General features: G+C 44.9%; 2 protein-coding genes across 2 annotated transcripts; both read right to left on the bottom strand.

Moving 5' to 3' along the window:
• Positions 1-2,301: 2,301 nt before the first annotated feature.
• On the bottom strand, positions 2,302-33,282 carry TTC36 (tetratricopeptide repeat domain 36). Its single transcript, XM_088444497.1, has 3 exons — positions 33,137-33,282; positions 17,704-17,892; positions 2,302-2,722 (listed from the first exon to the last, which is right to left on the bottom strand). The coding sequence occupies exons 1-3, from the start codon at positions 33,246-33,248 to the stop codon at positions 2,457-2,459; spliced, it is 567 nt and encodes a 188-aa protein (XP_088300623.1). The 5' UTR covers positions 33,249-33,282; the 3' UTR covers positions 2,302-2,456.
• Positions 33,283-45,444: 12,162 nt separating this feature from the next.
• Positions 45,445-58,935, bottom strand: FOXR1 (forkhead box R1). Its single transcript, XM_088444496.1, has 6 exons — positions 58,691-58,935; positions 56,380-56,475; positions 55,488-55,693; positions 51,248-51,462; positions 50,792-51,024; positions 45,445-45,642 (listed from the first exon to the last, which is right to left on the bottom strand). The coding sequence occupies exons 1-6, from the start codon at positions 58,809-58,811 to the stop codon at positions 45,614-45,616; spliced, it is 900 nt and encodes a 299-aa protein (XP_088300622.1). The 5' UTR covers positions 58,812-58,935; the 3' UTR covers positions 45,445-45,613.
• Positions 58,936-61,247: the final 2,312 nt, after the last annotated feature.

The raw sequence follows: 61,247 nt of genomic DNA, 5'->3' as shown, positions 1-61,247 counted from the left end.
AATAGGCGTCATGACTGACATATAGAGGACCAGCGATCACAGTAAGCCATTAGATGCGGCAGTAGGGCCATCCTGCCTGAGCTGAATGTTTTTATTTTAGAGCATTGGAGCAAGTCTGGTGGAGCAGCAGAAGAACCCAGCACTGCCCTGGACATATATGTACATATTGGTCTCTTTATGCACTGGATAGTGTATTATTATCCAGTATTCATAATTAACCCTATTGATGGTCTATAGTAGTGCACCCCTAACAGTGCATGTTTTCCAGATCTCCTAGTTGGTGCACAGGTGTATTTATTACTGGCTGACATATGTTAAAAGATCCACAGGTGGTGCTGATATTTTCATTTGTGATACTGAGAAGAACATGCAGCACTAGAAACATTTTGTGATATCACTATTTCTATTGTTGGACGATCAGATAACTATAACGTATCCTGTATGTGTTGGATGATCGTTATCGAATATCCAACACATGCATGTTTGGCACCTACAACTATAACGACCCACGATAACAGTCTAACCTGGTCAATATCAACCAGGTATGCCTGCTTGCACGGACGATGGTCGATAACGGTCATACGTGCCCGCACATTGACCATCGTTTGGTCATCTGCAGGGGCCAGAAGCTGTCAGATGTTTACGATAGGATCGTTATCTGAACGTGTGTACGCACCATTACAATACACCAAGCCCTAGTGGGGATTTCATCCCAATTGGTTGGCCCCATCTGCAATTATTTTTTGGAGCAAATGGTGATTGCGGGGGAAGTACCTCCCAACTCTTACCCTCCTCTCTCAGAACAGGAGACTGTGGAAATAAGAACTGTCCTGCCAAAATCTGGATGGCTGGTAGGTATGTTCATGTATTTTGTTACTTTGCAGGATACATTTTGGTTAAAAATCATAGGAGGAGATGTATCAAAGCTTGGCGGGAAATAAAGTGGAGAGAGATAAAGTACCAACCAATCAGCTTCTAACTGTCATTTCACATGTTGTTTTTGAAAAATTACAGGAGCTGATTGGTTGGTACTTTTTGTCTCTCCACTTTATCTCTCACCAAACTTTGTTACATTTCCCTCATAATAAAAAGAAAATCAACAAATAAGCAAATGAAAAATAAAATACTAAACTCAGCCCAGGACCAAAATTTGAGAGGCCACTGTCTATGAAGGTGCCCACACACATACCGACTTTTCATCCAATTTGGCCGATTTCGACGAATCGTGACGACAGATCATGTAAAAAATGGCCCAATCGTGAGTTTCTACACTTGATCACGATGCCGATGCGCGTCCCCGCTCGTCATACATCGCATCTTCAGATCTGCCGTGCTGTAGGGCAGATTAGCCAATCTGGGATACAATGCACTGGCTGCACGATAGATCTTAAGTCAGATTTGTCTTTTTTAACTCCAAATCGTGACCACGACTGCCTGGGGAGAGTTCAGGGAGAGTTCAGGGGAAATCGTGTACATTGGCTGATTGGGAGCAAGTCGGTATGTGTGTGGGCACCTTTACTCTCATTGGAACTAGACCATACTTGTCTACTTTTGAAAAAGCATTTCAGGGAGATTGTGAAAGGAACACCTATAAGTGCGATGGTAAAGTGGACATGTACTGCTACATCTGACAGGCGTGCCATAAAATTACCTTACATCCAAGAGTAAATGAGCCCCAAAGCAGATAATAAAATCTACATGTACTGTGTTTTACAAGTGCATCCATATAAGTGACCCCGAGAAACCTTATATGAAAATGCATGTAGCCATAGGGATCACTGTGCCTTATAACCCATGCAGAAAAGTGGCAGTGATTATACCATTTGAAAGTATATATCTCTGATTTCTTTTGTTCTCCCAAATACAGCTACATAATGAGGGTAAGGTGCAATCAGGGAGATTGCTATACTCTTCAGGGAGTCAGGGAGATTGTTACTATTTCAGGGAGTCTCCCTGACAATCAGGATAAGTTGGAAAGTATGAACTAGACTTCTCTGTGTAAGTACCAGGGACGTACAGTCAGGGTAGGCAGAACCTCTCCTGTCATACTCCCTCCCCTATCATACTCCCTGTCATGCTCCATAGCTGAGATATAAAAACTGTGTTTTTATACATGTGTGCCTCCCCAGCCATTGACCTCACCGCACGTCACTGGTATGGTAAGTACTCTATAGTCACCATATGAAGAAAGTAACAGGAAGTGAGAAGAAGGGGGCAATAAATTGCAAAACTAATTAAACAAAACACAGTTGTGCCAGGGGAAATACTAGTAGTTTGAGAAATACATACTGTAAAATAATATGCCATGCAAATATTTATTTTTATTTATATAGGTAAATATTCCCAAACAAGTTATAAAATGGAGTTTTTCATAGAAACTGTCAATTTATTGGATACACAAATATACTGTTAGTACAGTGACTATCCTGCTTCTCATTAGCCTGCTTCTATGACAATCAGCATTCTTGTATCTCTGGTTCCTGCAGTTTTCTTATCATGTCCCTCAACATGCTGTTACAGAGAGCAGCATATGGGTTTAGGAGAACCAATTGCTGTTTGGCAAAGTCACTGCCTAGATTGGCTGCTCGCTGAAGGTCGTTTCTAGCGGCCTCATTGTCTCCTGTTAGGCGCAGAATTAGTCCTCGTTGCACCAGAGCCTGGCGGCCTGCAACCCCTTTCCCTCTGCTCAGTTCCACTGCACGGTTCAGGTCTTGCAGGGCACCTGGTAATGAAAGAAGAACCAGTTGTTTTAAAGCCATTCACCATTGTTTGCTAAATTATTACGATTTATTTTATAAACCTTTTTTTAATACAAATTTGACAGCACGAATGGATCAATATAAAGGGGCCTATTCATCATCACTTAATTGTCACAAAATGCACATTTTCACCTGCAATTGTGAAAATGAAGTATTCGGGCCATTCATTAAGAAGGTAGAGCAGGAGATATCACAGATATCTCCTACTTACCTTCTGTTTGCAGAATGGCCCGCTGTCCTCATACACTAGTATGGGGACAGAATTAATCATGCTCTGAAATATTATATTTTCGGAGCTTGACTGCGGGGAATTCGCCATCTACCCCCGCTTGTGGATCGCTACCTGCTCTTCCCTATGGGAAGGTGGTCCGGGTTGCGAGAAGGGATCCTTTCGGATCCCTCTGCCCCTGTCCGGCTCCTTCTGCCAGACGTCGGGGCTCTTGTGCGCATGCGTGACCTGTAGGTCGCACATGCGCACCGCTGTCACTGCTCCAGCAGGACAAGGAAAAGATTCACTGCTCCGAAAAGGAGCAGTGAAGCCACTAGCGGTGGCAGCTGATTTCACATAAGCTGCCACCGCGCCGGAGCAATGATGAATTGCTCTGGTTGCCGCGGCGAGTTAGAGTGTTAATTATTGGGGTCCATTCGGACCCAGATAATTAACATCATGAATAGGCCCCAAAGTCACAATCCTAAAATTGTCTCTTATTTATGCCAATATGTACAGATGATAACGGCAATTTATATGCATACTTATAAATCAAGATCTCCGCAGCTGGCTGGTTCTTTTACTGTAGTAAATAATAATGTTGATACTAGGGATGTGCAGGCTCGGATAGGTTCGTATTTTCCCACCAAGTTCGTATTTTACCCGCCAAAAATCGGGTCCCAGAAAGAGGCAAAACGTCATCTTTCATGGGACGTACAGTCCCATGCAGGGATCATACGGAAAGTTGATCCCTGCAAGAGAAACTAACCCCCCGCAGTGAGCAACAGAATAAGAGGACACAGGTGTCAAACACAATTATCCTGTTTTATATATAGATTTAGATATAGTACAAATTAATAAATAGTTTTTTGTTTTAACACTACAGACTAAGGCTAGTTTTCTTTAACACAAATTTCAATCAGTTGAGTGCACCTGATCGCTATATATACTATTAATCTTATGTATAAAGACACCTCCCGCTGACTTCTCTGATCTGCTGCTACATCCGATGATGTAGCTTCGGATCAACTGCGTGAACACTGAACCTCTGAGTAGCCCTCAGATCACTCAGGTTGTCCAGGTTAATCACTCTGCCAGGGTCAAAGACGCCGCCACTGGCTTCTGCATGCCTAGAAAATGGGGCCCACATGCCCCCGTTTTCTGGAATGCTCACTGTCGCCACCCCAAATGCCAGCAGCATGTCAATCACGCTGCAGTTTATGGCGCACTGTAACCAACATCACAGAAGGAGATCTGCACATGCACAGTACAGCTCCTGCCCATGTGCAGGTCTGCAAACACTGGGGATGTGCGGAAATATCGAAATTACATCTCTGAATCAGGTCCTTAATCCGGCTCTGGTCTCTGGTACCAACTCTGATAAGGAAAGTAATTTATATGGTCAACTGCTCAGAATCAAGATAAACTACTGTGATCCGTACACATTCAGAATAAACTAGGATTGGTAGAAAGCAGATTCAAGGAAAAGCAATATTCAGGGGCATATTCAATTGAGGCCGAGAATAGCAAAAATCCCGCACCCGTGGGGTTTTCCTGCAGGTGCGGGATTTTTGCTATTCAATCTTTTGATTGTTTGAGCGCTGGGAGGGTTTTTTTTTGCGCACCTCCAGAGCACGACCAATTTTTCCTAAAATCCACAGTTTTAGGAAAAATGGTCGGGAAATGCTCTGGGACCCCGGCGGCACCCCTCCTAGTGACTAATTAAGCAATTAAGTTTCCCATTAGCTAGTCAGTAATACCTTCCGAAGTGCTGTCTTCTGCATTGTTGCCATTTAGGTAATTATCCATATTTTAGGAAGATTAGGTTTCGAGACATTGCCTGAATTAAAATATCATTAATGATTATTTTAGATATATATACTTTATAGCAGGGACATGTTTAGAGAGGAGGGGGCCCGTGTGCACTCCCCTTGCTTGGCCCCCTCCTCTTCCCGGCACCCGACTGACACGGCTGGCCGGCCACCAGAGCATTAGTAGACTCTGAGCACTAGAGTTTGCCCGGAGTCTACTGCGCATGCGCAAAATGGCCGCTGCAGCCATTTTTCTGGCTTTTTGTACAGAGCTGACACCTAGCGCGGGACCTCGGAGAGGTAAGTTTTAAGTAATATGGGTGCAGGGTGTGTGGTGCGGGCCCATGTGCACCGCACACCCTGCACCCATTACAGATACGCCCCTGGTTTATAGTAAGAAATAGATTAAATAGGTTTGAATATATAAGTTAAATGATTAGATAGCATGTACAGTATATAGATATATTTGTTTTACTGTAAGACTATGGATCATTGTATAAGAGACATAGGGCCTGATTCAGAGTTGGGAATAGAGATCTCTCTCTCTCAACTGATCATCTTGGTGACACCATGCTGCACTGCAGGGGGGGCAGATTTAAAATGTGCAGAGAGATTTATATTTGGGAGGGACGTGTTCAAACTGACATAAATTGTAGAGTAATAATAAAGCTGTGCAGTGTTTATGGGCTACATGTAAAAGCAGCCAGTATTTACACTACATGCAAAAAAAAATTATGTATTTACACCCCTTGCATTACAACACTGTTTGTCCAGATACACAGTTAAGTGCTATCTCTCTCTCTATTCCCAACTCTGAATCAGGCCCATAGTTTTACTGCTTAGGCCATACATTGTGCAGATAGGCACTGGTATGCATAGGTGCGAGAGAGAATGCATACATTAAGATCAAATCAAAGTATAGCATACAATGTGTAAGGTCACATATAGGGTGTTAAGGACCCCAGGCATGATATTATTTACACATCAAACACAACCAAAGGAGGATTATTAATGAATAGAAATTCCACATTTTATGACACCGTGGCTACTTGAGCAGAAAAAATCCGACTTGGTACAGAAAAGTTGTTTTACGACACCTTGGAGTTTAACTGGCTAACCCAATAATTAGCTATTACAATGGAAACAATGAGAATATTTGAGTTAATGGATAAGTTAGGGGTATAAATATTAGGCACTTGGAAATAGATGGGAGTCAGTACGGAGTCAGTACAGAGGGAGAGAACATGGATCCTATAATATCAAGAGGGTAACTAAATACTTGCAAGTATACAATTCATGTTAGTAATTGTCTAAGTTTGGAAGACAATTTTGTATGTCTTGAGGAAGCATAAATATAACTAGTATATATATATATATCACTATTGTGTATATTTTATTCTGTATAATTTGACTTGCCTGTAAATAAGTATCAGATAATCAGAGCTTGAATTCCACATCTGAACTCACTTTCGGAATTATAATTTCATGATTCTCATATGTGTGAGAACTGTATGTATTTGCAAATTATATATGACACAGTATATGATAAAACGTATGTTAATTGAACTCTATATTTATAATTATATATAAATATAGTATACATATATTATTGAAGATTTCTTCTTCAATAATTGGCAACCCTGATTAATAAATATACTATATAAAAGATTCCTCTACAGCATCCAGCGTCGCGACTCGGTCTCCTGCAGCAGCGGTGTGTATGTCAGTGTATGTGAGTGTGTGTGTGACTCCCGGTGTGTGTGTGTGTCCAGTGTCAGTTTGACGCGCCCCCCGTAATGGGTGCTGGGAGAACTACATCTCCCAGCAGCGCTTGTGCCTCTCTGGAGCCTCTCAGCATCCCCAGGGACTCCCAGCAGCCCACTCCCCAGTGAGAAGATGGAGGGGAGGCCACTGGGAGCCCCAGAGACCCCCGGGCAGGTAAGTGTAATTTTTTTTTTTTTACTTGGCGCAGGACTTTCACTTCTGAAAACCCTGCGATCACTTTTTTTAAATTGGATACCACGGGTATTTTGGAGCATGCATACCGGCTGTAATCCAAAATTGGGCGCAAGGTTTTTTCCTTGCTAAACATCGCACCCAATTGAATATGCCCCTCAGAATTTATTTAGTAGGCACTTTACCTTTACCAGCCAATAAGATAGTTATAGACAGAAACTGGCCACAAATTATGTATGGGCCTAAAAACATAGCTGGCCCCAGGATCATTCATATGTCAAGCAGGATGCCTGGTAAATGTGTTTAATGATGACCACCTCTGTCTATGTATGCAGTCATACACAAGGGGAGATGTATCGAGCAGAGTGAAGAAGAGAACAAGTGGAAAAGTTTACCATAGCAACCGATCACCTACTGCAGCTAGTATTTATCAAGTACATTCTATAAAATGATAGGTAGAAGCTGATTGGGGGAGATGTATCAGTGTAAAGAATGGAGAAGTGCTCATAGCAACCAAAGTCACTCAACACACACATAAAAAAAATCTTTATTCATATTTATATCAGATGTAACAAAAACGATCATCTTAGGGTCTCCTAATTTTTGAATAATTCCTAAATCCTGATTATTACATCTGAGATTCTTTGTTATAAAGGAAACCAATAAATAGTCTATAGACCGAAGGCTATTTCTCATGTGGGTACCATTTGTTTGAGGAGTATAGATATATTCCTAGAATGACCCTCCTTATACAATACTGTGTTACAATGTAATTCATAGCAGCTATTGTATCTGCTGTATGGGATGTTAGCATAGCCTTTGCTCACTGATCCCATTACAGTTTAAAAAAAAGCAGATCATATAACCACAAATACATTAGATAATGTAATAGAGTATCATAAATACTACAGCATTAATTCCCCAGCCAGTGCTATATTAGCTGTAAGGTGATCATTTAAACAAGCCGGATAAACAAATGCCGATATCATCACTTACTGCAGATACAACAGCTGATAATTACAGGTTAGAATTTAAGTGTATAACATCGTATTCTTGTGTCACAGGCAATAAAACTAATTCATCACAGAGTATTGGTTAGTGATTTCAGCTGGTCTGTTCCAGCATATCCGATTACTGAGTCTCACTGCAATGGCAGGAACCGGAAAGGAAGCAATATTATTATTTGATTGTTACTAGATACAGTTACAATATATCAGCAATATTCCTTCATCTTACTCAACTACATAGAAAGTGTGAGCGGAGATGAGGTTGGAGATGTAGGGGTAGGAAGAGTGGTTGAGGGCTTTGAAAGGAAAAGGAGTTTGAATTTGATTTGGTGTAGTATAGAGAGTATAGTATATAGCGCCAGTAGAGAGTCTGACAGAGGGGACAGTAGAGGTTGAGCACTGAGTGAAGAAAATGAGGTGGGCAGAGCAGTTAAGGATGAATTGAAGGCAAGAGAAGGGTAGAACAGAGAGGAGGCAGTTACAGTAACTAAGGTGGGAGATAAGGATGTACTGTAAATGATCATTTTGGTGGCTTACAGGGTGAGAAAGTGCTGTAATGGAAATGTTACAGAGGTGAAAGTGGCAGGATTGGGTGATGGGATAAATGCTTGGAGCAAAAGAGAGTGCAGAGTTATGGATGACGCCCAGACAGCGGACTTGGGATTTGGTGGAGAGGGAGGTGTTGTCAACTGAGAGGAAGATGGGTGGAGGAGAGAGGTCTTTGGAGGGGATGGAGACACAGAGTTTAGTTTTAGAGATGTCAAGTTTGAAGTACTGCTGTAACATAGAAGATGGTAAATATTACTTGAACTATTACACACATATTGAGCATATACAGTATACAGAAATAACTTTCCTTCTTTACACTATTTGCTGCATGGGCGTAATTGCTATGGGGCCCAGAGGCTTAGGAGGCCCACTTCTGGAACCTACATCAACTGCACCCAGGGTTATCTACCAGGTTACTGGAATTGCCCACTAAGCACTGTGTGGGATAATGTGAACTGAGGGCCCTGTCTAATGTGTACTGGCAGTAGTACAATGTGACATATTGTTAACTTGGGCACTATAATGTGACATAATATGAACTAGGAGCACTAGGTGGTATAATGTGAACTAGGGCACTACTATAGGGCATAACATTAACTAGGGCATCACTATAGTTCATAGAATGAACTAGGGGAGTACTATCAGTGGCACAGAAACCCCTCGTGACGGGCTGAGGTTTTTTTGAGACAGAGACAGCTCTGTCTCTACAGTGACAGCTGCAACAACATTAGGAGCTGCCTGCTCTCTGTTCTTTGCAGCGCTCAGGAGATGGCAGAGGGGAGCTGCAAGCACTCGGCAGTATTAAGCCTCAGATATAACTCTATAGGGTATTAGTCCCACAACAGCCTTGAGGGCTGGTATGGTCTTGGCTAGATGCGGCTGTGGAGCAGCTTTGAGAGCTGAGATGACTTGGCTGGCTGTGGCCTGAGGGCAGTAAGATGTGGTGCGGCCTTTGGGCCATGCAGCAGCCTTGAGGGCTGGAAATGCCTTGGCTGGCTGTGGCCTGTGGGCCTTAAGATGAGATGCGGCTTTTGGGCCGTGTAGCAACCTTGAAGGCTGGAAGTGCCTTGGCCTGTGGGCCTATAAGATGCGATGCGGCCTTTGGGCCTTGTAGCAGCCTTGAGGGCTGGAAGTGCCTTGGCTGGCTGTAGCCTGTGGGCCTTAAGATGAGATGCGGCCTTTGGGCCGTGTAGCAGCTTTGAGGGCTGGAAGTGCCTTGGCTGACTGCTGTAACTGAAAACTGCTGGAAGTACGTGGTTTGCGTACTGAGGACGCTGAGTAGCGACCTGTGCCGCCAGGTTGACACAAGCTGCTGAGGCTGAAGTGTGACACAGGAGTGCGTACGCTGGCTTGTATACTAAGGACGCTGGAGTGCGGCCTGTGCCGCCGGGTTGACACAAGCGCGAGTACGCTGGCTGGAGTGCGGCCTGTGCCACCGGGTTGACACAAGCAGCTGACGCTGGAGTGCAGACTGTGCCGCCGGGTTGACACAAACAGTTGACGCGGGAGGGCCGCCTGTGCCGCTGGGTTGACACAAGCATGACTACGCTGGCTTGCGTACTGAGGACGCTGGAGTGCGGACCGTGCCACCTGGATGACACAAACGACAGGTACAAGGTATGCGAACTGTGCCGCCCAGATCAGGAGGACTGGATACTTGACTGGATTACAGGAGACAATGCCAGAACCGGAAACACATGAAAAACTCTATCACTGTCATCGGAGCAACGTTCACAGCAGAAGGACATAGAGGCAGGAGCCACTCTGGACCAATCCCAGAATGATGGACAGGAGGTAGGAGCTTCAGCGAACGCTTGCCTGGCGTTCGCTTTTGCACAGCAGTCGTAGTGTGGCGGCTTGTGACAGGCAGCAGCAGGCACTCGGCAGCAGCAGGCACTCAGCCGCTCTGCGCTATAGGCCCTATTCAGTTTGAGGCGAAAACCTGTTTTCGCCTGTTTCAATTATCCTCGTATTCAATTTCAAAGACTTTTCACCGATGCGAAAAGTCTTTGTTAAAAAAAGGGGATAACTTTTCTCCACATGGCGAAAAAAAGTGCAGAATTGGGGTTTAGGGGTGCAGGCTTGAAAAAAAAATAGCATGCACCCCTAAAAGTATTCTGTGTAAAAAAAAAATTCAAAAAGTCCTCAGGACACCCCAAAAGAGGTACTTTAATTTTGGGGTAAAAAAAGTAAATAAAATTGGGGAACAAACTTCTAAACTAGCAAAAGCGATTCCGGGGGAGTTCCCAAGTATGCGGCAGGTGTTTTCAAGAATGCGGCAGGTGCATTTTTGAAGAGTTTTAAAAAATAACTTTAGGGACTTAAAAATGTGCTAACACCCATTTTCATGTACCCCAAATTTGATGGCCAAAGTTATTTTTCCCCAAAAAAATAAATAAATCCTATTCTTCACAGGCGCATTTATGCACCTGCCACGGCTATTTAAAAATCAAGATTACCTTCAGCAGACAAAAACAAGGGTACCCATAGTGATCCCCCAAGCCAGGACATCTTTAGGGGGGGTCCCAGGATGATTTCCCAAAAATTCCCTGGAGTTTTCCATACTTACCTTTCCGCCGGGTCCCGTTTTCGTCAGATCCAAACTGAATACGGGGATAAGTGGGCATGCGCCCGATACTTTATCCACAGAAAAACCAGCGATGATGGCGAAAAGTCCGTCCTCTGAATTTTCGCCTGTAATTGAATACCCCCTTAAGTTTTGGCTACACCCCTGGTTGGCTGCATTTATAAAAAATCGCGGGAGTAATAATCATTTCAGAAATTAATGGCATTCCTAAATAATTAATTGTTTTGAATGACATTTTATTTTAATCATCTATTTCTATTTTTTATTCTTTGCTAATAAAGATCGATGATTTTATTATATTAAAAACAAAAACACATTCTGGCAACTCTTCCTCCTTTATCCTCGATGTCTCGGTCAACCGGGCATATTTACAAGGTGCCGGCTTTCAAAAGCCACTGAAACTTGTTTTGCTGCCGCTTAGTAAATATAACCATTGTCTCTTATGACCTTAGAGAGCACATTTTAGCTCTTCTTTATTTCTAGTGTTTGGATTACCTCAACAAAGATAATATTTCTTTCTATATTATTATTTTTTTTACATTGTTCTCAAATTGGGCCTGATTCAGATGTGGACCCTAATGTATACGCGGCTGCGATCCCGTGCGCAGCAGTTGTGTACAAATACGCATATGTCACAGGCGCCAGGATTTGTATTGAGATGTCCACTAATGGTGTCTCAAGTCCAGCCGCTTACATACACAGAAGCACCATCGATCACAGCATCGAATGTTCTGATCAGACCTATGGTTGCTCATAATGGGCCCGATTCAGATGTGGCCGCAATGCAGATATTTATGCAGATTGAGCGATTATGAGCCATTGTACATGTGTGTAAGTCCCACTGCACATGCGCAGCGATTGATTTGCGATTGTTCTAACACAAAGGATTCACTCACAAAGTGAGTGACAAGTAGTCAGCGTTTGGGAGAGGTAAGAAAACTTACAGCAGTGTGACCTATATGCATACGCAGTATCAGACCCATTATATCTAGAGAGCTCCCTAGTTTTGGGATAATAACAAAGAAACATTATACAAAAGGACAAAATATTGTGTATCCTAACGTATACTATAAAGGAATTTTACCACTACACTAGTTAAAAACCAGTGCGAAGAGTCTGTGGGCAAAATTTACTAAGCGGCGGGTTCTAGATCCAGGACAAGTCGCTTGCGGACACTGCCATAGAAACTAATAGGGACGACCTTGCTGGCTGAGAGCGTGGGAGTTGCCGCTCTCAGCCAATCAGCGCTTCCCCATTCATTTCTATGGCAGTGCCCACAAGTGACCAGTCATGTCATCACGGATATGCAAGCAGCCAGTAAGTCAGTTTGGATTTTTTGCAAAGAAGGTGTGGATGCCTACATGGACCGGATAAGACCTGCTCCATGGATTTTGGGCCTGGTTTAGAGATTTACGCAATGCCAATATTTACGCAGATTGAGTGATTGTTAGCCATTGCGCATACGCGAAAGCCACACTGGGCACGCTCAGAGATTGCATTACGATCACTCTCGCCCAGAGGATTCACTTGAAAGTTGACTGACAGGTAGTCAGCTTTTGGGAGCAGTAACAAGCGGGTGTTTACAAAGATGCAGTCGTGTCTGACCATTTACACCCTGTCTCATGGCTTGCATAAATTAGCCATTGCAATCTTCTTCACAGCATGAGAGCTCTCTGCGTGTCAGGAGAGCCGCAGTGTTTGCCGCAGGTCAGACTTGACTGCGTGGCTGTCCGATGTGTGTCATTGTCACAGATGTTTTACGCTCTTGTACGTTGTTGGACGGATATGAGAAGGCAACAGTGAGCGTCCCTATTCTCGGCTAAGCTTTGGAAGGGTTTTGCAAGTGCAAATTCTCCATAGCAAAAAGTTACGTTAAGTTTTCACCACCTCATGAGTAGGTGATAAGTTGTGAAAAAAAATAGAGAAGTGCGGGTTTGGTTTTATTCAGTTCTTATTGCAAGTTTGGATTTCTCTTATTGGCTATCCAAAACACGTGACAGCCAATATGATGACGTTTTTGAGATCCGAGTAAAACCGAACCGCACATGTCTAGAAAAAAATATATTTTTGTCTAAAAGTGTCAGGACTTGGGGCCTGATTCAGAGTTGGGAATAAAGAGAGATCTCTCTCTCAACTGATCATCTTGGTGAAACCATGCTGCACTGCAGGAGGGGTTGTTGTAAAATGTGAAGAGAGATATAGATTTCGGAGGGAGGTGTCCAAACTGACGTCTAAATTGTAGAGTAATAATAAAGCTGTGCAGTATTTGTGGGTTACATTTAAAAACAGCCAGTATTTACCCTACATGCAAATTTTTTTTTATGTATTTACACCCCTTGTATTGCAACATGGTTTGTCCAGGTTCACAGTTAAGTGCTATCACTCTCTTTATTCCCAACTCTGAATCAGGCCCTTGGTTCAGAAGCACTGGAACACCCCCCTTATTGACTAAATAGTCAAGAAATATTTTTTTAATTAGCTTAATTTTGTCAATAATGACGTCATTTTTGGGGTGAAATAGTACAAAGTGCAGGAAAGTGGGTTACTTGATGTGGGACAGGTATATGGGGGTGCTGTATAAATGGGACAGGTGTATTTAAGATTGCAGGTGGGTGTTAAGCTAGGTACACACTCTGCGATTGTTTGATCATACCTATAATTGGGATGCTTTTTCGGTCCTGATATCTGTACTACACACTAAAAAATGTAAATGAAATACCTGGTGAATTTCTCAGTGACTTTGCGTATGTCTGCCCACAAGAATGATGAGGTAAACAGGAAAAAGCATAGGGAATATGGACAAATTATTGAGAATGCACACACACTGCACGATATCAGTAGATTGTGGCAGACATTTTCAGTCTTGACCAACAGATTGGATAATCGATGGAATGCGTTAGTGGTTGTTTTCTAGCCGTTTTACCGATGAAACGATCGTTCATATAGACTATACAAAAAAATGTGGCCAATCATCTGATAATTGGCAAGTCTGCACAAAATTTGTATAGTGTGTAGGTAACTTTAGAGGAGTGTTTTCCTAACCCCTACCCTAACCCTCCAGTAGTGCCTAACCCTAACACCCCCTCCCCAGTGCCTAAATGTAACCTCCCCCCTAGTGCCTAAACCTAACCTCCCGCTCCCCTAATCCTAACACTCCCCCCCCCCCCCGATGCCTAACCCTAACCCTCCCCCTAGTGCCTAGCCCTAACTCTGCATCCTAACCTCCCCTTAACACCCCGATACTTACCTTCGGGATGCCGATGGTAGGAATACTGGTGCCAGTATTTAGACCGTCGGCATCCCGCTGGGATTCCCGACTACCAGTGGCGTAACTAGGGCAGGGCGAGCGGGGCATGTGCCCTGGGCGCCGTGGGACAGACGGTGCGGGGGTGTGTGTGTGTGTACCGGCCCGCCCTAGTTAGCCAGTGTAGTGCCGACCGCAGTGTGTGCGGTCAGCACTACACATTTACAAAGGACCGGCGCTAGGCTTCTAGCGCCGGTCCTGTGCTGCACAGCCGAGCCCCTTCCCTCCCCCTGAGCGCTTGCCCAATAGCGCCAGGAGGAGGGTGGCAGGCAGACGGGCGGGCTCAGGCTGTGCTGACACACACACACATCGCCGCCAGCGATGTGTGTGTTAAACAGCAGTCAATAAGCGTCAGATAGACGATTATTGACTGCTGCAGCCGCAACGCCCACTGCAAGAGTCGGCTCCCTTCGTCATGACATCTCTTCCATAATGCAGAGCGCGCCAGCCCAGGAGGACTGATGTGCGGACGGCGGCGGGAGCGTGGATTCAGGTAAGAATTTTTACTTTATTTTTTGTTTCATTTCAGTGTGTATTTTTTTTGGGGGGGGGGCTAAGGGGAGGACTACTACTGGGGGCACTGCTTCAGGGGGGGACCACTACTGGGGTCTACTACGGGGGGGGACTATTACTAGGGAGGGGACTACTCTGGGGGCACGGGACCACTACTGGGGGCTACTACTGGGGGGGGATACTACTGGGGGCACTGCATTGGGGGGGGACTACTACTGGGGTCTACTACTGGGGGCACTGCATTAAGGGGGACTCTTACTGGGGTCACTATAAAGGGCACTGTGTAGGGGGGACCACTACTATTGGGGGCACTGCATGGGGCTTACTACTGGGGGAACCAATATAGGGGGCACTGAAAAGGGAGAACCACAACGGGGGACACTGCATAGGGGGGACAACTACTGGGGGCCTGCAAAAGGGGGACAACTACCAGGGGGTTGCATACGGGGGATCACTACTGGGGGCACTGTATAAGGGGAACTAATGGCGGGCTGCATAAGGGGGGACTACTACTAGGGGTACTGTATAAGGGGCACTACTGGGGGCCTGCATAAGAGGGACCACTACTGGGGGCATTGTATACCAGGGTACTATATAAGGGGGACCACTACAGGGGGAACTGTGTAAGGGGCACTGCATATGGGGGGGGATCACTACTGGGGGCCTGTATAAGGTGAACTAATTGGGGGCTGCATAAGGGGGACCACTACTGGGGGTACTGTATAAGGGGCACTACTGGGGGCATAGTATACCGGGGGTACTATATAAGGGGGACCACTACTAGGGGCACTGCATAGGGGGACTGTATAAGGGGCAAGTGGAAAAATATTCCCATTGACAAGAAAGGGGTGTGTCATGTTGACACGCCCCATTTTTCAGTGACCACGCCCATTTTTTTGGCGTGCGCACATAGTGGGGGGGGGGGCCCCTCCATTTTCAAATTTGCCCTGGGCTCCAAATACCCTAGTTACGCCACTGCCGACTACATCCCATATATACTTATAGGCATTTTTATGCACCCCCAATTTAAAAAGAACATTTATTTTGTAATAAAAAATACAACTTGCTTTTGATATTTATTTTACGGTTTTAGAATAATGCATACAACAGCCATATGATACATTTAAAGAACCCCAAATACTTGTGTTAGGGCCACTAATGCACTTATATATTGTTATCCTACATCACTTTGCCTTTTTTAGGGTACAGGCAGATTTTCCCATTTTCACCTATACTTATCTCCGGTAAAAGCAGGGAGAATTATAGCATGAATGCCACTTCGCAACTTTTGGAATCGGATTGGAAACGAGTTTGAGCATAAATAAGTGGAATTCGCATGCGAAGGATGTGAAAAGTTAGCGCACAAAAATGTACCACATTATCATGGCTAATTGAATATCACCCTAGAAAGTGGATGGAGATAAAGTACCAACCAATCAGCTCCTAACTGTTAAACTGGGTACACACTGAGCGATGTGTACCCAGCCAATATCTCTGCCCGACAGGCCGATATGTCGGATCCTGATGTAACACGAGACGGAACAATACCTCATTCCTACCTTCATTACCTGCAATGTGGCCGCGCCAGTTGCAGCACGGCTGACCGGACGATGTTGCAAGCGGCCGCGGGAGTGTACATATGTAGCCTATGGGTTACATAACAGAGAAATTGCCAGGAGAGGGTTCCCAGTAACAATGTAAGGTCCCGATAAAGAAGTGAAATGATTGTATTAGCGATCATTTCACTCCTAACAGATCACAGGGACGGGCTCCAAAACCCTGCAGGTGTATATTAGTACATCCTGGCAAATGTTAATTCCTTATTACCATGAATACCTGTAATAAATTATAATTATTGTGTCTAGGACCCGAAAATTAATAAATATGACCCTTAGTAACAAACGGTCTGATACTTCAGATTTGGCCACACACATTAGTAAATGCGTATGGCCAAACCAACAAAGACACAGATGCTGGACAGATAAGCTGAGCAGCGCAATGACTCTGTGTGTGGACACCTCATCTACATCCGGAATGGGATTGAAATCCCGACAGCGGATGTCTGACAGGATAAAGATCACGACTGGGGCAGGTAAGTACCCTAAGGCTCACCTGTCCCCACCCCTAACCCTCCCTTAGTGGTGGCGAACCCTAACCCCCCCTTACCACTACCTAAACCTAACCCACCCTAGTGGTGCCTAACACTAATTACCCCCCCCTAAACCTAACCCCGTCAGACTCCCTAATCCTAACCCTCCCCCCCCCCACGGCTAATGTTAAGGGTGCCCCGGATATACCTTCGTTCGGGATGGCTTCCTAGGCATTGGGATTATGATAGGCACCGGTATTTCGACGCCTATCATAAATCTCTAGCTGCCATTCCAACATCCCATACATCCATTAGTTTGACAGAAGCCTTACTCTACTATTCTGTGCTGTTAATGGTTACATGCTTAGAGTGGTGACATGTGAGTCTAGACACTTACACTTGAAATATCGGATGTACAGTGCATGTAGACGTTCGTTGAACCATGGATGGGATACGGCTTTACCATGCCCCATAGCAACATTTGTGAAGAGGGCCTTGCCCAGAAAGGCTGATGCCCTTCCCTGAGCCTACTGCTCTGCTTTTCTCCTTATTGCCCCATAGAATCTGAAACCCATGCAATATTTGTTGTTATGGCCAGGGCTGAACTAAAATACTCTGTGCTTCTGTTATCATTCTCTCACTCCGATTGGCCCCACCCACTATTCTCCTGGTTGTCTGTGTTGCTCCTGTTCTGATGAATGAAAACAATTGGTGCTCAGGACCTTGTTAAAAGCACCTAAATGTCAACAGCATAGAATAGTGTTGGGAAATGTTGCTTAAAGAAGCCTCTGAACTGCCAGGGGACAGAAAGAAAGACATGAGAAATGGTTACAGTCCATGGTTGCGGTCTCTACATGTAAACTTTATTATGCTATATACAGTACATCTTTAGCATATGACAGTGAGTATAATATATTTACCTGTCACATCACCCTCTAGACGCAGAGCCTGAGCGCGATTATTGTATGCAGATGCCCGATCAGGAAGCAGTGTAATGGCCTCACTGAATCTCTGCACAGCCGTCTTCACATCCCCAGATTCTGCTGCTTTAACACCACAGAGCTCTAGGTTACAAGCCTCCTTCACAAGATCAGGGGGGAAATTGCTATCTGTAACACAGTACAAACATGTTCCTCTATGAAAACAGAGTTAGGGGGCACTACACATTTTTTCAGGTTTAACAACATAACCAAGTTATGAACGGAACTGATGTAACATAATGGATAGATTATGACACAGGGTATTATTGCATGTTCATGCAGGCAGAGAATAGAGGACTAACTTTGTCATCTAGGAATGCACCATGTTAACTAGAATTACCTTCGTTATAATGTCTTAGAGCTAATTAGAGACGGAAGTAAATTGGGCCTAAAACAGTGCACTAAAGAAATGTGTATACTGTCAGATGAGCAGAGCTGTACGATTCTTTAGATATGCCTGTAGCATATGCCCCAGGTGTACTACTAGTCACCATCAGCGTACACCTGCCCTATAGTAGGTGCAAAAGACTCGCCTCCAAACAGGCATATGATGCGTTTGCGTTAACGCACCCTATGGGGCTGCACACAAAAATCAGCGGCAGTACCTTAAGTGTGGCATATAGCTGTACTTACTCCCGGAAGCAAGTAAGTCGCGTCTAATGGAAATGACCCCAATGGATATTCTAGAAGACATTGGGCTAACATTAGGGATGTCTGACTAAATACATTTAGAAGATAATATTGTTTTCTACTTCAGGGTCCATAGGAGGTCCACAGGGTTGACCGTGGGGTATAAGCTGGATCTGGATCCACGGGCACCAGGCAGTTAAAGCTTTAGCTGCTCCCAGGATGCTCTTGGGTCCTTCCTCCTCTATACCCCGCCCCCGAGCCACAGGCACCTCAGTTTGAGTTGTTGCCCGGCCGGAATCGGGTCACCCTGCGCAGGGGGACTGCAGGAGCAGCCCCCAAAGCTTTTTAATTAAAAAAAAAAAGCCTGTTAGTTTTTATTTTTAACAGGGGCTCTTCAGTGTGGCAGCGAAGAGCTGTCTGTACAGACGCCCACGCTGCCGCTCTTACTCCCCGCTGGCGCAGCAACGCCAGTATCGCACTGGGGATCGCTGCGGGAGGCCAGAGTCCATACTAGCCGGACTCTGGGGACCTCCCTGGACTGCTGCCGGAGTCGCCGGGGAGAAGGTAAGCCGCGAGTCGCCGATTAGCGGCGGCTCCGGATCTTACTATAAATGCAGTCCTTTGCCCCCGGTTCTAGGGGACAGACCGGGGGCTGCTAGCGGTGGCGGCGGGCTCCCCCTCCATCGGAGGAATACCCCGTGAGACCACTAGACCACCAGGGATTTCACATGGCAAGCGGGAAGCTGGCAGCCCTGGGGTTCATAGCTAGCCAGGGCAGGAAGCCTTCCCTGTTTAGCGGCTCCTCCCCTCAGCTCAGCGCGCCTTTCAGCTCGTAGTCTGGCGTCGCTGCAATTACTCGGCCACTCCTCCTCTGGGGGCCATTTTCTCTGTGGCAGCGCAGATCTCTCAGGGAGCACGCGGACCGGTCCCCCCGTGTGCCTCTCCCCCGATCAAGGACAGTGTACACAGCACTATAGCTCTCCCAGACACAATCTGGGAGGTTGATTGTAGTGGAAAGGTGCAGTGAGTATATCTTCTCTGCATGATATTTGACTTTTGCTAGTGCTGCCTGTCTGTGCTTATTTCTACAACTGTCAGCTCATACCTATCCCTTTACTTCTCCTACAAGCCCTACAGGTGTGTGGGGGAGGGGCGTTTCTACAGACCTCACCTATATAAATCACGTATTTGTGAGGTCCGTCACATACATTTGTGTGCTACACAGTACCATATTGTGGGCTGTTGTTCAGCACACTGGTGAGTGCGCTTGATTCTACTCTGTTGCCAGATATATTAATTTCTAGAATATATTTTGTCATGTCGGAAGAGGAGATTGAGCACTCCGTGGGTCTGGTGTTGGTGTTCTGCGGACGCTGTTCTGCAGGAGTGGATAGGGAGGATTTGTCACAGGATGGACTGTGTAGACGGTGCCAGGTGGTTCATGGCCCATCAAAACCTCCTATGACGCAGGAACCACCATGGGCGATGTTTTCTCAGGTGCTGGTGTCTATTGCGGACCGTCTGTCGGTCCCGACTGCTGTCCCTACTAGGGCGTTGCCCCAGCCGGCCATCCCCCATTCCCCGGGTGTCCCGCAATTATTGCGGAGCCCCCCCGGGTCTCAGTCTGTTGGTCCTTATGCGGGATTACCTATGTATATACAGGCTTCCCCTGTGACGCAGCAGTCTGTGGTGCCCTTCCAGGCCCCTGTGGCGGCTCCTCCACCCTGGGTGGATGTGCTCTCCAACTCAGTACAAAATTTGGCGGCCGTGTCTTCGGCTTTTCAGTCAATGTTGCAGAGTGACATGCCTTCAAGGGCGTCAAAACGCACACTAATGGCGCAGGTGGCGCATTTATCGGACTCCGAGGGGTCCTCAGATGATGGGGAGGATCATGAAGACTGACTCGGACACATCGGTCCAGGAGGTAGATAACAAGTCGTCCATTAATGTGCGAGCACTGGTTAGGGCGGGACGAGCCATTCTCCTAATAGAGGATGAGGCACCAGCTCCTAAGTCAAAGTATCCTCCTGGGTGGCCAAGGCCATTGAGGGTTGGGCCAATGCATTAGAGGATACCTTTCCAGACGATGCTCCAGATGTCCAGAGGGCGTTGTTAGGACAGATGAGAGACGTTGCTTCCTACATTGGAGAAGCCTCTTTGGATGCTAATCTGCTGACCTCTCAAGTATCGGCTGCAGCAGTGTCTGCCCGCCGATCCTTATGGCTGAGGTCCTGGAGAACGGACGCTGATTCAAAGAAAAGTTTGGAGGCCTTACCTTTCAATGGAGAATTGCTATTTGGTCCGGATTTGGACAAAATAGTGGATACCCTGGCTAAATCCAAGTCAGCTTTCCTTCCTTCAGCAGCAATGCCTGCCAAGGTCCGGAGCTCGGCCTTTCGTTCCTTTCGGGTTCAGGGTATGCCAAAGGTCAGTCCTTCCCAAGGCAGTTGGCATCTAAGACCGCCTCTAAACCCAAGAAGCAAGAATGGAGTGCTCGGCGCCCTTCTTCCAAGCAGGAGGATAAACCTGTTGCCGGATGGGATGGGCCTCCCTCTGGGGGACTTCAGAGTGGGAGGCCGACTTCTCCAATTCGCCAAGTGTTGGCACAATACCACCACGGATGCCTGGGTTCGAGAAGTAGTCTCTCAGGGGTACGCCCTGTCTTTTCGGTTCAGGCCGCCCCACCAGTTTTTTTGCACGAGTCCTCCTCTGGACAAGACCAAAGCTTCCCAGATTCAGGTGGCTATAGAATCCTTGCTACAAGCAGCGGTCATTGTTCCCCTTCCGCAGTCTCAACAAGTTCCCAAGTTCAGGATGGAAACGTTATGTTCCATCATTCTGGCGATGGAACCCGGGGACTACATGGTCTCCCTGGATATGTGGGACACCTATCTCCACGTGCCCATAGCACCTGCACACCAGCGGTATCTGAGGTTTGCTATCCTGCAACATCACTACCAGTTTCGGGCGTTGCCTTTTGGCCTTTCCATGGCTCCGAGGGTGTTTGCCAAAGTGATGGCAATTATGGCCGCCCACCTTCGGGGCCAGGGTATACGGCTGCTGCCGTATCTGGACGACCTTCTTCTGCTGGCGAGCTCCCCGGACGTACTTCTTCGACATCTCCACCTGACCATTGCTTGTCTTCAGGCACACGGGTGGTTGATAAATTGGAACAAGTCATCTCTGATCCCATCATAACGGATGGTCCATTTGGGAGCCCTTCTGGATTCTCGTCAACAAAGGATTTTCCTGACTCCAGAAAAGGTGTCCTCCCTACAACTGAGGATACACCCCAGGACTCTCATTGCCGAGTGGACCGACACCCTGCAACTGCTGGCAACTGAGCAGTTGCAGGGTGTCGGTCCACTCGGCAATGAGAGTCCTGGGGTCCATGGTGTCGGCATTCGACATGGTGGAATTTGCCCAGTTCCATTCCAGGCCCCTGCAGGGGCAGATTCTGTCCGAATAGAACAGGTTACCTCACCGGATCCGATCCCAGACGCTGGTCTTGTCCCTGGAAGTGCGCCGGTGTCTAGCTTGGTGGCTTCAGCCAGCTCATCTCATCGAGGGTTGCCTCTTTTGGATCCCGGACTGGGTTCTGCTCACGATAGATGCCAGTCTCCGGGGTTGGGGGGCAGTGACCGGCTCGTTGTCTCTTCAGGGCCATTGGTCTGTGGAGGAAGCAGTTCTTCCCATAAATGTTCTGGAACTACGGGCCGTGTACAGGGCTCTGCAGTCGTCAGGCACCGCTCTTCACGGAAGGGCGGTACAGGTGCAATCCAACAACGCCACCACGGCGGCGTACATCAATCACCAGGGAGGAACTCGCAGTCGAGCGGTGATGTTGGAGGTGTCTCGCATCCTGGCTTGGGCGGAGGAGCCACCTTCCTGCAATCTCGGCAGTCTTCATCCCGGGAGTCCTCAACTGGGAGACGGACTTCCTCAGCCGTCACGACGTGCACCCAGGGGAATGGTTGCTTCACCCGGAGGTGTTTCAACTTCTCGTGGACAAATGGGGACTGCCGGAGTTGGACCTGATGGCTTCCCGTCACAACTACAAGTTGCCCGTTTACGGCTCAAGGACAAGGGACGCAGGTGCAAGTCTGGTGGACGTGCTGTCGGTGAAATGGACATTTCACCTAGCGTACCTGTTTCCTCCGATCTCCCTGCTGCCTCGGGTGCTAAGAAAAATCAAACAGGACGGAGGCACGTTTCTGCTGGTGGCTCCAGCATGGCCCGGACATCCTTGGTACTCCGATCATAAGAGCTTGTCCATTGACGTTCTGTACCATCTACCTCAGCGTCGGGACCTGCTGTCTCAGGGGGCCCTGCCTTTACCCGGATCTGGGTCGACTGTCTTTGACGGCATGGCTCTTCAGACAGCAGTCTTAAGGTCCCGGGGACCTTAAGCACCATGCTGAGGGCGCGTAAACCTGCCTCAGCTCGGATTTAGCACAGGGTGTGGCACACTTACTTTCAGTGGTGTGAGTCCAGAAACTTTGATCCTCAGGTGTTCAGGGTTTCTAGGATTTTGGCATTTCTTCAGTCAGGTCTTGACCTAGGCTTACGTCTGGCCTCCCTGAAGGTTCATGTGTCGGCTCTGTCTGTCTGGTTCCAACGTAGGATCGCTACACTGGCTGACGTTCACACCTTTTTCCAAGGTGTTCTTCGAATCCAGCCTCCCTTTGTGCCTCCAGTGGCTCCGTGGGACTTGGCAGTGGTTTTTTGGGTCCTGCAGGGACCTCCTTTTGAGCCTCTTGAGTCGGTTGACCTCAAGTGGTTAACACTTAAGACTGTTTTTCTCCTGGCAATTGCTTCAGCCAGGAGGGTATCTGAGTTGGGGGCGCTTTCCTGTAGTCCCCCCTTCTTAATTTTTGACCAGGACAGAGCGGTCCTTCGCACTCATCCTGAGTTTTTGCCTAAAGTAGCCTCTAAGTTCCACATCAATCAGGAACTTGTGGTGCCTGCTTTTCAGTCACCTGATCTTACAGCTGGTGAGGCTTCGTTGGACGTTGTCCGTGCTTTCAGAGTTATGTGGATCGGACTGCTTCTGTAAGAAGGTCCGATTCTTTGTTTGTCCTCTTTGGTTTTCATAAGAGAGGTTGGCCTGCCAACAAACAAACTGTTGCCCGTTGGCTTTGTTCTGTTATTTGTGAGGCTTATGTACAGGAAGGTATACCTGTTCCAGCCTCTGCTAAGGCTCATTCCACTCGGAATAAGAGATTATATATATATATATATATATATATATAAATAAATGTCCATATCAAATAGACGACCAGCACACCAAAATATATATACACCAGAGTTCCCAAGCCTTGCACACTCAAACAGGTTTTTTCATGGGTGCCTGGTCCAAATAGCTAGATAGATAGAAATGTCCATATCAAATAGACGACCAGCACACCAAAATAGATGCAAAAAAAGTAAAAGTCTTTATATATCACCACAGCATATCTCAATACAGCGTCAGTTCACAGTAAAGTGCAACAGTGCAAAAAAAGCTTAAATGTGATACTCATCAAATCAATGACCCAACGCTGCAGCATGGTGTGTAGCCCGGCCCGACAGCTGTTTCGACACCCTCAGGCACCTTCCTCCTTTATAACTAAATTTCTTCAACAGGAATATCCTATTATACCTTTATTATATATTCTACCTAAAATACATAAATCTCTCGTTTGTCCGCCGGGTAGACCGATCATTTCCTCTCAGGGATCATTATGTCAACCTATTTCCCAGTATGTTGATTTTCTGCTTCAGCCTATTGTACAAAACTCTGATTTTTATATCCTTGACACTTCTCACTTTTTTAATTTATTGAAAGCGTTTACTCCAGCTTCTACCGATGTTTTGCTGATTACTATGGATATCGTTAATTTGTATACGAATATTCCCCATGAGGAGGGAATGCAGGCAATTAGGGATATGATCACCACCAGTCAATATTATGATGGACCACCAGTCGATTATGTCATGTTATTGATAAATATCATATTACATAAAAATTATTTTTTATTTGATAACACCTTTTATTTGCAACGCCGGGGAACCGCGAAGGGTTCGAATATGGCCCCGGCGTATGCTAATTTATTCATGCACGATTACGAAAAAAGATATATTATGTTACATCCGTTGGCTAAATATATTTCATTTTATGTTCGTTATATCGACGATGTTTTCATGGTATGGTCTGGTGGTGAACATTATCTACTTGAGTTTACTAATTATCTTAACTCTATTGAAAGTACGATCAGGTTTACCTGTAGTTTTAGTGCGACATCGATTAACTATCTAGATGTAACGATTGATTTCACTGGTGACAAAATTAAGACATCTGTATACACAAAGACAACAGATAAGAATACCCTTCTGGCAGCGGATAGTTTTCATCCAAGACCCCTTAAAAAAGGTCTACCTTTTTCACAACTATTACGTGTAACACGCATAACTTCAGACACTAATGAATTACCGAAGGCTCTTCAACAGATGTCTAATAAGTTTATTGAGAGAGGCTATGACCAAAAAGAGATCAGACAAGCAATGGAAAAATGCCTGCAACTTGATAGGACTACATTATTGGAGGATAAAAATACTGCTTGTGTAGCGAAACCAGAACGATTGGTTTTTAACACCACTTTTTCTGTCAGTTCACAGTTAATTAAGAATGCTATTTTTCGCCATTGGCATATTGTGCAAACAGACCCAGCATTAAAAAAGAGCTGCAAAGACTTACCACTGATTAGCTACAGACGTAGCAGTAATATCAAAGATATGGTTACTAAAACGAATGTTGGAATGAAAACATCAAAAACCTGGTTATCCTTGAGGAACGGTGTGTTTCGCTGCTCTGGATGTATCAATTGCAGATTTTTAATTATCGGTGATCAATTTGAGGATCCGTTGACTAAGCAAATGTTTAAAATTCACCATCGATTAAATTGTGAAAGCAAATTTGTTGTATACATAATCAAATATCCATGCAATCGTATCTATGTGGGCAAGACTGTTCGTATGCTTAAAGAACGGATTGCATTACACCGTTCATCTATACGCAAAGCATTTACAGTGGTAGATGGTAATACTCCTGTTGCTAGGCATTTTGTGGACATGGGTCATAGTCTCTTGGATTTCAAAGTGATGCCAATCGATCATATACCTCCTGTTAGAGGCGGAGATCGTGGTAAAAAACTGCTTCAGAATGAATGTCGCTGGATTTATGACTTACGCTCCATGTCACCTATGGGGCTTAATGAAGAGTTAAATCTTAGTTGTTTCTTATAACAGTATTGCACTTAATAACGTCTTCTATTTCTATGTTTGTGTCTTTTTTATATTTGTAATTTTTGTATGTTTCTTGCCCTCTGTGAGACATAGCCTGTACTATATGATGCTGTCAACTTACTCTGACTTTAGTTCTTAATATTAGATTAGCCCGAGATTATCTTTCATAATGCACATTAATATCAGAGATTTACAGCAAAACCGGAATATGACGTCGCTCTGACACGTGGAGGTTCCAGTGAGTGCAGGTTACACAGGTGAATGTTATGGGACATCATTATGGATTTCAGGTGTGTTACACAGAGGGTATAAGAACAGAGGCTGGCAATTGTGTGGTTATGCCCCATGAGGAAGGTGCCTGAGGGTGCCGAAACAGCTGTCGGGCCGGGCTACACACCATGCTGCAGCGTTGGGTCACTGATTTGATGAGTATCACATTTAAGCTTTTTTTGCACTGTTGCACTTTACTGTGAACTGACGCTGTATTGAGATATGCTGTGGTGATATATAAAGACTTACTTTTTTTGCATCTATTTTGGTGTGCTGGTCGTCTATTTGATATGGACATTTCTATCTATCTAGCTATTTGGACCAGGCACCCATGAAAAAACCTGTTTGAGTGTGCAAGGCTTGGGAACTCTGGTGTATGTATATATATATATATATATATATAGTGACACAGTTAGGTTAGGGGGTCCCTCTCCTGGGTAGAGGACTCCTTCCTTTCACACACAGCAGCTGGGAAACAGTACGCCAGACTGGATGCAAGTACAAGCTGGTCGGCGCCAGTCTTTATTGTGCAATGTCAGAAATAACACAAAGAAAACATAAACGTAAATCCTAGCCCTGTCGGGGCACTAACTTCACAGGTAGTTCCCTCACTACCAGAACCTGGCAGGGCCTAATGCCCTCACCAGCAACAAAAGCACAGCACAACACTTACAGTTAGGTTTTCAAGTGTCTCTGAGCAAACTCCCTGTCTGCTCTCCCAGGTGAGACAATCAGCCCTAAACAAACTAGGCTTATATTGGCCACTCTCAGGGGGAAAACTAACAAGCCTGTTACAAGGCTGCGAGAACCAAAACCTGGAGTGGCCATGAGTGGAGCCCTCCCTCTCCTCTCACCCACAACCCCCAGGTCCCAAACCGGCTTTTCAAAAAGCCGAAACTCAAGCCTGCTATACTGCAGACTTTCTCCTGGGGGTTTAAAACACAAAAGACAGGAATCTGGGACAAATGTACCTGCCACAGACCACTTTACCAATGATCCTATCACATATCCCCCCCCTTTGTTTCGACCTGTGGGGCGGAACAACTGAAGCCCCCAAACAATGAACGCGTGACAACGCAACAGCATTGGCCAGCTGGCTTCCTGGCCTGTGTTCCACTGAAAATTTAAAAGTTTGCAACGCCAAGAACCATCTCGTAATTCTCGCATTACTGTCTTTATTTTCGGACATCCACTTCAAAGGGGCATGGTCAGTGATCAATTTTAACTTTCTTCCGACCAAGTAGTACCTGAGAGCCTCTAACGCCCACTTTATGGCCAACGCCTCCTTCTCCACTGTGGCATAGTTTCTCTCATGTACATTCAACTTTCTACTTAGATAGAAAATAGGGTGTTCCTCACCCTCCTTGTTCTGGGACAGGACCGCTCCTATACCTACTTCTGATGCATCAGTTTGTACTATGAATTCCCTGTCAAAATTAGGAGTCATCAGGACTGGTTGGGAACACAACGCTACTTTCAACTCCTGAAAAGCTTTCTCCGCCTCAGGACTCCATTCTACCATGACTTTTTGTTTGCCTTTGGTCAGGTCAGTCAGTGGGACTGCCATGGTGGCAAAGTTGGGTATAAACCTCCTGTAGTACCCCGTAATTCCCAAGAAGGCTCTCACCTGCTTCTTATTCAGAGGCCGTGGCCAGTTTTGTATGGCATCAACTTTATTGAGCTGAGGCATTATCAGGCCTCTGCCAATGGTGTATCCCAGATATTTTACTTCCTCCATGCCTAGACAACACTTTTTTGGGTTGGCTGTCAAACCTGCCTTATAGATGGAGTCCAAAACTGCTTGTACCCTGGGTAAGTGAGACTGCCATTCAGGACTATGAATGACCACGTCATCCAGATAAGCAGACGCATACCGTCTATGGGGCCTTAGAATCCTGTCCATCATTCTTTGGAAGGTAGCAGGTGCCCCATGTAGCCCGAAGGGCAACATCTTGTACTGAAACAAGCCCTCTGGCACTGAAAAAGCTGTCTTTTGTTTGGCGCTCTCGGTTAACGATACTTGCCAATACCCTTTGGTTAGGTCAAGAGTGGTTAAATACCTTGCCGCCCCTAGTCTCTCAATCAATTCATCCACTCTTGGCATCTAGTAGGCATCGAATTTTGAAACACTGTTCAACTTTCGGAAGTCATTGCAGAAACGCACACTCCCGTTGGGCTTTGGAATCAACACAATGGGACTTGACCATTCACTATGTGATTCTTCAATAACCCCTAACTCTAGCATATTTTTTATTTCTTTTAACACCGATTCTCTTTGTGCTTCTGGCAACCTATAGGGCTTTAGATTAACTTTAACCCCTGGGTCAGTGATGATGTCATGTTTAATGACCGAGGTTTTCCCAGGTACGTCAGAGAACAGCACCCTATTTCTGATCAGAAACTCCTTGACCTCTTGTTGTTGAATTGCCGACAGGGTTTTTGCCACTGTCACTTCGGGAACTAAGGGCCCTGGATTTACTGGAGGGGCTCGGACGGCCGACAGTGCCGTTCTATCTTTCCAGGGCTTTAACAGATTTATATATTATATCTGTTCCGGCTTTCTTTTCCCCGGCTGGTAAACTTTGCAATTGACCTGCCCCACTCTTTCTAAGATTTCAAAGGGCCCTTGCCATTTAGCCAAAAGTTTATTTTCCACAGTGGGAACCAATACTAACACTCTGTCCCCAGGAGCAAAGCTGCATAACCGAGCATTGCGGTTGTATACCCTCTGCTGTGCCTGTTGAGCCTGTTCCAGGGTGCTTTCTCACTATCGGCACTACCGCAGCAATTCTCTCCTGCATTTGAGAAACATACTCAATCACGGTTTTGTAAGGACTAGACTGCCCCTCCCATGTCTCTTTGACAATGTCTAGTAACCCCCTTGGGTGTCTCCCATACAACAAGTCGAAGGGTGAAAACCCGGTGGAGGACTGAGGAACTTCTCTTATGGCCAACAATAAATACGGCAATAAGTAATCCCAATCCCTACCATCCTTGTCGACCACTTTCCTAAGCATGTGTTTTAACGTCTTGTTAAACCTCTCGACCAGCCCATCGGTTTGGGGGTGATAAACCGAAGTTCTTAACAGTTCAATTTTGAACAGGCGACATAACTCTTTCATGACTTTTGACATAAACGGTGTACCCTGGTCAGTTAGTATCTCCTTGGGTATACCCAGCCTGCTAAAGACATGAACTAGCTCTCTGGCAATGGTCTTGGTTGACGTATTGCGCAACGGGATCGCTTCCGGGTACCTGGTAACGTAATCCATTATGACCAGAATATACTGGTGTCCCCTGGCAGACTTCATTAAGGGTCCAACCAAATCCATCGCTATTCTTTCAAACGGCACCTCTATACTAGGCAATGGAACTAGTGGACCCTTAAAATGTGGCCTGGGAGCATGATACTGACACTCAGGGCAGGATGCGCAAAAGTCAGACACCTCTTTATGAAGCCCGGGTCAGAAAAACCTCTGCATTATTCGCTCAGTGGTTTTCTCTACCCCTAGATGGCCTGCCGTTATATGACCATGGGCCAGATCCAACACTGTTCTTCTGTAGGCTTTGGGAACTATTAGTTGTTCCACAATATCTTCCCCCTTCTTAGTCACCTGATATAACAAATCCTGACACATTGCCATGTGGGGATAGGACAAAGTACTATCAGGGTCTACGGGTTTACCATCAACTACTTTTACATTCTCCCTGGCTTTTACCAAAGTAGGGTCATTCAACTGCTCCACGGGAAAGACCTCTCTTCTGACCTCTAAATCAGGCAGATGATCACTTGGCCCAACAACACTTCCTACCTCAATGGGAGGCACATCAGTTGGCGGGCCACCGTCACGTTCCGCATTCTCTAGTTCGCCAACCATAGTAGAAAAAGGGAATAACTGACTCAAACTCCCTCCTCCACTACATCGACAACCTTCTCAAATGGATCGGGGTTGTTCACCTCTGGAACAAAACGGCTTTCCCACAACTTCCAGAAGTGAGCAAAGTCTCTCCCCAATATTGCATCATACACCAGACCATGCACCAAACCCACAGAAACTATAGCAGAGCCACATGGTGTCTCGATGTTCACCTCGGCCGTAACATAATATTGAGTATCCCCATGTATGCAGGTCACACCAACAGTTTTCCCTGTATGCCTCAAGGGGTTCACCAGCTCAGCTTTTATAAGTGAACAATTAGCGGCAATATGGCCAAAGCCACCACATCGGAAACACTGAGTCATATTAATGTCTAGTCGTTTACGGGAAAAGAACCTTCCTGGCCTGGCAGGCCTGTCTCCAGGTTCTACACCCTCAGTCTTAGGTACATTCCACCGCCCAGCACCCTTCTCCCCTGGAACAGTCTTACCAGTGTCTGTGGGAGTTCGCCGGTGCGCCATCGGGGCTTGGTGGGGCATACTCATCAGCTCCTCAGCCGCCACGCACCTCTCCACCAGCTCGACCAACTGGTCCGCGGACTTAGGGTCTGCATGGCTCACCCACTTGCGCAGAGTTACAGGTAATGATCGCAGGTACCGGTCCATCACGACCCTTTCCACGATCTGTGGTCCCATCAGCGTCTCGGGCTGTAGCCATTTTGAGGACAGATGGACGAGGTCATGCATCTGTGAACGTGGAGGCTTGTCCCTATGGAACTCCCAGCGGTGGACCCGTTGGGCACGAACAAAGGTGGTGACTCCCAAGCGAGTTAGGATCTCCTGTTTTAGTTTTTTTATAGTCCTTGGCATCAGCCAGGCATAAGTCGAAATATGCTTTTTGTGGCTCCCCAGACAAAAAAGGTGCCACCAGACTTGCCCACTGCTCCTTGGGCCAACCCTCCCTTTCGGCCATTCTTTCAAATGCGGCGAGATAGGCCTCCACATCATCGCCCAAAGTCATCTTTTGAAGGAAGTGACTGGCTCGTACGGAGTGAGTGGGGCTGGGAGGACCAGTAGCCACATCTCTGGGCCGGGCGACCAGATGCTGTACCACCTCTCTTATGGCCTGGCTGTTTTCCGCTAAGGCCTGGCGGGTTTCCTCAATGGAGACCTGTTGAAGTCTGTTAGTCTCCTGCTGAGCTGCTGTAGCTTCCTGCTGAGCCCTGGTAGATTCCTGCTGAGCTGCTGTAGCTTGGAGCAAGGCCTTAATAATGTCCTCCTGAAACTTGCCTCTCTGAGCACTGGCTGACGCCTCCTCTATGGGACTCCAAGGACACAGTGTTATTTCCACACTCACAAATTGGGTGTCTGTTCCTTTAATTTTTAAATGGAAAGTTTTCCTCTTGCTGCAACTTTAGTGTGTGTGGTTGCCCGCATTCTCCACCATATTGTGACACAGTTAGGTTAGGGGGTCCCTCTCCTGGGTAGAGGACTCCTTCCTTTCACACACAGCAGCTGGGAAACAGTACGCCAGATTGGATGCAAGTACAAGCTGGTCGGCGCCAGTCTTTATTGTGCAATGTCAGAAATAACACAAAGAAAACATAAACGTAAATCTTAGCCCTGTCGGGGCACTAACTTCACAGGTAGTTCCCTTACTAGCAGAACCTGGCAGGGCCTAATGCCCTCACCAGCAACAATAGCACAGCACAACACTTACAGTTAGGTTTTCAAGTGTCTCTGAGCAAACTCCCTGTCTGCTCTCCCAGGTGAGACAATCAGCCCTAAACAAACTAGGCTTATATTGGCCACTCTCAGGTGGAAAACTAACAAGCCTGTTACCAGGCTGCGAGAACCAAAACCTGGAGAGGCCGTGAGTGGAGCCCTCCCTCTCCTCTCACCCACAACCCCCAGGTCCCAAACCGGCTTTTCAAAAAGCCGAAACTCAAGCCTGCTATACTGCAGACTTTCTCCTGGGGGTTTAAAACACAAAAGACAGGAATCTGGGACAAATGTACCTGCCACAGACCACTTTACCAATGATCCTATCACAATATGTATATTAAACACAAAACTTATCCGCCACTCCACCTGTGCAAAGTCATTTTCACCTGAGGGGCTAAATGAGTACGGGAAGGGGAGGGTGTGCAAGCAGAAGTTTTGCCTAGGGTGCCTAGAAGTCTGGCACCGGCCTGAGCGTCCTCAGGACAAGCGGGTTAGTGCTGCACTTCCCAATGTTGCCGACCCCACCCCCCGACGTCGGGCCACATCTGAGCCCTGTTATGGTGCTGCACTGCACCAGGTCCTTTCAGTGGAGGACAAAGTATTTAAAATGAAAGAATATGCTGAGTTTGCACAAATCATTATACTGGGAGTGAGCACATTAAAGGTGGATACAATCAGGTATTTTGGGGGGTTATATTTGTATTAAACAGAATCTAGTAATGAACATTAGCATCCCTGTAATAACCAAGAGGAACTTTTTGTTTTCCTTTCATTTAGCTTTCCTCCCTATGAGGTAGATGTACCTTGCCCCTATGGTAGTTTCGCCCATGCATATAATCTAATTCTGGGACTGGTCATATGAACCAATGAATCACTGGCATTGGTGAGCAAACCCTCTGACATCACCTCTTCCACCAGGTACAAAATTGTCAGCTCCTGAACTTCCCACCTGATTTATGATTGCAGCCCATTGTGTTAAAAAAATAGCCTTCTCATCAGTTATTTAGTTCAACACTTCAAAGTCCAAAAGCAGAGCACTTAGCATCTTGTGGAAGGGGGTTCTCAGGAATCTATTAGTTTTCCTTTTTTTATGGACATCTCATTGAAATGTACAGCATTCATTTATTCTATTAAATTAAACAGTAACTCCCATGAGAGGGGTGTGTGTTTGTTATACAGCAATCCTATGGAAAACCATAACTGCAGGTTATTGATGTCCAGGACTCCTGCAGTTCCCACTGTACTCACCGCTGTCCCAGCTGATTAACAGTCAGTTCTCCAAGGATCAACACCATCAATACAGCAAACTGTGCAAATCTGTTGAGGATGCTGACTGGATAAGCTATCAGAATTGTTACATTATTCTCTGTGAAAACTCTAACCCTGTAATGGGTTAAAGTTTATAGATATGTGTGCAGAATATGTCCTGCACTTATACACAAACATACAGCATCTTAGCAGTGCACTCTTTAAAACCTATAGCAAATTGTTAAACAATTATTTACATTTAAACACAAACATAATGGCTGATGTGCCTGTAGTAATTGTCATTGTTAGTTCAAACAAGCTTAGTCTTACATAACTCACCTAGATCTGTGTCCTCAGATATGTCCCCATCATTCTGTCCATAAATATCACCAAATGGAACATTAGGATTAAATATAGCATGTAAAACTGCTGAATCATTAGGGGTACACATTGTGTACCTTCCTAATGGGTGACACTACCAGGAGTTATTATTATGTGAGAAATACACAGACTTATCTTTCAGAACTTTAGGGAGGGACAGCAGCATCCAATCGGACTGAGGGGCGGCAGTGGATTTTGGCCAGATGCAGCACACATCTGTTAGCACTAATCACAAAATGGGAAAAGAAGGGAGTGTAGAATGTTACAGAAGGAGATACAGGCTAGTGGCTACAGTAGCAGAGGGTATTGTCTCTATGCAATTATTGTATGTTGTTTTAATAGCAAAATGACCCCTAGCTGAGAGAGAAAGATTAAAATTAGATTAGAATTTCCCTAATAGTTCTATTTGCTAAGAAATGGTGATAGGGCTGTTTTATTCTATTGACGCTTATTGCAGCCCACTTATCACTAAAGCTGCATACACACACAACAATTTTTTGAGCGATTATCGTTAAACAATATCATTTAACGATAATCGTTTGAAAAAATCGTTCACTTTCTGAGTCAAACGATGAACGATTATCGTTCATGCGCGTTTGTAGTTCAGAGACTTGTCAACTGGACGTTTTTCATTAAGGAAATATGCAAAAATCGTTTGTAGTTCAAAAAAATAGTTCATTACACTTTAAAAAATCTGACAGAAAAACATTCATAAAATCGTTCATAAAATCGTTGGTAACAAAATCGTTGTGTGTGTATGCAGTTTTACCATTAAAACCTGTCTCAGTGTTACAGCTTTAGCGATTTGTCATTCTGTTTTGGTTAAATTGGCCAAATTGGAACATCGCTCCAGTGTGTACCAGACATTAGGGCAAGGGTTCCCAACCACAGTCCTCAAGGCACACTAACAGTCCAGGTTTTAAGGATAGCCATACTTGAGCACAGGTGACTTAATTAGTACCTCAGTTATTTTGATTTAACCATCTGTGGCAAGCATGGATATCACTAAAACCTGGACTGTTAGTGTGCCTTAAGTTCCGAGGTTGGGAATCACTGTATTAGGGCATACTTGCCAATTCTCCTGCAATGGCCGGGAGGCTTCCGAATATCTGGGGCACCCCTAGCCCCACACAGTAGAGGGCAAGTCTCCCGGTTTGGAAACCACCCTCCACACTTGCCTGTCTAAAGTGGGTGGTCCAGAGGGGTGCGTTGATGCGATTCCCACTGAATCGCTTCATCGGAAATCTCTGCATTGTATAGCAGGGCCAGGGCCGCAATGACGCAATCACGCCCCTGTACCACCCACTATTATCGTTACCAAAGTCAGCAAGCATGCATTAGGGATCCACGCATCAGTGACCCTGACTAGGTGGCACACGCGTGTGGTGGTGTGGTAAGGAAAGCCCATACTTACAGTAAGTAAATTTTTATAGCATTATGGAATGGCATTTGTGGTGCTATTTATCGCTCCTATAGCACAAAACAGTAAAGCATGTGCAAGTCTGGACTGTAGCAAGTTATTATGGAGACTCCAATCAGGGCCGAAACTAGGATTTTTGTCACCCGGGGCAAGACAGTAATTTGGCGACCCCCTGGTAATTCCCCCATAGTAATGCCCCCTGCAGCTGTGCCCCCTTGAGCAGTGTACCTATAGTAATGCCCCTGTAGTAGTGCCCATTTGGTAGTACCCCCGTAATGTCCCTGTAGTAGTGCCCATATAGTAATGCCCCTGTAGTAGCGCCCATTTGTTAATGCCTCCATAGTAGTGCTCTTGTAGTAGTGCCCGTATAGTAATGCCCATATAGTAATGCCCTCATAGTAATGAGAGTTCCCCCTTCACTTCAACCTACCATCATAGGAATGATTGAGCATTTATGCACACTGGGCCTGATTCCGGCATTTACACTAATGCAGTTGCTAAAATACGCTAATGCCTTCCAAAGCTTAGTCGAGCATAGAGACGCCCACTGCTGCCTTCTTATATCCATCCGATGACATAACAGTGCAAACATCAGTAACACTGACACAGATCGGGCAGTCACACAGCTTGTAAGTCAAGTCTGACCAGCCGCAAACACTGTAGCTCTCCTGACACACTGACATACCTCCCAAAATTTTTACTTACAAAGGAGGGACAGGGCGCACATTCGGAAAGGGGGCGTGGCTTGAGTAATAAGGACATGGTCTATGGAAATGGGGCGGAGCCTTGCGGCTTCTCCTGTTTTGTCACTTTGGGGGCGTGCCCAGCACTCTCTGAGATGCTGGGCAGCCCCCAGGCAGTCCATACACGAGAACAGATGCCGTGCGCAGGGCATCTGTTCTCCTCCTGCACACCCACTGCTCTGCATAGCAGTTTGTGCTCTCCCCAACTTCTCCCCCACCGCAGGATACTGCAGCCCGCGGGTGGGACAGCGGGACATTTGGGAGGTATGGACTTAGAGCTCTCATGCTGCAAAGGAGGTTGCAATGGCTACTTTATGCACACCCATGAAATAGAGTTTAAATGGTCCCGGCCAGCCTGCATTTGCCTAACAACTCCCTGTTACCTCCCCCAAATGCTGACTACCTGTCACTCACTTTGCGAGTGAATCCTCTGTGCGAGCAAGATCACAATACAATTGCTGCGCAGTGTAACATTTGCGCATATGCAATGGCTAACACTCATTTGATCTGCGTAGATATTGGCATTGCGTACATTTCGGAATCAGGCCCGCTGCTAGTACTATTTGGAAAAGCACAGCTTTGAAGTGCTGCTATATAATGAAACCCCAAGGGGCAAATAGAGAAACGAATGTTCTTCTCTGTGTGACTTTCTTTTTACCAAATTTAGTAAAGCCAAAGCCGCGAGAAACCTGATATTTTACGAGGTACCACACACCAATTTCATCTTTAAAAAAGTGTGCCCACCCCCTCACGGACACAACAAATATTGCCTGTACTGAGTGCCACCAGCACATTGATTTGGCACTGCCCACAACCCTCACCCATGACTCCTCTCTCCCCACAAGGGAGGGTGAGCAGAGATGAGAGAGACAGACAGGTGGATCTGGGGAGGGGGCAATAGAGATGGGAAGTTTGGGGAAGGCACCAATCAGTGCCTGGAGCTGGCAATCCCAGCTAGCGCAACCCTCACCAATAGTGACCCTCCCTAGTCACAGCCCCACCCCCCCTGACAGAGAGCAGAGGGATATGGGTGGGAGAGATGAGAGAGCAGGGGGGAGACAGATGGAGGCTAAAGAGATGCAGGGGAGGGGGCACATGATGATGGAGAGACGGGCATGAGGCTCATGAGACACTGGGAGGGCATAAGGCTGGAGAGGCATAGAGGGCTGGGAAGATACACAGGGAAACTATAGGCTACACACATATTGCACAGAGACCATCTCAACACAGGTTGGGTAATACACAGAGACGTAACTAGGGTATTTGGCACCCAGAGCATAATGATAAATGGTGCCCCCCCCCCACTGTGTGTGCACGCATGAGTCAAAAATGGGCATTGCCATCTGCTACCAGACTGACTGAGATTAATAAGAATGTGTAGTAGCCTGATATTAGTTAAGATTCACAGGCTTTCACTGTAGCAGCAGGTAGCTCAATTGGTAAGGTGACAGACTGCAAAGCATGAAGTGACATGTTTGATTCCCAACTAGCTGAACCTTGCAATCCAGGTGTTTCTGTAACTATGACACCGAATCGGCTTTCAAAGGAGATCATCTAAATACGGTATGATTGCGATTCCTTCCATGCGCAGTAAGTTCGCCATGTCTGACATGATCTTGGTGAAAACTTATGAAGACGTGGCTATACCGAATGGCAGGGCCTGGAATTGATAGTGATTGGATCTGATTGCAAAACGGAGGAGAGAATGATGACCTGGCCAAATTGGAACATGAAGATACACATCCCTGGACTCTAGGGAGGCCAAAAACTTATTGGCCTCTATGCTGTGCATCACTGATCTGAGAGATTCCATCCGAAAATGATACACCCATAACCTGGTGTTCAAAGTTCAGGATTGGCTGGAATGAACCGCTCGGCTTTCAAAAAAGTTTGAATAAAACCATAGTTTCCATTCCAGCAGTGAAACTGGAGCAAAGACGCCCTCTGCCTAGCACCCTCTAAAAGAACTCCCCTCCCCCGATAATGCAAATCAGCCAGCAGCCCATGCACTCACTCTGTGTACTGCCACAAGCAAAGCACAGACACCTAACTAAAACAAAACAAAAAGTTTACAAAAGAAAAGTAAAAGAACCAAGCTAAAAGAACATGCAAACATGCCCTACTCCTGAGGCACTAAAATGGCATTATGGGCTTGCAGGGGGAGGAGCTTTGTTTAAAAAAACTACAGTATAATTTAAGTGCCAACTCCAGCCCCAACCTGCAATCCCATGGTCCAGTGTCCCCCAGCCTTACTGCCAGAGAAAGTGCCCAATCTTGCGTTGGTTTGTTGTAATGCCAGATGCTGTAGGCAACAAGAATGAGATGGGGATCACCAGGTATTGCTGATAATCGTCCTCTCAGGGCTCTCCTGCGATAGCATACCCATACTAATAATAGGGGAGCTATTTCATGCAAATTGTTAAGGACATTGCCCATGCTATCGTCATTTTAGGACAATACTAGATGCAGTAGCAAAAAAAACAAAATTTTTTTTTTTTATTAAAATAAAGCTTTTTTCTTCTGATAGCTGCATTCAAATATTTATTAATATATTTTTTATTTATTATGCCTACAGCTTCTGCTACTAGAAGCCGGAGCAGAAAAAAAAAAAAAAAGTATCAATGCCGGTATAGACTTGAAACTCCAGTCTTCAATGCAATACTACACCCGCCCAATATTGGGGTTGGCATGAAGCCACAGTTTGTGGCAGGCCTGGATCCTACTGTGGTGTACAAGTAGTCCTTAAGTAACTAATATTAGTGCCTGTTGTGTTAGAGGCCAGACTGAGCTTTCCAATAAGTCATTGGGTTACAGCAGGCACCTTGCAGTGAGTGGCTCCATTAGGGCTGGCTAGTCTAAGCGAGAAAAAAGGTTGATTGTGTAGTTAAAAAAAAAAAAGATACTTTAAAAGTCTCCGATTACTTGAGTTAATTTCCTGAAGTTTAACCTTTATAGTTGCTTAATGGTAATTCCACATATTATAGGGATAATAGGTATTTTAACCCATATATCTCCCGACCTGTGGCCAGAATACCGGTGCCGGAATCCCGACACCACTTGCGATGTAGGATTGCCGACAGCGGGCATCCCAAACGTAATTATAGCGGAAGGGGGAGCGGGGGGTGGAGGGTTAGATTAAGGCAAAATCATGGGGTTGGGGTTAGGGTTAGGCTGAGGGCAGGGTGTTAGGCTTAGGCACCACCGGAGGGGGGGGGGGGAGAGAGGGGTTTAGAATGCATAAAAGGAGGGTTAGGTGGTGAAGGGGGGAGGGTTAGGATACTCACCGAGCCCCTGTCGGGATTCGGTGCATCGGGATGCCGCTGTTGGTCTTCTGACCGCCGTCATCATGATTGCCGGTCTCCCGTGTGTATTCCATACTATATGTAATATAATGCAATTCAGATATAGTAAAAGGAGTGTTTCATTATTAAATCGCACGAGAATGGATATTTAAAAATTCCACAGAGAATAGGAACAAGGTAGGTTCAATGTATTGCTAGGATAGAAAACTCTGTTGTGTAAATGTAGATTCAGACTCAGTCACACACAGATGTGTCGCCTATCAAATTAGTCAGTGCAGTCTCGTCAAGCAGTTTGTCACATCTGTTTGCAACTCAGATGCATTTTCAGGCTAAAAAAAAAAAAAAAAAAAAAAAAAAAAAAAGACCCTCAGCACAAGCTGAATTGCATGGACCTGCCGTGCGGGGAAGGGCTGCTTGGCACAACTGCAGCAATAGTGTACGAGGATGCATCTCTACTTATATTCCTTCTATGAGCTTTGAGTTTTAAAGTGTTATGGTGCACATCCACTAGGCGATATTAATGAGCGATTGCACAATTACCACATCGTAATCGTGCAATCGCTCATTAGTCGTGCACTATAATGTCGCAAACGACCAGCGATGTACGCTCCCGTTTCAGACATCAATCATCGCACGAACATGCTTGTCAATCTGCCAATAACGACAGATTGGCCATGTTCGGGGATGACAGTGGCAAACACAGAATTTATATATCTCTCCAGTAACGGAGTGCATTTACACTATACTGGGGAATATATATATTTATTTTTTTCATGGACAGTTCTGCATTGCACACACAATGACACAGACAAGCACACACACTGACAAAGACTGCACACTGACAAAAACTACACATTGCACACATTGACAAAGACTACACATTACACACACACTGACACACACTGACAAAAACTACACATTGCACACATTGACAAAGACTACACATTACACACACACTGACACACACACACACAACGCAGCGCTCACCTAAAAAACACGAATGCAGACCCAAAATACAAGTAGTTAAATACAAACAGCAGCCCCCCGGCAAGTACATGCAGCAGTCGATCTGGCACCATTTAATAAATATTATTCTCACCCTCCCCCGGCATATACATGCAGCAGTTATAAGATCCTCCCCCCTCCCCCCCTCCGCCGGGATGTACATACAGCAGTCATCCTAGCAAATATTATCCCCCCTGCACCCTCACCTACGTTGTGCGGCTCCGCGACTCGTTGAGCTGGCATGAGTAGATAGTGTCCTGACGCAGGCGCGCTCTCTCACATTGCCGATCACAGTGCTGCGAAATAACTGCAGCCAGCCCAGGCAGTGTTTCCTTACAAAAAAAAAAATAGTAATAGTGTTCAGCTGCTCGCCGGGCCGTCGGAGCAACGGGCAGGGGGGGTTTCTAGGTACTCGGAAACCCCCCCCTGCGTGCGCGGGTGGATGAGGGAGGGCGCCTACACTGAACAACTAATCGTTCAGTGTAGGCACTGCAGAGGATGGGGAACGATGGTACGATGTTGTAATCGTACTATCTTTCCCTAGTCGCCTAGTGGATGTGCAGCTTACGAACACTATTTAACTCCATTATTAGTATAAATATACAGCAGCCAATTGTAAAAAAAAATAAGGAATTATAGCATTCTCACTACTGTAATAGAGGATTTTCTGGAGAGATATAGAAACAGTCTTGATGTTTTTAATGATTTATCACCATCACACAATTCCTCCCTTGATGTATATAAATATTTTATTAAGAGCCATTTATATAGCGAGCTATTTATATAGGGCTCACATATTACTCAGCACTTTAGAGAATATTTACTCAATCACATCGGTCCCTGCCCCCAGTGAATCTCACAATCTATATCCCCTACCACACACACACACACACAAATGTTTTTTGGGTTGTGGGAGGAAACCAGAGTACCCGGACGAATCTCACGTGAACACTAGAACAGGCAAATATGGCCCTGGTGGGAATTGAACTGAACCCATGACCTTTGTACTCTAACCACTGTACCACCATGCTGCCCAAATTAGAATAGATTGTTAAATGGAGTATATAAAAAGTATATAAAAATTAGGGGTGAGCGGGTTCGGATTTCTGAAATCCGAACCCCCCCGATCCGAGTCAGGCTCAACTTTTCCCGCCTGACTCGGATCTGAAATCGAGGCAAAACGTCATCATCCCGCCTTCCGGGTCTCGCGGGTTTTGGATCCTATATAAGGTACCCGCGTCAGCGCCATTTTCTCACTCGGCTGTGGACAGTGAAGAGGGAGGGTGGGAGTTAGGGCTGGCTGGGCTGTGTAGTGTAGTGTAGTGCAGAGTAGTGTTGTGCTGTGCTGCTGTTGTCCACTACTTCAAAGTCCATAGGGGCTGGCTGTGTTGTGCTGTGCTGCTGTTGTTAATAGGGGCTGTGTCCACTACTTCAAAGTCCATAGGGGCTGGCTGGACTGTGTTGTGCAGTCAGTTCTCCATAGGGGCTGTGTCCACTCCAAAGTCCTGTGCAGTGTCCCAGTCCTAAAGGGGTGCTGTAGTGTTGTCCAGGGGGTGCTCTGTCCATCAGGGGTGCTCCCCCCAAGTGCTAAAAAAATAATATTTTTTCTGTGTTTGTGAATTGTGTGCGCAGTAGCCGCACGTGCATCAACAAAGTAGTGCCAAGCGTGCGCCTGTATCATAAGTAAAGGGCCGGCTGGCTTGACCGTTAAAGGGTGCTGTAGAGAGGGTTCCCAGAGAGGAAGTAGGAACACCACTACTTTTACTAAACAATTGACCCTCCAACAGTCCTTAGCGAGGAGGATGAAGTACGACAGCAGTCATCCTGAAACAAAACGTATAACTGAGGCCTTGTCTGCTATGTTGGTGTTAGACGTGCGTCCGGTATCCGCCATTAGTGCAGTGGGATTTAGACAATTGATGGAGGTAGTGTGTCCCCGGTTCCAAATCCCGTCTAGATTCCACTTCACTAGGCAGGCGATACCGAGACTGTACAGAAACGTCAGAAAAAGTGTCCTCAGTGTCCTGAAAAATGCCGTACCCAATGTCCACTTAACCACGGACATGTGGACAAGTGGAACAGGGCAGACTAAGGACTATATGACTGTGACAGCCCACTGGGTAGATGTATCACCTTACGCAGCAACAGCAGCAGCGTCACCAGTAGCAGCATCTCAGAAACGCCAGCTCGTTCCAAGGCAGGCTACGCTGTGTATCACCGGTTTCAGTAAGAGGCACACCGCCGACAACCTCTTAGAGAAACTGAGGGAAATCATCGCCCAGTGGCTTACCCCACTTAGACTCTCCTGGGGATTTGTGATATCTGACAACGCCACCAATATTGTGCGGGCATTACATCTGGGCAAATTCCAGCACATCCCATGTTTTGCTCACACAATAAACTTGGTGGTGCAGAATTTTCTGAAAAGCGACAGGGGCGTGCAGGAGACGCTTTGGGTGGCCCGAAAAATTTCTGGCCACTTTCGCCATTCAGCGACTGCGTGCCGAAGACTGGAGCGCCAGCAAACACTCTTGAACCTGCCCCGCCATCACCTGAAGCAAGAGGTTGTGACGCGGTGGAACTCAACCCTCTATATGCTTCAGAGGATGGAGGAGCAGCAAAAGGCCATACAAGCCTATACATCCACCTATGACATAAGCAAAGGAGGGGGTATGCACCTGACTCAAGCGCAGTGGAGAATGATTTCCGTGTTGTGCAAGGTTCTCCAGCCCTTCGAACTTGCCACACGTGAAGTCAGTTCAGACACTGCCAGCTTGAGTCAAGTCATTCCCCTCATCAGGCTTTTGCAGAAGCAGCTGGAGAAAGTGAAGGAGGAGCTAAGACGGAGCGATTCCGCTCGGCATGTGGGACTTGTGGATGAAGCCCTTCATTCGCTTTGCCAGGATTCCAGGGTGGTCAATCTGTTGAAATCAGACCACTACATTTTGGCCACCGTGCTCGATCCTAGGTTTAAAGCCTATGTGGTGTCTCTCTTTCCGGCCAACACAAGCCTGCAGAGGTGCAAAGACCTGCTGGTGAACACACTGTCAGCTGAAGCGGAACGTGACACGTCAACAGCTCCTTCTTCATTTTGCCCGCAACTGGGGCTGCCAGGGAAAAACTTAGGTATCCTAAGCAACCCGCTGGCGGTGATGCAGGGCAGGCAGGACCAAGTTTGGACATCTGGTCCGGACTGAAGGACCTGGCAACAATTTCTGACATGTCTACTGTCACTGCATATGATACTGTCACCATTCACAGAATGGTGGAGGATTAAATCGGTGACAGCATCCAAGTAGGCATGTCAGACAGTCCATACCTATACTGGCAGGAAAAAGAGGCAATTTGGAGGCCCCTGTACAAACTGGCTCTGTTTTACCTGAGTTGCCCCCCCTCCAGTGTGTACTCCGAAAGAGTGTTTAGTGCAGCCGGGAACCTTGTCAGCGAAAGGCGTAGGAGGTTGCTTCCACAGAATGTGGAGAAGATGATGTTCATCAAAATGAATTATCAGCTCTTCCAGGGAGACCAGCCTCCAGAACGTACAGAGGGACCTGTGGTGGTGGATTTGAGTGGGGACGAGTTAATACTCTGTGAGGATGAGGATGTACACACTGAAGAGGGTGAGGAATCGGTGGATGAGGATGACATCTTGCCTCCGTAGAGCCAGTTTGTGCAGGGCCAGATTAATTGCCAGCTTGTTTTGTGGGGGCCCAAACGAACCAATCATTTCAGCCACAGTTGTGTGGCAGACCCTGGCGCTGAAATGATTGGTTTGTTAAAGTGTGCATGTCCTGTTTATACAACATAAGGGTGGGTGGGAGGGCCCAAGGACAATTCCATCTTGCACCTCTTTTTTTTCTTTGCATTATGTACAGTTTGGGGCCTAGTTTTTCAAACTGCCATCCTGTCTGCCACTGCAGTATCACGCCTAGATGGGTCACGTGTTTGTGCCGCCCACTCGTGTCGCTTAGCATAGTCATCCAGCTACCTCGGTGCAACCTTTTGGACATAAAAACACTATTGTGAGGTGTTCAGAATAGACTGGAAATGAGTGGAAATTAAGGTTAATAATAGCATAGGAGCAGAAAAACCTACAAATTCTGTGATTTTAGCTGTTTTTATGCTGTTTTAAAAAAAAAATACAGATCCAAAACACAAAACCCAGAACCCAAAACACGGAAGGGTGGTTTTGGCAAAACCAATCCAGATCCAAAACACGAAGAAAGATCCAGATCCAAAACACGAAAAGTGGCCGGTGCACACCCCTAATAAAAATATTGCAAAGATAAAAGTTAATTTACTAATTTAATTCCTGTGCAGATTAAATCTCTATTTGAGATGCTAAAAAGGAAACAAACCCTTTACAGTACCATAGGAAAACAAGATGGGCCAAATTTGAGAGGATACCATGCTCCTTATCACTGTGCCAAGAGACCTCCTGCATCACTGCTTCTGGTAGTGATAGAAGATGTCTAATGCTGCGCACACAGATGATAAAAGTGAACAATATGAATAATAATGATAGCGATCAAAGATATATCGTTCATATCATCTAGTGTGTATAGTCCGAAAGGCCAACGATGATCGCTCCCGCGGGTCATTGTTATCCCCAGTCGGCTGTATATGCAGCCCAATCTGGGGATATCGTGAGCGAGGTCATGCTGCTGAATGCAGCATGGCTCCGCTCTCCCCCCTGGTCTAGTGTGTATGCAGCGACACAAAGCTGATGCGATACTGTACTGCTCCTGACGGACGTTCTGCACATGATCTCATCATGGACTGACGCCACTTGCGTGAAGACATCGGGCAGGGCTGATACCAGATAGGGGACAAGTGACGAAAAGCTCAGCTTTTATCGCATAGTAAGTGCCCCATTAACGCTTTGCTGCTGCGTTATTTGTACAAGCCAAAGACTGCGTGAGAAAACAGATTTCTCAAGGGTCAATTTTTTTAATACATTTTAGAGTAGCTGTATTTACCCTATGTTGGTGAAAATGCTGATAAAAGGGGTTATTGATATATGTACCCTTTAGTCACAACATACATGTGTCCTCAGATCTAGGCTCGGTACGCCACATGACTTGCCTGGTGAGAGTGAGCTGCCATGTCCCGTGAGACTTTGCTAGCGCTTATCATCTTTTTGATGAAAATGTGTCTAAGTCACAACGCGATGCGACTAGGACGCACCAGCAGATTGTGATGATTAAATTGATATGTGACACTTGTGTATCTATGTGCACCAGAGTCTGTATATGAAGCACAAAGAAACTTGGAATGAAAAAAGTCGTACTCAGATGTACAAGTGTCACATATAAAAGTAATCAGCACGGTCTGCGGGTGCGTCCTAGTAGCATCACATTGCCACAGACATTTTTGGGGCAAAAAAAATATGCAAAAAAAGACGGCCAATGCTAGCAACGTCTCACAGGGCCTGGCACACAGAGGGGCATTTTGCAGTGACTGCGGAAAAGATGTGCAAGAACACATCTGTACTAAATTATGCTTAGGCTTCCTCTCACAGAACATGGGAAGAAGCCAATGTATACAGAGGGAGCCAGGCAAACTCCATGCACTCACTTGGTCAGTACAAACCCAGAGTAACCAATGCTGTATGAACACTGTGTGGCCCCGATGTCTGAAATAATAATGTGGATGACTTCAGCAGTTACTAAACACTTGTTATTCTGCCAAACCCACCAGCACCATTAAATGTCGATATTTTTATATTTACTAGTTCTGGCTTACAAGTCTTTAAATGTTATGGCTTTTAATTCAACTTTTAAATAGGAACAGACAGACATTACAATTGTAGTATACTTATTTTAATGTGATACACGTTATTTGTGAGGTAACAAGTAGACCTAGTGCACAGTGAAAAACAAGTTAATTAGAATATTTTAAATCAAGAAGAATAGAATCTGCTCAAAACGCAGGAAAGAAAATATTTGCCAGGAGATTCCGATCTTCACATTCCAAACATCAACTCCATAAGTGCTGGGGGGGAAAAAAAACAAAACAGTGGCATTACACAGATACATCACTAATACTGTGCTTTAGTTCTAAATTTGCAATATAGTTTGTACAATGGGCAAGAAAACTGATGGAGAGGAACTGATTGGTTGATATAGGTGACAATATTCTCCAGCACGACACAAAGCAATATAATCTATATAAGTGCAGGGGGAATGTCCTTTTCAGGCTCTTAAGGAAAGATTTTTTTTTCCCCTATAGTAACATTTCCGATTTGAATATGGACTGCTAATATGACTCGCAGCAATACTAAATACAACTATACTATGTACATTTTATAAACAATTTATTGTTGAGTTACTGAAACCATGCCCAATTATGAGGTTTTTGAATGTGGCCTAAGAAAAGAATGACAAAGCTGAAGACAAGGCAAGGCAACCCTCAATGTCCTCACCTTTTGCTGAATATGGCCCAAACTGTTTTCATCACAGCAACATTTACATTATGTGACGATTTCTGCGCATGTATCAGAGCATGCAATGACTAATGATTTACAGAGGTCTCCTCCTGGCGCAAGAGTGCTGCGATTTAGCGGTGTAGCATCTTTTTTACAAAATGATACAACAAAACAGATTTGTGAGACTGCACCAATTAATTTGATATGCGACACTTGTTTATGTGTCTGTGACTGAGGGGTCTATTTACTAAGCTGTGTTAGGAGATGATTGGCTGGTACCTTATCTATCTTCACTTTCTCTCCTAACTGCCTTGTCACAGGCTGTGTTTGAAAAATGGCAGTTAGGAGCAGATTGGCTGGTACGCTATCACTGTGCACTTTATCTCCGAACACAGCTTAGTAAACAGACCCATGGGTCTGAATCTGTACAATGGGATTTGGCGTGAAAAAAAGCTGCAGCCGCTGTAACATAGCTCTTCGTATACAAATTTAGATTCTGACAGATATAGAAGTGTCGCATATCAAATTAATCAGTACAGTCTTGCAAAGCGGTTGTGTCCCATCACATTTCAACTATGAAGCTCATTCAAGCAAAAAATATGTTTGGCGCAAGCCAAGTTGCACCGGACCTGACACGCTGAGTAGGGCTGTTTGGTGTGACTACCGCAATACTGTATGAGAACACATCTGTTGCAGAGTATTTTAGGAGGTTCTTAAACCATTTTCTTTTTACCTTATCATCAATGGTATTTAAATTAACTTATCATGCTCTCAGATTGCATTTTCTGATGGAAAAAATTAGGACCAAACCGTAGACTTGTCAGGTACACTCTAGACCAGGAGTAGGCAACTCTGGTCCTCGAGAGCTACCAACAGTGCATGTTTTTCAGGTCTCCTCACAGAATCGCAAGTGAAATAATTAGCTCCACATGTGGGTCTTTCCAAATGTGTCAGTGAATAACTACTACACCTGTGCACCTGCTGGGTGACCTGGAAAACCTGAACTGTCGGTAGCTCTCGAGAGCAGAGGTTGGCTACCCCTGTACTAGAAGATAGGTTGTCCAATCCAGCCGGATCGGACAACCTATGAGGCACATAATCTAGTGTGTACCCTCAATGACACTGACGAAGCGGGCTCATCGTCAGCGACATCGCCCGTCCGATCGTCAGCATGGCCCCCGCTCTCGTGCTGTCGCCAGCAAGTGTGTATGCGCTTGTCGATGCTGGGACCCATCGCTAACGAGGTCGGTACACACTAGACAGTCTATTGTTTACCGGCCTTTAAACATCCAAAGGGGAGATTAAACTTTCTAAAGAGGACAAAATGCCCATAGCTACCAAACAGCTTCTATCTATATCTATCTATCTATCTATCCAGTACTGTACATCCAATAAAATTAGTTAGGAACAGATTGATTGCTATGGGAAGCTTCTCCACCTGTACTCTTTAAAAGGTTTGATGAATCATGTATCAGCAATCTAACACAGATAAATTAACAACAACATGGAGACAGTGACATATCTATAATTGGTACAGGGTGTGATGTGCGCATAGGCCCCTAGGTCACACACTGCATCCAGACTAAATCCCAATGTGTGCCAAGCAGGCCCCCCACCTAAACTGGCTGCTGGAGTCCATCTCCTTGTGATATTTTTGTAAATATGGCGCATAGCGTCAGAGCCTTTAGGATCTTTTGCGCATGCAACATTTTTTGAAAATATCACCCGAAAGACGGCAGCTGGGGAAGGGACAGGCGTAATACACCATACTTAGGAGATAATCATATTTTTCCTAATAATTATTTCCAATACGTGCATTTGGACAACTCCCCCTCTATATAGCCTGCCCACCCATGTCACAAATGGGGTGACAGAAGGCAAATAGGAGCTCGCAATACTGGAGGGCTCAATGAATCCATTATCTTCCCTAATGCTATGTGGTGCTCTATTGAAGAGGGTGGATTGCACTCTGTGATCTCGTGTATTAGACCAGTCCCTACTACAATTTTTACTAAATGTGTGACATTTTATTTATTTTATTGTTCTTTCTGTATACAATTATCCCAATGCAAAAAAACTTCTGTCTTATCAGGAAAACAACTATGCTTGGGAATATAAATGCAGGGTATAAAAAGCACGGACAAAATAACTAGTCCTCCAGTTACGCCTGAAGTAGGTTTGCAAGTGGTAAGTAATGTCATATTAAAGTGTGTACATTATTTTGTAAACGTTGCATGGCTCATGCTGTATAAGGCATTCATTTGGTTTTTCATCTAGATTAGCAATGGCCTTATATGTAGCTGTTTATACGTATTCCTGTACCTCATACATGGCTATCCATGCCCTTAATTTTTACCCTGATCTTCCTATCCCGATTGAATCACTTTGTACAAGTCTCCTAAAGAGTGCCACTACAGATTTATGGTTCCGTCCTAAAACTAGTTGCCAGACTTCTCTGTCTGGCTTTTAATCTCTACAGCAGCTTACACAAGTGTGCATTATTGCGATTTTCTTTTACATCTGGGTTTTTATAGTAAATTGTGTTTTCTGCTAATTAGTATTCACAACACTTCAAAGTCTCTTAACAGGAATTTATACTTTAGCAACTGCAGTGAATATACAATACATGTGCATCATACAACAAAAAGCACCGCGCTGTCCTACTGTGTTGGGGTTTTGGATGTAAGTGGTAATGTGCCTCCAGAGCCGTAACTAGTCTTTTTGGTGCCCTGTGCCAGAAAGAGCTTCGGCGCCCCCCTCATTTTTCAAAGGGACATAATACACCCAAAAATGGGGAATGACCTCATGGGGAAGGGCCAGGGAAGAGATAGGGGAGGCCAGGAGATGCTGGAGATGAAATAAGAGGAAGCTACAAGTGCGAATGATAATAAAACAAAAATTTGACAGGCCCAAACAGCGCCCCCTGCCCTGTGCGATGGCACTGGCCGCACTACCCTAGCTACGGCCCTGTGTGCATCATATCGGCTATTGGTCCAACCCCATCATTTCAACTCTCCCCTTTTCATCTAAAATAATGTTGCAGCTTCATTTAGCTCTTAAATACGAAGATTAAAAAGGACAATCTTTATTTTGTGTGCCCATATTGCACACCTTAATAGATCTGAAAATTAGGGCGTTGTGGCTAAACATAGCCCACATCATACTTGCCAACTCTCCCTCATTGTCAGGGAGGCTCCCTGAAATAGCAGCAATCTCCCTGTCTCCCTGAAGAGTCTATCAATCTCCCTGATTGCACCTTACCCCCATTATGTAGCTGTTATATAAAAAAAACCCAGAGATATATACATTCAAATGGAATCATTAGTATAATTTCCCTGCATTGGGTATAAGGCACAATGATCCCTATGGCTACAAGCATTTTCTGAAAAGTATTAGTGTGTTTTCATCAACAAATGGATCTTACTAACTGCTTTGGGGCTAGTTTACAACTGGATGTAAGTCAATGTTATGACACGCCCACTTTACCGCCGCGCTCATGGGTGTGGGTTTCACAATCTCCCTGAAATGCTTTTTCTAAAGTAGGCAAGTGTGGCCCACATTAAAGAAATGACTAACAGGGAGATTTATTAAACCTTTTAATGAGGACAAGTGGAGAACTTGCCTACAGCATCCAGAGCCCAGCTATTATTCATCTAGTCCATTCTATAAAATGATAGCGAATATCCGATTGGTTGCTATGGCAACATCCCGGTCTGTCCCCTTTAGAAGGTTTGATAAATCTGCCCCTTTATGTGCAATCTCCACCCCTTAGGGCTCATAAAGATCACAACCCACCTGCAGCATGTAATATTTGCATGTGGGTGTAGACCAGACATGTCAAACTCAAATCCCAACTTGCCGAATATTCAAGGTCTAAGTGTGTGGGCCGCAAGACGAAAAAAAAAAAAAAGAAAAAAAAAAAGTCTTATATGCAATTTTGAAAGGTTTACTATTAAGAAATAATCTCCCTTATATAATACTACCACCACATATCATTGTGAGCTGTGTTATTCCCCCTCATATTACTACACAGACCCACTCCCCTATATAATAATACCACATATCAGTCTGCGCTGGGAGCTGTTATTTCCCTCATATATAACTGTATGGTCCCCCCCCTTCCAGTTTACCTTCTTCCTAATCATACACAGCCGTCTGCTCCTCTTCCAGCTCCTGCACTGCGCGGGCAGCTGGAACACACTGAGGGGACGGACGTTTTCAGTGTTCCTGAGCGGGATGTGGCAGGGGGGCAGTCAGAACAGCCAAGGCAGCTGGGCATGTGCAGAGGACATTTTTCAATCTCTGCCATAGTGTACATGTGCAGAACGGTGAAGAGCTGAGCTCTGTGCGCAACAGCCGGAACTCCCCTGGCAGGCCACATTGCACTTCCACATGTATAGCTAAAGCTGGCCGCAAAAATATGCAATAGGGGCTGCACGTGGCCCACGGGCAGGGAACTTGATATGTCTGGTGTAGACTATTCTCTTCTATCCTCACCAGCGTATTGATACATTAAACCACATGCTTACCCACTTAAGAGGATGCAATCATGCTGTAATAGGGTTACAATGTCACAAAGCTGAAAATGTGCTGCATAGTCTCAGCTTTGAAGATCCATTAGTGACCCGTTGTGCTGTTATAATATTGCAGGAAATAGCCAGTTAATTGTAACCTATTTTCAGGTTATGGGTAGCATCTTATAAAACTTCTTCTGACCTGGTTTGTTCATACTCCTTCGCAATACACGTAGTGACTCATCGGATAAGGCATGCATCTCTGTGCGGAACTTCCTCTGTCCCTGGCGTGTTAGTTTCCACAGGCAAGAACGTCGGGGTCCATCGGGACATACCCAGTCTGCACTCTTCTCAAAACTACTGCTGAAGCAAAGGTTGTGACGAACTGTATTCTTCCAGCCATCCGGAGCAGCACGGAAATACGGAAACTGCTCCCTGAGAAATGTAGAAAGTAAAATATCTTGGATCAAAATGGGTGCATAATAAAACCAGATCGTGTGTGAAAAATAGGACAGACCACACCTAGAAATCCACGCTGACTCCACATGTCCCGTATTATTAGAGTCGCTATTTTATTAGACACACACTATTTGATTACTTCTAAATAACTTCCATGGCTATTATCTCAGCCTGTTTTAGTCGCACCTTATAAGCTCACCTGACAAAGCTGTAAATCTGCTGCACATTTAGGCTGCCATCCTCACTATTTCTTAATGCCAGTGAGATCAAGTTGCAGTAATTTATCGGAGGTCGAGACCAGTTGCTATGATGAGTTATGTTCCTTTTCACTTGTTCCTTCTTAACACGGCAAATCATGCTCGGCAAGTGAACTGGAGGTGGGCAGGGAATGAAGGAGTTGTCATCTTCTGTACACTGTAGAATACAATGAGGATGTTTTAAAGCTACACTGAGCCCATTGAAGCCAGTTAATAAGTAGGACCTGGCTAAAATTGTATATAAGTCTTCATTATTTAAACCCCAGAAAAACATGCTAGTTAAACGAACCAATTATAGCTAACCTATTTTGCAGTCATGCTATGCCACTCTTACATATGCACAGTAGTGCTCCCAGGTAGCCATGGGCCTTACAGGTCATTAATTTATGCATCTACTGAGTGCAGCTGATCAGATTGCTCTAGTCCACAGGTTCTCAAACTCTGTCCTCAGGACCCCAAAGTGCAGGTTTTTCACATCTCCCCACAGAATTGCAAGTGAAATAATTAGCTCCACCTGTGGATCTTTTACAATGTGTCAGTGAGTAATGAATACACCTGTGCACCTGCTAGGTGACCTGCAAAACGTGAACTGTGTGAGGACAGAGTTTGAGAACCACTGCTCTAATCAATAGAAGGCAACGGCTGTCATAGCAAATAAAATCCTGGGATACAGAAGACGGAAATAAAAAAAATGCAAATGTAGTAGTATTATTATTATTATCTGCTAAGTTCAATGGTGTAGGCACTAAAAATTAATAACATTTGTGGTGAGAGGGGTAATCTCTCACCTGAATTGCCCACATTCTGGTGGGATCAGCTCACTCCTGGGGAGGCTGGAGTGAAACCTGTGCGTTCTAAATTAGCATTGGAGGTGTGGCATTACAGGTTTTCACATTTACACAGCCCAGCTGGAATAACCACTGGAGCAGAGGAAGGGTTTAAACCAGAGGTTCCCAAACTTTTTTGAATCACGGCACCCTAGAGTATCAGCATTGTTTTCACAGCACCCCTAAGCCAAAGTTTATTATTGAGTAATTCAGAAAGAAATGTAGTGAAGTAGTAAAGTGAAGTAAAATGTGCTGACCTGTCATCCTTAGGTTCAGTTATGTGGAGGTGGACAGGTTTGCACTTCTGTTTGTCCTCATATTTACATTACATTCACCATAAAGAATTTGATGCTAGACCAACAACCTGAGGCACACCTGCAATTGTCTCGAGGCACCCCAGGGTGCCGCGGCACAGTTTGGGAACCCCTGGTTTAAACTCTCTCACACCCACACGAGATGCTCCTTGCTCCTGATGCTGGATAAGCTGGTCAGGCGATAGGCCAGGGGTGGTGGTTAGCATTAGGGTGCCAGGACCTGGAAGGTCCACAGATATTGTAACTGCTGACTGTTAAGCACAAGGAGTGCTGGGACATTTACTTTCATGTTTATTTGCTTATTTTCTGTTATGGGCCTTTGTGTCCAGGCCTATGCTTACGTATGTTAAGGTGCAGTGTTTGCTGCCATTAAAAGCCACTGCTTCACCGAGTACCTGACAGTCTGGAGTCCTCATTTCTATACCCAGTGTTACAATTATTAACAGTGATTGTTACTGTATTGCCTTATATCCAATTAAGCAAGAGGAATTTTCTATATTTGTAGGGGTACAGACAAAAAGGAAGATAACTAAATATAGTGCACAGTACATACAATTTTCGTTAATACATATGTGCATTCACTAACCTTGTAGGCGAGATTAAGGGGAGGGGGGGGGGGGATTCAATTTGCCCTGATAATTTACCAGGTGTGAGAATGGGTGGTAGCCTCGGGCCTTAACGCCCAGGGCTATTCAATTAGAGCCCCTTTCTCTCACCCGGTAAATCAACTGTTAACAGGCGTTAACACATACAAGCCGGGATAAGTTCCCGGACCTGTGTGTTAATGGTTGTGCCACCTGAAAACAGGCTAGTTACTGTATCACGGTTTTTACCAGACCGCACTGGAACATGCGCAGCCCAACAGCTGTGCAGTCGTCTCTCCGACCCTGGAATCAAAGTAATAGCGGTTGCCATCACTTTGCTTCCAACTGTTCACCAATATAGAGCTTTCTCGCAAGCTGTGTCCTGGCACCTACAAAGAGTCATTTAGTTAGTCCAGATCTTGAATCTAGATGGAAGGGAACAGTTACATTTTAAAGCGCTTACAAAAAACTTAATTTGATTACATGAGGGGGCGAACGAGAAAACATTTTTAGTTTAGTAAATCACATTGTAGATATGTATTCTAGGTCAATACAAAATCTGTTTAATTAAGTTGTGTGCTAAGGAGAGCACATAGAGCCATATTCAATTAGAGGCAAAGTTTTCGCCTGTCTGACTGTTCGCTTCATTCGCCTATTTCAGAGGCGAATTTATTCCGTGCTCGTCCCCGCTTTTCGCCTAATTCAATTGCAAAACAGGCGAACACGGAAATAGGCGAATACGGAACAGGTGAAAAGTACTGAAAGAATTGGGGAAATCAGTCTGTACCCCAGAAAAAGATGCTCTAACATAGGGAATCAATATAGATGTGTACTAATAAAACTATTTTGCGTACTTAAGTTGTGTAAATTGCTTGCTATTAGCATTTTTGTAAAAGTGGTGAAGAATGGCATAAAGCTGTATTTTTTGGTGAAAATAAGTAGTCCTGTCAAATTTGGGGTGCTTGAAAATAGGTGCTAGCATGTAAAAACCGTGAAAAATCCACCTGCTGCAATCTCAAAAACACCTGACCCATACTTGTGGACCCCCAAGAAGTCTTTTTCGCTACTTTTAATGTTTATTCCCCCACTTTTTAAATTTACACCCCAAAAATGACATTTCTTTTTTGGGGTGTTCTTAGGTTTTAGTTTCTGTTTTTTTGCGTATTTGTCCTTTGGGGGGCTGTCCCAAGGGGTCTCAGTTGTTTCCCCACGTTTGCACCCCAAAATAAAGGTTTTGCATTTCTTTTCACCAGCTATTGATTGGAGAATCATTTTTGGAGAATTGTTTCCACTTAGGCGAAATTGTCCTGGAATTGAATTTGGCGAATTTTTTTTAGGCAAATTTTTTTTTAAAAAAACCAGGCGAATATGGCTTTTCACCTCTAATTGAATTCCCCTCATAATAGTCATCACTCCTCAATGGAAGAGGCTTTATTTGTGCTGTAAGGGAGACAAAGATGAAAATTCCTCATCACGAGAACTGATGGCAAAGTCAGCGACACTTAAAGATTGGATTGGATGATTTTCTTACAAGATATGGGATCTGCAGCTATAAATAGCAGAGGACATTGTGGGCCGAGCAAGTTCTAACTCTTCTAACAAAAGAAATGGAGGTAGAGGTGGTCAGGTGAGGCAGGTTAGCAGAGCCTCTCCCGTCATACTTTAGGTATACTGCAAAGTTTTGACTATTAAAATAAGAAAAAAAAAATTAAAAAATTCTAAATTATCTTCTTTGTATTATTCTAATAATTTTTATAGTCAAAACTCTGGAGTAAAAAGTGTATAATAGGTGAGGCGCTGCCTCCCCTGTCTATCTTTTCCACACATCCCTGATCAAAACACACCAATTTCCAGCACGATATACTGCTGCACCTTTGTATAATGCCCACATGAACCCTCGGGTTTTTATATGTATCTGTCTATCTGGCTCTGATACTAGCCAGTGCCTCCCCAGCCATTTACCGCACGTCACTGGGTAGAGGTACGGGTATTTGGAACAGTTAGAGACATATTCCTTATTTCCTTCAGTTTTGTTTCATTAGAGTTGGCCCTGTGAGTACACAGTGGAATATGACATTAGGTGACATAATAGAATAGGTGCGATGACTCAAAGACTATGATTTGACTAATGAATAGTTAATTAAGGGGATACATGAAATAGTTCAGTTCAGGATGGGTTTTTATGTAATAAAAACTCCTTAAAAAAGGATATATATACTAAATTATTCACTTTGGTTTATTACTGGTGTCATTTACATACACACCATGATGCATTAATTACATACATTACATGAGTCATTATATACATAGACTAAATGAAGCAATTGTTAGAACCTTTTGTTTTAGCGATCACTTATTAACACATGGTTTGTGCACTCTACATCAGTTTGAAGACTAGAACATTCCTAATACTGTCATACTGTAAAAAGCTAAATAAGCAATACTACTGATTGTTACCAATTCACTGCTTGATGATAGAGCTTCTTCTTCAGAATCTTCCATAGTTGAATAGTCTACAGCAGACAGTGCCCTAGTCTCTGGAGTGGAGGACTTGTAGGTAGGAGTCATGTGAAGCTCAAGAGGTAAAGTAGTATAAACATCAGGGCATGGCATTACTAGATTGGGGTCCACAATGAGCCACAGGGTGGGCTGAAAAGTGTTCTCTAAAATTAAAATAAAAGGTTGTTGGTGATGTTAAACAACCAAAGGACCGATTCAGCATGGATCGCAGCTGCGTAATCGCACGTAATGAATCTGCGAAAATATGCCGTCTGCCACCGCTCAGCCAGTATAGAGACACCCACTACTGCCTTCTCACATCAGTAATACCTCACAGTCCTGCGTATACATCGGTAACATCAGAGAACATCGGCCCGTCACGCACAGTTACAGTAGCTGTAACCGGTCTCAGAATTTGCAAGTCTTGTCGCAGTGGTTAATTTATGCACGCCCATGCAACAGCGTTCCAACGGACAGGCGCGCCTGCGTTTCTACAACCACTCACTTGTCACACACTCTGCGATGGATTCCACAGTGCATCTGTAATTGCAGTGCGATCGCAGTACGCAACAATCGGCAGATCTGCGTACACTGTTGCAATTGCGATCTATGCTGAATCAGGCCCTAATAACCAAACCAGTACATAATTATTACTAGTGACAGCATAGGAGTATATGGGACCAACGCTTTGTGAGTGGTGAAATACATCGCTTTATGCTGTATTAACCCCACCCCATAGGAACACTACCGATTGCAGCACGACTAAATGTGAATGCAGATCTCAGTGCACTGCATGGTAAGTGCTCCATGGCCAATCATGCTTCATATATAGAAAGGCCATGTTGCTTACCCTGTGGAGATCCTTCTTCAGACCTACAAGGTAGCAGCTCCACACTGTGTTGTCGTTTTATAGAACAGCGCTCCCCCTTCTCATCAGTCCCTATAACTAGATATTATACACACAGGAAAATTAGTTCACATTTTGTACCTAATATGTATTCGTTTAATATACTGACGAAACGTACATCAGCGGTATGCTAGCATATCATATTACAGCATGGTCAGGAGTTAAGAAAATACTATATTAGCATGATCATTCCTGAAGATAATGAATACAGTAAACCACTGTAGGGACTAATTAATCCTAATTCTAACTAGAGATAAGAGGTTTTGTTTTTGAGAAAACTGAACACACCCGAATTTAGAGTCCTGATTGGGGTCTTCTCGCAATTTGGATTTAAAAAAAACGATTTTGGATTGAATTTAAGTCCCTCTATCACGATTTCGGATGCTGTGAGGTGGTCAAAATTTACAGGAAATTAATATTATTGAGGTTAATAATACTATAGGAACAAAAAACAGGTCCAAGTTACATGATTTTAGTTGGATTATCAATTTTGAAAGAAGTCGAAAACCAAACCAAAAACTTTGTGGGTGGTCGTGGCAAAACCAAAACCCAGGGGTCCACGCATATCTCTAGTTCTAACAGGCAGAGCCGTAACTAGACTTTTTGGTGCCCTGTACCAGAAAGAGCATTGGCGCCCACCCATTTTTCAAATAGGGACATAATGCACCCAAAAAAGGATAAGGGCCATTGAAAAGATAGAGGAGACCAGGATATGCTGGGGATGAAATAAGAGGAAGCTACAAGTGAGAATGATAAACAGAAAATTGACAGCCTTGAATAGCGTCCCTTGTCCTGTGGTGCCCTGCGCCATGTCATAGGCTGCACTACCCTAGTCACGGCCCTGCTAACAGGCCTGGGTTCTGTCACAAACAGGGCTGCAGTGCTTTAACGCCTGTAGCTTTTCAACTACAAATCTATTTACTCGCTCGTTAACTCATAGATTCCAGATTAAGTGCTCGGAGCTATGGGTTACCATGCTCACAGCCGCCACGGTTACGGCAAAATGCCATACTTACCGTAGATTTCTGTTCACAGCTTAAGGGGGGTGCAATCAGAAATATACTGTAAGTGCAGCCTGCCGTATTGCCACAGGCTGCAATTAAATAGCCTCAGGCACTAAACCCAGGAGCTACAAGCCTGCAGTAAGCACCGGGTGTTGGAAACGATATGCGTGCACGCATTGATATTGCAAAGTTATATAGGCACACACCGGTGGCTCCCCCATAGGTAAAAAGCGGTTTACATCATCTTAAGATGGCGTAAACCAAAGGGACCAAACTAAGAAAAGCTACATTTATATATAGTACATTTATTACATAGGCCCCATAGTATTTGATTATACAAAACATGGGAGCCTATTTATCATGGTGCTTTTTCATAACATTTTGCAGCAACTGCATTTTCTGCATAACTGTATGTATCACCGCTATGCACTAATAGTCTAATGCAAGAGTTATCCCAGAAATCTCCTGCAAAAGGCTAACTAGCAGTGCAGATTGCATTTTATAATCAGTGGGGACTGCAGCCTGACTCCTATGCACCAAACACTTACAAAACACTAAATTTTTGCAAATATAGGGCAATATAAGTAAAATTTACTATTATTGTCCTTTTAAACATGGCAGAAAAAAAAATCTGCAAAAATCGTGAGTTTTGAAAATCAATTGCTTAGTAAATATACCCTTAATCTCCTGCAAATAAATGTACCATATATAAACGTATATAAATAGCACACCTCAGTGGCAAAATTATGTGAAAAAAAGGTAGTATTGTAATTCAATCTGTAGTCAAAAATGTTATATTTTTATATATTTAGTATGTGAACTATTGTAAAAGTAATTTTGGAAACAAGGGTCACTATAACACTATCATGCATGGTCACTAGAACACTATCATGCATGGTCACTAGAACACTATCATGCATGTCAATACATAGCCTATACACCTGCATAGTGCATACAGCCTCACATGCAATTAGAGAGGCCATATGCCCCAGATACCTTCAACTACTGTCTCAGAACCATCCCCCACTTATCAAGCAGAGCAGGTGCAGTGGAAAATTGTGAGCATGGATCTGATAACAGAAGTGGAAACCACCTCAAATCCTCATGTGTTTAATAGTTATTTCTTCTTTAACACAAGAGTTTATGGGCTCAACCAAAACCATTAGTTGGGAAATGCAGGCTTAGCAGTGTTTATCACCACATATGATAACCACTGGTTGAATAAGTCCCAATAGCAGCATGCAACTTACTTGCAAAGTACTGATCAATAGTCACACACTGCTTGAGTTCCTCCTTCATGTCCCAATCTTCTAGAGCTGTTGATAGGTGAAGATTCTCATATCTGGATCTATCAGCAAAGCGCAGAAACATCCCTGCTGTGTCAGTCTTATGGATTGCATGCAACCATCACACACACAGGCTTCCAGCAGATGCAGTAAGGTTACATCTAATCCCCACCCCCTCAGATTTAAAGGGTCAGCATCACTCAGAATGCACATTTTAGAGAACTGTTCATGGGCTTTTCCTGTTATATGGTACAAAATGCTCTGCTCCTGGACTTCTCACCTAAGTTATGAGTGCTGTCACTTGTAATGAAACACCTCTCTCATCAATTACCTAGTATAACACATGTGATTGCAATCATAAATTAGGTAGGAAATCCAGGATCAGAGCATATTGTACCTAGTGAAAAGGGGCATGTTGGAGGGTAGGTATTTCTATAGAAATAATATTCACTAAGGTTTTACAGAAAGGCCACATTCACTGAGCTATGCATAGCTTAGTATGGAACTCTGACATTATTCTGCTGTTTTAATGGGGCATACACACTAGACGATAAAAGTGAACGATAACGATATTGTTCAACGATATATAGTTCATATCGTCCAGTGTGTATGCACCAAATGACCAACGATGTGTGCTCCCGCGGGTCGTTAACGATGTTTGCTGTCGTGCAGGCCAATCTGACGATATCGTCAGAAAGTGCCTGTTCAGGGATGTGGCAGGATAACGTCACTGAACGATATCGTTCACCAATATCTTTCAGCACATCGTCTAGTGTGTATGCCCCTTAAGTTGTTGTTATGTAAAGTTGCCCATACATCAGCGACTGTTTGTCGCGATCTGGCGATACAATGGGAAATGCTGGCCTCCCACCATCGATGTTCTGCGATCCGTCACCAGATCGCAGATATTTGTCATGTTAAATGTCGGCGATTTGACAATTGCGATAATTTTTTGATCGCGATCATCAAATCGCCGTAATCCAACATGTTGGATTTCTGCGATCCTGCGATGCCAGGTTGCAGCATCGCGGGATGGCGGCAATCCGCCGCATATGTTTGGGGCCCATGAGAAAATATGGCTTCTTACTAGATACTGAATATGTATATTTACCGGCATTTCAATTATCCTCATTATTATCGCTTTTTATTGTGCACCCCTAAGGGTTATTGTTATTGTTATGAGCATTCCCATGCAGAATGTCAATAATAACCCTTTCACACCGAGCATTTGACCCTGGAAATTGCTGGGTAAACCCAGGTCATGTGTCAGTGTGAGAGGATTAACCCGGGGAATGTATGTTGGATTCGCGACCCTGGTCATTACCAGGGTTATTCTCGGATCCGTTTTGGATACGCTGTGGTGTAAAAGGGGTGACCAGGGTTATGCTGCCCGGGTTATGTTTACGCTGCTCACTGGCGGGTCGAAAGCACCCACTTTACATGACTCATGTTTGTAACGTCTACTTTTAATGCCTATTAATTTTGCAGGGCAGACACGGGTGCAGTGTGAAAGGCAACGACCCGGGAATAATCTGGGTCCAACATGCGGTGTGAAAGTGGTATGAACTAGAGATGTGCGCCTACCCCCGTGTTTTGGATCTGCATCTCCTCTGGTTTTGGATCTGGATTGGTTTTACCAAAACCGCCCTTCCGTGTATTATTGTTTTGGTTTTGGATCTGTCTTTTTTCTAAAATAATCATAAAAACAGCTAAAATCACATAAACAGCTAAAAACACTTTTCGTGTTTTGTGTTTTGGATCTGGATCTTTCTTCGTGTTTTGGATCTGGATTGGTTTTGCCAAAACCACCCTTCCGTGTTTTGGGTTCTGGGTTTTATGTTTTGGATCTGTATTTTTTTTTTAAAAAGCATAAAAACAGCTAAAATCACAGAATTTGTGGGTTTTTCTGCTCCTATGCTATTATTAACCTCAATAACCTTAATTTCCACTCATTTCCAGTCTATTCTGAACACCTCACAATAGTGTTTTTATGTGCAAAAGGTTGCACCGAGGTAGCTGGATGACTATGCTAAGCGACATGAGTGGGCGGCACAAACATGTGGCCTATCTAAGAGTGACACTGCAGTGGCAGACAGGATAGCAGTTTGAAAAACTAGGCCCCAAACAGTACATAATGCAAAGAAAAAAAAGAGGTGCAAGATGGAATTGTCCTTGGGCCCTTCCACCCACCCTTATGTGGGCCCTCCCACCCACCATTATGTTGTATAAACAGGACATGCACAATTTAACAAACCAATCATTTCAGCGCCAGGGTCTGCCACACGACTGTGGCTGAAATGATTGGTTCGTTTGGGCCCCCACAAAACAAGCTGGCAATTAATCTGTCCCTGCACAAACTGGCTCTACGTAGGCAAGATGTCGTCCTCATCCTCCTCATCCACCGATTCCTCACCCTCTTCAGTGTTGTGTACATCCTCATCCTCACAGAGTATTCATTTGTCCCCGCTGGAATCCACCACCACAGGTCCCTCTGTACGTTCTGGAGGCTGGTCTCCCTGGA

Source organism: Taudactylus pleione, unplaced genomic scaffold (assembly GCF_031769625.1).
Source record: "Taudactylus pleione unplaced genomic scaffold, aTauple2 ptg000366l, whole genome shotgun sequence".
NCBI lineage: Eukaryota > Metazoa > Chordata > Amphibia > Anura > Myobatrachidae > Taudactylus > Taudactylus pleione.
The sequence above is the reverse complement of the archived record's forward strand: the minus strand, read 5'-3'. Positions and strand labels throughout refer to the sequence as shown.

Excerpts from the sequence above, each read along its gene's own strand:
- TTC36 (XM_088444497.1), bottom strand. The coding sequence starts at position 33,248 with ATGTGTACCCCTAATGATTCAGCAGTTTTACATGCTATATTTAATCCT. Across the intron at positions 17,893-33,136 it reads ATCTGAGGACACAGATCTAG|ATAGCAATTTCCCCCCTGAT; the intron begins GTGAGTTATGTA and ends ACTGTGTTACAG. Across the intron at positions 2,723-17,703 it reads TCTAGAGGGTGATGTGACAG|GTGCCCTGCAAGACCTGAAC; the intron begins GTAAATATATTA and ends TTTCATTACCAG.
- FOXR1 (XM_088444496.1), bottom strand. The coding sequence starts at position 58,811 with ATGTTTCTGCGCTTTGCTGATAGATCCAGATATGAGAATCTTCACCTA. Across the intron at positions 55,694-56,379 it reads TGAAGAAGGATCTCCACAGG|AGAACACTTTTCAGCCCACC; the intron begins GTAAGCAACATG and ends TTTTAATTTTAG. Across the intron at positions 51,025-51,247 it reads CAGATTTACAGCTTTGTCAG|GGAGCAGTTTCCGTATTTCC; the intron begins GTGAGCTTATAA and ends TACATTTCTCAG.